Source organism: Patiria miniata, unplaced genomic scaffold, assembly GCF_015706575.1.
Source record: "Patiria miniata isolate m_02_andy unplaced genomic scaffold, ASM1570657v1 HiC_scaffold_25, whole genome shotgun sequence".
Classification (NCBI taxonomy): domain Eukaryota; kingdom Metazoa; phylum Echinodermata; class Asteroidea; order Valvatida; family Asterinidae; genus Patiria; species Patiria miniata.
Window position 1 is genome coordinate 4,213,631 of NW_024037064.1, and position 53,250 is coordinate 4,266,880.

General features: G+C 44.3%; 2 protein-coding genes and 2 long non-coding RNA genes across 4 annotated transcripts; 1 reads left to right on the top strand and 3 right to left on the bottom strand.

The window, feature by feature from the left end:
• Positions 1 to 17,366: 17,366 nt before the first annotated feature.
• LOC119732839 lies at positions 17,367 to 19,180 on the bottom strand. Its single transcript, XM_038206443.1, has 2 exons — positions 18,601 to 19,180; positions 17,367 to 17,401 (listed from the first exon to the last, which is right to left on the bottom strand). The coding sequence occupies exons 1-2, from the start codon at positions 19,178 to 19,180 to the stop codon at positions 17,367 to 17,369; spliced, it is 615 nt and encodes a 204-aa protein (XP_038062371.1).
• Positions 19,181 to 19,476: 296 nt separating this feature from the next.
• On the bottom strand, positions 19,477 to 27,157 carry LOC119732916. The gene is made up of 3 exons (XR_005271636.1): positions 27,033 to 27,157; positions 24,275 to 24,396; positions 19,477 to 19,619 (listed from the first exon to the last, which is right to left on the bottom strand). It is a non-coding gene; the product is annotated as an uncharacterized LOC119732916 (long non-coding RNA).
• Positions 27,158 to 28,189: 1,032 nt separating this feature from the next.
• On the top strand, positions 28,190 to 40,181 carry LOC119732867. Its single transcript, XR_005271612.1, has 3 exons — positions 28,190 to 28,315; positions 31,937 to 32,122; positions 40,165 to 40,181. It is a non-coding gene; the product is annotated as an uncharacterized LOC119732867 (long non-coding RNA).
• A 6,456-nt stretch (positions 40,182 to 46,637) lies between these two features.
• LOC119732841 lies at positions 46,638 to 47,141 on the bottom strand. The gene has a single exon (XM_038206444.1). The coding sequence runs from the start codon at positions 47,139 to 47,141 to the stop codon at positions 46,638 to 46,640; it is 504 nt and encodes a 167-aa protein (XP_038062372.1).
• Positions 47,142 to 53,250: the final 6,109 nt, after the last annotated feature.

Sequence of the window (53,250 nt, forward strand, 5' to 3'; positions counted from 1 at the left end):
CATCCCTCTCTGTCCTTACTTACATTCGTCATGTGCAAACTTCCAATATATATGCCCAATAATTTCTGTTTTCTAAATCAGTTCGCAATTTTCAAGCTCCACCCATAGCTTCGTTTCACAAGTGAGCATGCTCAGTTACATTATAAATATTCATGACCTATTTGCATACCAACTCTAAATGTTCATTTCAACAAGACATTCTTCTAAACAGCTTATAATTCTTGACCAACACCGTTGATCTGTGTGAATACTTTCCCATTCCATAGAAATTTCATTGAACAACAACTTGGCAGTGTACACAACCTCGTTTGACCTTAACTTCCGGCTCTACCGGATGTTAAAAATATGATCAATTATTTCTCTTATAACTCGATCTTCAATAATATCACCAATTGTATTCATACTTTGCAATTCGATGCTACTGGGGGGTACATTCATAAATCAACATTTGCGAACTGTATAATTTGTATGACCTCCTTCGCCATTTACTTCAGGCTCGACCGGAAGTTCAAACTTTAATTAGATCAGATTTCCCCATGTAACACCCATATGGGCCGGCCCATATTCTGCCCACATGAGTTTGCCCAGATTTTTCCCACGTGACACCCACATTGTTGCCGCTTTTCCCCGTATGACACCCATAGTGGGCCAGGCGGTGTTCTACCCACTTGGATTTGCGCATGGTTTTCCCATGTGATACCCTTTAGGCCAGCCAGTATTCTGCGAACATGGGCTTGCCCAGCTTTTTTCCCTAATGACACCCCTTGGCCAGCACATGATGTGGATGCCCCCAGTTTTTACCCATGTACCCCCATATGAATCAGTCTGTATTCTGACCACATGGAGTTGCCCAGTATTATGACACCCATATGGGCCATCGCCAGCCCGTATTTTGCCCACACGGGCTTGCCCAGGTTTTTTCCATTATGACATGCGCCAGCCAGTATTCCGCCCACATGGGTTAATTTGCCCCGGTTTGTATTTTGCCCACACGGGCTTGCCCAGGTTTTTCCCATTATGACACCCACATGCGCCAGCCAGTATTCCCCCCCACATGGGTTAATTTGCCCAGGTTTTTCCCTAATGGCATGCATATGGCCCAGCATGTATTATGCCCACATGGGCTTGCCCAGTTTGTACCCATTATGAAACCCATATGGGTCAACCCGTACTCTGCCCACATGGGATTTGCCCAGTTTTTACCCATACGACACCCATATGGGCCAAGCCGTATTCTGCCCACTTGGGCTTGCCCAGTTTTCCCCCATATAACACCCATATGGGCCAGCCGCATTCTTCCCACATGGGTTTGCCCAGGTTTTCCCCTAATGCCACCCATATGGGCCGGCCCGTATTCTGCCCACATGGGTTTGCCCAGGTTTTCCCCTAATGCCACCCATATGGGCCAGCCCGTATTCTGCCCACATGTGGCTTGCCCCGGTTGTTTTCATATGACATCCATATGGGAAAGCCCAGGTAGACCCCCACATGGTATAACCCATGGTATAACCCATGTGCGTCCATGTAAAAATTGAGAGAAGATGGTTTCAATTGAGATGAATTCTCTGAAGAAGTTGTACACGTAGAAGTTTAGCATATTTTAGTTAGAAGTTAAGTTATCTTTGATTTTGCCTCATGTACTGCCTTAGTTTAGAACAAAGGAATCTTGAGACATGCACATGGACCAGCCAAGACCATGCTGGGGCCCTGTGTGAGTCAAGTTTGCTCAACCAGAGTTAATCCTAAATTGTTTATCTCAGTGCATCCTGTGCATTGAGCAGTAGGGTTGTGCAATGTTGCAATGGCATAGGCTTATATGGAAATGTGTGTCAGTAGTAAGGATATCAATTATCACTAAAGTCAGTATCAATATGGTGTTCCATTAATATATTAGATATCAATAATACAAGTGTGTCATGATTAATCGATATTGTTAGAAGGAATAAGTCTTTTGCATTTCGTGTTTCTTAACTAGAATTTGTGATTAAATTAGGTTGGGATTGGGATTAGGATTGTTCTTTCAGCAGTGACCCTATAGCTAGCTGCCAACATATGCAGTAAAGTTGTCCTCATGTATTTCTGTATTATTGACTTTAACAACTCATGGAGCTATAAACACAACTCTTCATTATCACTGCAACTTCATCATTTTAATGTAACTCTTGTAAGTGCTATCTCTGGCAATTACACAAGTGTATAAGATACACTGGTACTTGTGCTTATTATATCCCTTTGTGTTTATTATTTTTCAGTTTTTACGTGAAAAGTGAAATGTGCACCAGTGAAAACCAGTGACAAATATTGCAGTGAACAGCAAAGTCAAGAATAAATCAAACGAACGAATCAAACTTTGAACTTTTAATCGATAGCTGCCACAGTATGCACATTTGTAACTGATGACATCATCAAACTGGAACTATATTGTAACATGTAAATGATAGGTTTTTTTAAATATCAAATTCTATAAAGGTTGAACCGAAAAAAGTTTTAAGTTCATATGTTACTTTTTGAAAAGAAATTGCCAAAACTCATTTACAACTGTCAAAAATACACCCTGCATTTGTTACATAATTTTGATATGGGGCAGGAACCAGTGTACTTTGCAAGATCTGAGTTATTATTATCATGTTTTAAATTATTTGATAACTAAAAACAACTCTGTATTGCTACAAAAATACTAAATAAACAGTTAAATCTATATTGAGGTTTGAACCATGAGAGCAGCAGAGAGAGTATGTACTACTTTACCCGTATTTGCGAAACTAAACATTACAAACAGTTAAGTCGCATCTTCCATAGACAAACACGCGCGTGTACTTGTAGTGGCATGAACACGACGCGCTCTACTCCATAGCGATTCTACACAAAGCAAAGAAAAAGACGGCCTCGTGGCTGTTTCCAAGACTTTCCGATTAATGCACACCGAGTTTAAACTAGAAGATATATTACTTAAACATTCTGGAGGGAAAATTTTACAAAATGAACAACCATACATCCGTACCTGGTACGTTTTCCTACTTGACTTGTGACAACACGCACATTTTGACTAACAGCAGAATGAGCTACGGAGATTTGCACGTAATTGACACCGTGACCGGCGGGCTACCGCAGTGTGCGCACTGCACTGAAAGTTCCCGAATTCATGACGCTCCATTACTTCAAGTAATAAATGCACACTTGGCACTGTAAAGAGGATTTTGTAAGCTTCATTAATTTGATCGGTCATTCAATGCAGTTAGTAAAACTAAGACCCCGTACCAAGGACCAAACAAATTTGTTTACTCATCAGTCCTTTGGCCGCAGTATGGCGAACATCATTTCACCACCACTGTGTTGTTACAAAAGTAACAACAGTCCTTCTTTTTTAAGGAGCGTGATCGCGCAGGTGCTCCTACTGCCCTCCTTGACTGTCTCGAAGGAGCGCAAAAAATAGCGCTCCTGAGAAATCCAAAAGAGGGCTCATCAAACACGGGAAGTTTAAAAATAAGAAGTGATAAAAACGCCAAGGATTTTAAGTCTTAAGCTACATGTATTATTTGTTGGTATAATGCCCAAACTCACGTTAATATGTCACTGGACATGCACCGCTAAAAATGAACGAACACCGAGCTCGTTCATACTGTACAGATCGTGCATGTACGTACACAGCGGCTGTATACTGTACGTGCACAATCTGCATATTGCAGGATCTTCAATGCAAGCTTATTTACAGAACTTGATCTCTCTTGTCTGTGTATGTATTTCCTGTGTTCGTGAATTATTTTGAGGTATATGAAGTGAAACGATGCGTGTTTAATTCACCGAAATCCCATACCGTAAAACGAGGCTCATTGCCGGCCCACCACACACAGTGCATCACAAATGCTCGTTGTGCGAACTTCAGACAGTTTTAGCCAGTTTCTCGTCATTACTAGCATTGTGTATATGGCTAGGGGTGGGTATTATTTCACTTTTTAATGTTCTGCCCCCTTCAAAATATGTAGTGGCATACTAGAAACAACAATCAAACATTAAAACAAAATTTGGAAAAGTTTAACCCCCCTGTACATGCCGTCAAAAAGTTTTGGGCGAAGGGCGCTCTCTATGGCTAGTTGAACTGACATGTTCACTGACTTACAATGTACTTAAGAAAGGCAAATTGTATGGTACCCGACGATAAATATTAAAAACCATTTGCACTACACAGGAGATCAGCTGCTCATACTTTGTGAACGTTGTTGGCGGTTTTCAGTCATTAAAAGCAATATATTTTGCAGTTCAATGATTACTTATTAAGTTAAATTCCTTTTTACGGCCATTTCTTGCAACATGATTGTGAAAAAGTTGTTATTCGGTCCATAGTTGGGTGATTGTTTTTCTTCTCACTTTCCCAGTGCATAGGACTGCCTTCCTAATTTGAAACTTGTTTACTGATGAACCTTTTCTTTGTTTGTCCGGAGCTATTATTAATAATAACGAAACGTAAACACTTTTTTTCTAATTATAATACAGAAAACTTTCATTGGGTTGGGCGATCATAACATGTAGTTTAAGCTTCTAACCAACTTGAAGATTAGTAGGCAAGCTTTCATCCACTCCTGCGGACTTTCTCCAGCCAAGTAATTGTGTACTCAGTTTCTTGCTGTCTGTTGTTCCGAGATCACTGGAGCGTAGATAGGTGACAATGAGTAACCAGAGTACCTATTCAGTGAGGGGTTAATCCGTTTGATCCAGATGGACTCTTTCACCTTTCTTGGCCAGAAATGTGTTTCAAAGTCGATAATTATGTGGGCATTGTCCCATCCAATGTTGTGTCCAGTATTAAGGGTGTCTTCTGCAACTGCTGAAATAGATGGATTTGTGTTCTTTCAATCTTTCCTTCAATGTTCTCCCTGTTTCGAGCTCTTAGACTGAACAATCCAACAGAGAGCAAGAAACTGAGTACACAATCACTTGGCTTGAGAAAGTCCACAGGAGTTGATAAAAGCTTTTATTGCCTACTAATCTTCAGGTTGGTAGAAGCTTAAACTACACGTTACCTTTTTTATTGTGATATCACCATTCGGTACCAGGTGATTAAGTTCCAAAGTCATGATTGTTGATTAAGTTTACAATTAAGGCATGGGAGGACTAGGCCCTAGACAAGGCAAATCTGACTGACGCTATACGTATACCACCAAGGCAGACGCCACGATAGATGATTTTCAACAGAGCCATGGACATCTCTATGCATTCAGTATGAATCATGCCCGCAATGACTTTTGAGTGAAAAGAAATTTAATATTCTCTGCTTTTCCCATTCATTTCAGCATATAAATGTAAATTTATCTGACATAATTGAACTTTTTTAACACTTGGACTAATAGCCAAGTCATATAAAAAGTTGGACAACAGGAAAATTTCAACAATCACAAGCAATGAAAAGTGCAATCCTCCTCTTTTTGCAATTTTTAACAGTCCATTTACATTTCAGGAACATGTTTTTCAACTTCTGTGTTTTTAATTATTGTTTTGGTGTGTGCTGAAAACATTTTTTCCCTGGCAAAACAAAAATAATCAGACCTACCGGTACATATACATGTAACTGCATTCCGCATACAAAGCTCCATGGGAATGTGTTTTAGACCTAAGATTTTTTTTTCTTTTTAAAAGTAAGAATTTGTATTGGCAATGGTTAAAAGTTGTAATAACATACATTAAATACACTTAAGAGGTGAAACAAAAAGATTTACTAAACACAAAATAAGGGAAGTTTCTTTATTTCCTCTATCTTACTAACTTATTTCTATGCTGGACCAGTGTGAGAGAAAAACAGTTCCATACACTTTGTGCACAAGAAGTCAGGGTACCATACCATATTTTCAAAATGACACTTTGAGGGCGATATACAGGGGGTTAACAGTCTCAAATAATTTTTAAAGTATTTTTCCCTTGATTCCAATGGGTCACTTCATATTTTGAGGGGGCAGCTGAAGAAGTATGGGCTAATACCCACCCCTAATATTGCATACTTATTATCGACGGCAGATATTTTCGATAAGACTTAAGCCAAGTTTTTGTCATTTTGAGGCCCTTTTTGTATAGCTTTAGTAGTGCAATGGAAACAGTTCAGGCTGAAAATTTTTATATAATTTTAACGAATCTGAAAGCAAACTCAGTTGCTTTATGTGCCATTTAATATAAACTCCATTTTCCAAGTATAATCAAGTGATGAACCAACTGACAAGTGTATTAAAAAATGAAAGCAAAAGCAGTAGTCAAACCTTTTATTAATCTCCATTTAGTTGTTTTTTTTAAATAAATTTTACCTTGTCTTTAACTAAAATGAAAGAAGTAACGTCACTTGCCCATGTTATTATGCAAATAAATTTTACCTTGTCTTTAACTAAAATGAAAGAAGTAACGTCACTAGCGCATGTTATTATGCAAAAACTAATAATAATGCAGCCCCTTGAATAAATCCTGATATTCAAAATACTGTAGCGTAGAACACTTCTGGGGTTCCTCACACGCACTCAAAAAGGACTCCCAACACAGGTTTACTCGTTTCTGCTGCTTCAGGCTGTTTATTTCTCACAAAAACGTACACCGCAAAACACTTCAGCAACGAGGCAACAACAATACTACTGTGCATGCGCCGCCCGGAAGAACGGGCCTCCCCGGCCGGCCACCAGGGGCTCCACTGCGCGGCTCCAGCGTGGAACCGTGCTGGTGCCCTCTGGCGGCCGACCGGCACGGACGCCACACCGCCCCCTTCGAGGACCTTGTTTGTCCCTAAACAGGGCGCCGGCATCCGCAACCGGACAACCAGGAAGACCCGGCCCGGAGGCGCATGACACAACAAAATTACTACAGCATTCAAAACAACAACAAAAAAAGAAAATGCAAGGAAAGAACAAGAAATCAAAGAACAAGTCTAAGGTTTAGTTGGTGGGTGGCGGCCGGCACTGGAACTCCGTTTGCCGGAACAGCTGCTCCCAGAACTCTCGGGGGACACCATCGGGGTAGCGCGGGGGCGGAGGCGCTCCAGGGGGCAGCATTCCTCCCAGTGAAGGTTGAGCGGACACGGAGGGATCTACGAAGTGCTGGCCGTACTGCTGTCACTGGTACGTCTGCAGGAGACGCCGAGGCACTTCATAGGTGTGGACCACCCGCGTCCGCATCAGCCGGTGGCCAACCTCATCTGCTCCATGGACTGTCCTTTCGAGCCGCCATTCGTCCCACGCATGCTCGCACAGGGGTTCCAGCATGTGCGTGGCGGCCTCCCTGGTGGTGTTGTCCGGGTGGAGGGCGCCGGCCGTCTCCAGTCGCAGCGAGGTCCCGCTGGCCATTCCACGGTTGGACCGGAACCTCAGGGGACATCGGGGGTTCCGTCTGCGTTCCGCCCTCCGCCCGTGTCGGCTGGGGGCGACCAGGGCTTGCATCCGCTGCCCTGCTGAAGCGAGGACGCCTGCCCTGGGCACGGCTCCAGGGGAACCGCCGGTCGGGACTCCGCCGGGTAGGTGGCTGGCAGGGTCCCTTGGCCCGGTCCCGGCTCCGCTGACCAGGCGAGCTGTCCTGTTCAGGGCGGGAAGGCCGGGAGGACCGCTCCGGGTGGTCGCGGCCCCACGGCCCCCCTGACGACACTGGACTTACCCGTCTTCTTAGTGGCGGCGGCGACGGGGACCGTCCTGCCGGACCACACCATCCGAATGGAGGTGGGTCTGGGGTCCCCTGCCGGGAGAGATGAGGTGGGGACGGGGCCTGTCCCATGTCGTCGTCACTGGCGTGCACCTCCAGCACATCGTCCTCAGCCATCACCACGGCCACGCTGTCCCCTTGGCAGAACCGGTGGTGTCTGGCGCGGACATCGGCCCTAAAAAAACGGACTCCACACCCTCTCTGGCAGGGGTATGGGCGCTCCGGGTGGAGCGCCAAACACGCGGTGTTTAGGTGCCTCTTTAAGTTCCTCCTCCTCTCTAACGTCTGGTCACAGTGCGGGCAATGAATCGGGGCCGGGTCCATCCTGCAGGGGGAAGAAAAAGAAGAGCATCTGGTTATTTGTTGGCAATAACGGCTTGGTCGGATTATCTTCCGGCCACCCCGGGTGACTCTCCCAGGAGCCAGCACCGCTGGTGGTGAAGAGGGCTGTCCCCCTTCGGGCTCGGCCAATTCCGCATCGGATCCGGCGTCCTCGCTGCCCGGTCCTTCTGGGGCGGCAGTCGCCATCGCCTCCGGCAGTGTCCCCTTCCCCGTCTTAACTGGTAGTGGTCCCTCCTCGGCTAACTAACCACCCACCACAGCCGGCGGGTCCTCCCGGGTAGTGTCAGTCGACGGACTCGGTGGTAGCGTCACCTCCTGGTCTTGGGTTGGTGGCGGTCCCCCTTTTTGCAGGTTCTGCGCTACGCGCCTCCACCAGTCCACTTCGGCGTCGCCCAGATACGGCTTAAGCCGATTGGAATGAACCACTTTGGCTTTGGCCCCAGGGGATTTTTGCACGCGGAACGTGACATCATCGATCTTCTGTGTCACCACGAAGGGCCCGTCCCACCAGCACTGCAACTTGGGCGTGCGACCCACTTTCTTGGAGGGGGTATACAACCACACAGGTTGGCCAGGCTTATAGCTGGCACTTTCTGCTCGACGATCGTAATGTCGCTTTTGATATGTCTGGCTCTTCCGCAGATGATGACGGGCAAACTCGTGGGCGCACTCTATCTTTGTCCTCAACCCCTCCACATATTCGTGCTCTGCTGCGCCTGCCTTTGGTTTCTCCGGCTGGCCCACCACCAGGTCCAACGGAAGTTGCACTTCTCGGCCGAACATCAGCATGTTGGGCGTGAATTTTGTGCTGTCGTGCTGGGAGGAGTGGTACGCCATCATCACGTACGGTAGGTGTTTGTCCCAATCGTCCTGGTTCTCATGAACAAACAGGCTCAGCATCGTCTTGACTGTGCGGTTGAACCGCTCCACCATCCCGTCGGACTGGGGGTGGAACGGCGTGGTGCGGGTCTTTTGGACGCCGAGCAGCTTACAGGTGCCCTGGAAGAGCTCGGCTTCGAACTCCCTCCCTTGATCCGTGTGGATCTTGAGGGGAGCTCCAAACCGGGTGATGACCTGTTCGACGAGGACTCTGGCGACAGTCTGAGCAGTCTGGTCCGGGATCGGAAACGCCTCCACCCACTTCGTAAAGTAGTCGGCCACCACCATGATGCTAGAATTCCCTGTCCTCGTCCTCGGAAATCGACCCGTGAGGTCGATCGCGAGGCGCTGCATCGGAGCCCCTACCAGGTACTGTTGAAGTGGGGCCTTGAGGGGTCGAGGAGGTGACTTCTTTGATCCGCACTTGTGGCACTTTTGACACCACTGTTCTGCCTGACGTCGCATCTCCCTCCAGAACACCGGAGCCTGTCTCAGACGCGCGACGGTCCGGGTAATCCCCAAATGTCCTGAAGTCCTATTGTCATGCGCCAGTCGCAAAACGTCGTCGACTTTCACCCGTGGTACCACAACCTTCCATACCGGCGGTTCGCCATTGGGCTGCTCCCATTTCACCTGCAATACACCCTGGGACAGCCGCAGCGTCTCCCACTTAGCCCACCAGTACTTTGGGCCTTCACCCAGCGCCGAGACGTCCCGCCAGCTGGGTTTGGGGACCCCATCTTCCAGCCACCGCACGATCTTGTCCAGCTCTGGGTCACTACGTTGTTCCTGTTTGAGTTCTTCCTGGTCCCGGGCTTTCAGGAGCCCTTCCGTGGTGGTGGCTTCTTCCTGCCCAGCCCCCGTAATGGCTCCCACCTGCACCTCCCCTGGTTGCGTCTCCCCAGCATCGCGCGACTGGCTCAGCTGCAAGTCAGCATCCCGCTGAGCAAGGGGGCTTTCTTTAGTAAAGCATTCTTGACTTGCTTCTTTTGATCGCCCACACTGGCCACACGGGATTCTAGAGACGGCGTCGGCGTTCGTGTGCTTTCTACCCGCCCAATGTTCTACATCGAACTCGTAGCACCCCAGCCTCTGAATCCACCTGGCCGTCTGCCCCTTGGGTTCGCGGAAGTTGAACAGCCATCGCAGCGATCCGTGATCCGTTCGAAGCAGGAACTGTTTACCAAGAAGGTAGTGTTTGAAATAGTAAACGAAATGGACCACGGCCAGCAACTCTCTCCGAGTGGTACAGTAGTTGAGTTCGGCCTTAGACAGGGTACGGCTGCCATAGGCGACCACTCGTTCACCATCGTCCCCCTCCTGCGACAGCTCTGCTCCAATGGTGCAGTAGCTGGCATCAGTGTCCAGGACGTAGCGGCGCTCCGTATTCGGGTAGCACAACACGGGTGCAGTGGTCAATGCGTCCTTGAGGTGCTCCAATGCTGACTGGCAAGCACTCGACCAGGAGAACGCCCTTTGGCTCTTGGTGGTAAGGGCATGGAGGGGGCGAGCAATCTCGGCGAAGTTCGCAATGAAGCGCCTGTAGTAGGACGCGAGGCCCAGGAAACTCCGTACTTGAGTCAGGTTTGCTGGTTGCGGCCAGATCCTGATGGCCGCGACCTTTTCCGGATCCGTCCTTACTCCCTCGGCCGACACGAGGTGACCCAAGAAGGACACCTCCGTCTTGAAGAGATCGCATTTCTTTGGTTTGAGCTTCAGGCCGGTGGCTCGGAATCGCTCAAGGACTGTGGTCAGCCGCCTTTAGTGTTCCTCGAAGTCTGCCCCCCACACGATCACGTAATCCAGGTAGACTACCGCTACCTGCCACTGCAACCCCATCAACACTTGCTCCATCAGACGCTCAAATGTCGCAGGAGCGTTGCAAAGGCTAAAGGGCATAACGGTGAACTGGTACAGGCCGTTCTGCATCCCAAAAGCCGTCTTCTCCCGGTCACCCTGGTCCATGCTGACTTGCCAGTAGCCACTGGCCAGATCAAGGGTGCTGAACCACTTCGCCCCGCTCAAAGCGTCAAGGTTGTCCTCAATTCTGGGGATGGGGTAGGCGTCCTTCATCGTCACCTCATTGACTTTCCGGTAGTCGACGCAGAACTGGACAGACCCATCCTTCTTCCGGACCAGCACCACCGGGGATGACCAAGGGCTGTGGGAGGGCTCGACCACGCCATCTGCAGCATCTGTTTTACCTGCCGGTCGGCTTCTTGCCGTTTATGTATCGGCAATCTCCTCGGCAGTTGACGTATAGGCGTCGCTGTCCCTGTATTTATTGTGTGTCGGGTCAGTTCGGTCTGACCAAGTTTGCCATCCGGGCCGGTGAATGCTCCAGCGAATTCTGTCAGCAATTCAGCCAGTCGGGAACGTTCAACACGGTCAAGGTTCGCGGCTCCTCGCTCCAGGAGGTCTTGCAGATGGGGCGGTACCTCTCTCTGGGCATCCGTCCTCTGTCCAGTGTCACCCAAAGGGAAGTGGTTGACGGCAGATCCTTGTTGCCCCTCCTCCAGCTCAATCACATCCAGACCCTCCATCGGTGAGAAGAGAACCAAGCGGCTGCCTTTGTTGACCGTTACAGGGTCGGTCGTTGGGTTAAAAACCCGAACCGGCACGGTTCCATTGTTTGTGTCAACCAGGCCGGTAGCGACCGCGACCCGGCAATTGTCCGTAGCCTCCAAGCTGGGGTAAACCATCCCGACTCCCATCCGTGGTTCCGTCTTTATCTCCCCCGTGAGGATCGCCTCGTGACCAGCTGGCTTTATCTCCCCCGTTAGGATCGCCTCGTGACAAGCTGGGATTATCATGTTCTCCGTCACCTGCACTCTCGCCACCATGGGTTTGTGCGTAACACCTCCCAAGGGGACCGCCTTCCCGTTAATGATGACAGCGTTGTCTCCCCATCGCCATTCACAGTGATACTTTGACAAGAAATCAATTGCGAGTATCACGTCTGGCTCAATATCGGCCACAGTAAAGGTGTGGTTTGCGCGCAGATCCCCCACTTGTAAGTCAAAGTTGCCCCCTCCTCTTGTCGGCATGGGGCTGCCGTCTGCCATCCTCAGAGCTGGAGATGACGGAAGGAGGTTCGGTCTCTCGGCACTGGGCCAGGCGTTGTAGATTCGCTCCGAGATCAGACTCACTGTTGCTCCGGTGTCTAGGAGGCAACGCACTGGTTTCCCCGCGATCCTCCCCGCCACGTAATTTGCCTGAGACGTCCCACCCGAGGCCGGCCTGGCCCGAACAGCCGGCTCCGGAACAGGAAGTTTCGGTATTTCCTCTTTCTGTGGTCGTGGTTGGAAGGAGGCAGACAGCCGTTTCTGATTAGGGCAGTACCGCCTGATGTGTCCAAATTCGTGGCACCCATAGCACTCCACCTGGGCACGCGCACCTGGTGTGTACACGGCCCAGGCAGCCGATTTGGGTTCCTCGGTAGGGGTTGGAGGAGGCTGGTCTACCGACCTCATGTCCCTAGCCATCGGTTTCCCTTTTCTGTTTTGCGCTTGCGACTCGAGAAATGCTTCCATTTCGGTCGCCAGAGTAACTGCTTCGGTCAAAGTCGTTGCTTTCCTGGAGAAGATGTGACGCTGCAGCTGTTCCTCTCGCAGGGCATTACGGAAAGCCTCGACCGCCAAATCCTAACGGGCCTGTGTGGGCAGCTTCGGGTAGCTCTTCAACACCAACCGTCGGATGGATTGTCCTAGGCTACTGAGTGACTCGTCTCGGCCCCTCGTACGCATAGACAACTGAGCCCGATGTAGTGGAATCTGTGCTGTCACCCCGAACCGCTGCTCGAAGTTTTCCAAAATGGAGGAATATTCCTTCCGCGTTTCCGGTACCATAACTGCCAATGCCTCTTGAGCCGTGCCCTTTAGGTGAGATGCAAGGAACATCGCCTTCTCCGCCTCACCCCACTGATTGACTGCTGCAACGCTCTCGAAATGGATCAAGTAATCCGACCATGACGAGATCCCGTCAAACTTGTTGGGGAGCATCAGTGGTCTCCGACCCCCCGGCCCGAAGTGATCAGGCGTTGTAGTCCCCCGCTTGACTGGCACTTGGGGAGCGCGCCCCCCTGCCTGTTTAGGGGCCACCCAAACATCAGCAGAAACCGGGTCGGCCCCCCCCCCCCCCCCGGGAGCACCAGGTGGTGACGTCCCAGGGGATCTCCCAACTGCAGTGGTGTACGGCCGAGCAGCCGGGTCGGTTCCGCTCCGTTGGCTTGTGTGCGGAGCAACCGTGCCGGCTCCGCGCCATTGACTTCTGTGCGGAGCAGCTCTGCCCCATTGACTCCCGTGCGGAGCAACCTTGCTGGCTCCGCGCCATAGACGTCCGTGCGGAGCAACTCTGTCGGCTCCGCCCCATTGACTCGTGTGCGGAGCAACTCTACGGACTCCCGCCCATTGACTTGTGTGCGGAGCAACTCCACGGGTTCCACTCCATTGACTCGTGTGCGGAGCAACTCTGTCGGCTCCGCCCCATAAACTCCCGTGCAGAGCAACCTCGTCGGCTCCGCACCATTGACTTGTGTGCGGAGCAGCTCTGCCCCATTGACTCCCGTGCGGAGCAACATTGCCGGCTCTGCGCCATAGAGGTCCGTGCGGAGCAACTTTGTCGGCTCTGCCCCATTGACTCGTGTGCGGAGCAACTCCACGGGTTCCACTCCATTGACTTGTGTGCGGAGCAACTCTGTCGGCTCCGCCCCATTGACTTGTGTGCGGAGCAACTCTACGGACTCCCGTCCATTGACTCGTGTGCGGAGCAACTCTGTCGGCTCCGCCCCATAAACTCCTGTGCGGAGCAACCTCGTCGGTTCCGCACCATTGACTTGTGTGCGGAGCAGCTCTGCCCCATTGACTCCCGTGTGGAGCAACCTTGCCGGCTCCGCGCCATAAACGTCCGTGCGGAGCAACCTTGCCGGCTCCGCGCCATAAACGTCCGTGCGGAGCAACCTTGCCGGCTCCGCGCCATAGACGTCTGTGCAGAGCAACTTTGTCGGCTCCGCCCCATTGACTTGTGTGCGGAGCAACTCTACGGACTCCCGTCCATTGACTCGTGTGCAGAGCAACTCTGTCGGCTCTGCCCCACAGATTCCCGTGCGGAGCAAGTCCACCGGCTCCGTCCCACAGAGTCGTGCAGTGCGGGCCTGCTCCGAGTGGAGGTCAGGACTCGCCGCACTGCGATAGTGGGGACGAAAGTACTGCTGGGGGAGATCCACATCGGGTTGTGCCGCCTGATGCGTGCTCGGACGGTTTCCCGCCCCCGCTATATTGGCAAATCCAGCCTGGGGGCGCCCCGAATGGGAGGCCACACCAGTCGTATCCATGTAAGCACCGAGTGGTGCTTCAGTACTATTTTCATGAGCGTAGGGATTGCGGGTTGCCCCAGGACGAAACCCCGCCCCCGCTGCATCAACCAGCACAGCTCGGGATCGTTCCGAATGGAACGAAACGTCTGCTGCGCTAGCGTCTACAGCACAGGGCGGCCCCTCGCGGGACCCGGCATATGCGGCTTTATTACCAACAAACTGGGGCATGTCCCGACGAAGCCCCGCCCCCGCTGCATCGGACAGCACAAATCGGGTGCCAGACTTCCGTGATCTCCTGAATTCATTGCAGAAAATATCTGAAAAATTCACCTGTTTTTCCGCCTTCTGCGTGCCGCCGCTGCCACCAATGTAGCGTAGAACACTTCTGGGGTTCCTCACACGCACTCAAAAAGGACTCCCAACACAGGTTTACTCGTTTCTGCTGCTTCAGGCTGTTTATTTCTCACAAAAACGTACACCGCAAAACACTTCAGCAACGAGGCAACAACAGTACTACTGCGCATGCGCCGCCCAGAAGAACGGGCCTCCCCGGCCGGCCACCAGGGGCTCCACTGCGCAGCTCCACCGTGGAACCGCGCTGGTGCCCTCTGGCGGCCGACTGGCACGGACGCCACAATACAACAAAAACAATGTTAACCCATCCGTGGATTTTAAGGAGAGCGATTTGCTCTCCTAAAAGATTTGAGGAGAGCGATTTATAGCTCTCCTGGATTTTCTTTAAATGAAGGACTGTAACAACGCACGCGCGCGATCAGGCAATGGTAGATTTGCACTGACACACACGGTGTTTACACACATGCCAGGGATAAACGCAATTGCTACAACAAAAACTGTTCCACACGCACTTCACGTAATCAATAACTGACTTAGTAAAGTTTAATACTGCTGTTCATGTTGCGACTCGCCATGTACAAACTGTTTGTAATGACTGTGTCTTCAAAACGATGCAGTTTTCACATTTATACATGTATGGTGGTATGAACGTAATAATTCTACACATGTACATGACCAGGCTTTAATGCAGACTATGCATTCATTACGTATTTATATTTCATGCGGACTAAGAATAGCGACAGTGCTTTCGGACTGAGAGTAGCGACAGTGTATTTATGTACTGCGTATATGTTACATTTAAGTTCTTCTTTACCCACAGATCCACGGGCAGTTGCAGCCATCCACAATCCTGAGCAACGCCTGCTTGTGTTGGAAGAGGGAAGCAAGTATGTCAAGGTGTTCAACATGAAGAAGAACACCCTTGTCTTCAAATTCCCAACGGTAGCACCGAGGGAGGTTAAGAAGACACAAGTGAATCTAGAGAGTCTAACAGTCAAGAAGGGAGGTACAATCTTAGTGGGTGACATCAAGAGAATGGTGTGGACTGAACACAGACCCACTGATGGTGAGATCCTACACACCATACCAGTGCAGACTCCTCCTTACTTCCTGGCTGTTGATGACGACACTGATAGAGTTGTGGTCAGTGGATATGACACAGGGAATGTGGATATAGTAGATTGCAAAGGTACGCCACTCACCACCTTCAAACCAACCATCGATGGTGGGCCAGTGGAGTTCCGTGGTTTATGTTGTGACAGCTCAGGCATCTACCTTGCAATAAGCCAAGAGATATATTACGATTTCGTTGGTCATATTCACCACTATGACCTAGATGGCAGGTTTCTTGATTGCCTGCCTCATCAGGGTCTGTATAACCCATATGGAATCACATTCACGTCTGATGGCCAGCTGGCAGTGGCTTCCCGATCCTCAGTCATGATGTATCATAAGGTGTGATGTCATCCAGCATGACATTGACTAGCAATCATCATCATCCAATTCCAACACCAAATGTTGAGGATGAAGTTGTTCAGTCATTACAGCACCATTCAACATTCGATCATGCCCCACTTTTGCCGTGAATCCTCTTTTAAGGTAAAACCCAAATTGAGCCATTATATTCGGGTTTTCAAACCAGGGTTAAAGATCTCTCTTTATGATCTCCAGATTTTATCTCCTTTAATAAAGCAGTTTTAGCACCAGATGAATGTCTACCACCAGCAGGGACTGATTAGTACTGCTTGACTGAACGGCTTACCGGCATGCTTCAATCGATCCTCAGAAGCCTAAACGAACCTATAGATTTTTCACGAATCAAATATCCAACGTAATATTCGTTTTTCTCCAGTAATGAAACCATATTCTCTTTCTTGAATCATTGAAATTGATGCACAAACAACAGAAATCGTGAATTTGTCGGACTGTGCCTGTATGGGTTGCCAAAATGTAGATCCAGCAGGAAGTCAACAGTGGGGTCGTTCAGACACCGTTTTAAATTCCCTTAAAACACCGCTTATGCTCAATTCATTGTAACTTTCTTGCTTAGACGATGTCTGAACGCTTTTTTATTACAGACCGAATCGAGTTGAACTTGAAAATAACACGGCAACTTCCTCGGTGGGATCGTTTAGCAAATAACCAGAACGAGTTTATCTCCTAGTACGATGTCTGATCGGTTTTAGCTAAAACGCTTCCCGTTTAAGCCAGCGCAGTGACCCGGAGTTACGTAATGCCTTCTCCGTGGCACACTTTTCTGTAAGCAAACGATGTCCTAATTCTCCTACTGTTAAAAAAAAATCCAATTTCGAGTCCAATTTTCGCAAGTTTTCTGACCACTTGGTCCAAGTTTCACATCGTGCTCGCTCACATAACAAACGTTTAAAAGCCAACGCAACAACCGCTATTAACTGGAGCATAATTATCATAATACACTAACTACCAGAAAAACCTTGGCGTTGATTGGTCAATATTGCAACGTTAATATCACGTGTATTTTCACGTGACTGACATGTTGTGCAGGCAAGTTTATGTATTAAACCTTGAGTGAAGCCTGTTCAATGACGTCTTGTTTCGAACAATGGTTTTTGAACAACTTTTCAGAACATTTTTTATGTCGTTTTGCACCACGAAAGGTACAGAAAATAGCCCCCAAAATGTAAACACAAAATGGTGTATATGTAGAGCTGATGTACGATACTTCCCGAAAAATGGGAAAATTGCCCCACTGGACAAGTGACTGTCGTCATGTTTACCGGCGTGCCACGCTACATGACCGGCCGAGGCTGCGATGTCAAACACGGCATAGCAACGCACATCATGCGGTGAGGGTCTCGGACCATGTGTAGCGAACTGTAAAAATGGAAGAGTGAAGGCTCTTTTTAGCGCGGGGTTTTTGCCGCGGATGTTCTACGTGACCTTAGAAACTGAGATAAACTGCTTTGAGTTGAACTTTCTATATTTAAAACGATGTCTGGACGCTCGGTAGTTTTATTTTTACGACGGGCCTCCCGTGGTGAGCGTCCGTTTTAACTTTTACCGTTTTAGCTAACACGGTGTCTGAACATGGACTAACATCGAAAGCCTGGTATGAAATGGCCCAGGTTTTTTAAAGGGAAAACACCTCAGGTCTCTCCTCAAAATTCCAAACACAAACACAAACTGCCAATCTCTCTAATGAGAACCATTTTGATCTGAGAACACAAAACCCCTTTACAAAAAACATTTGTCTGAGTATACAAAAACCCTAAAGTAATATGGATTAAATATTCAATTGATTACAATTGTTTCCACAGGCGACCCTTTTGTGTTAATTTTATGACTAGAAACTATTTCTGCGGTAAATTTGAAAGGAGAGAGTTTAGTGGGTGTTGAGGTGTTTGAATGCAATGATCCCTGCCTCCTCAACCCAACACCCCTTCCTTATCCAGTACATGGATTGCCATAAATCTATCCAATAAGTAAGATTTGAGGCTGTGCATGGTGGAGATACTAAATAATGAAAGGTTTGCGGAAACACCATGTGCGAATAATTTCTCAACTAAGAGAATGGTTCTGAAAAGAACCAGAGGTATAAACTCGACGTTCCGGTCAGTATGCTCTGACCGTCTTCAGGAGAGTGCCTAAACTCTACGAAAGGGAATACTTAAGTAGCAAATGGCGAAGTCAATGAAGTGAGAAGTTGCATCCTGTGAGGATGCCAAGTAGACATGATCCTAGAACAAGCTTGGTGCCCACTGAAGTGGAACAGTAGGGTTGCAGTGTCAGTAGAGGGAGGACCTAGGGTATAGGAGACCCATCAGTCTAAGGTGGTAGCTGAGGACCTAGGGTATAGGAGACCCATCAGTCTGAAGAAGTGGGAGCCAGATGTCGTTGAGGTGAAACCCGATGTCTTGCGGAACTGTGTTGTGCTTGCGGATCTCGATGGCTTCCCGTATGCGTCTTGGATGCCAGATCTGGATCGGTGCGATGAGTTCGGCCGCATCCCAATCAACTTTGTGGTCATTGGTGTGGAATGTTTGACAATGGCCGATTTGTCAAAATCCCCTCACCGTCCATGTGCTCTGTGTTCCTTGAGCCTAGTGGGAAGGTTCCGACCGGTTTCGCCGATGTAGACTTTGCCGCATTCACATAGAATGCGGTAGACTCCCGCCTTGGAAGAGGAGTCCTGCTTGTCCTTGTGAGTGTGGAGGCTGCCTTGGAGCTTGTTGCCAATGAGTGGTACACCTTGATGCCGGCTTGTCGGAGGATGCGTTGCAGATGATGTGAAGCTGGACCTATGTAAGGAAGAGTGACTGAGGGAGATACAGTGGAAGGACCTTGGGTATAGGAGACCCATTGGTCAGGTTTGCTGATCGTGATGCAGTTGGGTTTGTAGCCTTTCCATTGTAGTGACGCCTGGATGTGCTTGAGTTCACGCTTGAGGTTGTCTTGGTCGCAGACCTCAAAGGCTCTCTGTACTAGGATGCGGTTGACCGATGACTTGATGCTGGGGTGATGAAACGACCGCTGGTGGAGATAGCGGTCGGTGTGGGTTGGTTTCCTGTAGACGCTATGTCCCAGGGTGCCATCCAGGTTCCTGGAGATCTTGACGTCCAGGAAAGGAATGGTGCCGTGCTGTTCTTGTTCCATGGTGAAGCTGATGCTGGTGTGTTGCTTGTTGAGGTACTGGAGGAAGTCTTGGAGTGTGTCTACTTGGCATCCTCACAGGATGCAACTTCTCACTTCATTGACTTTGCCATTTGCTACTTAAGTATTCCCTTTCTTAGAGTTTAGGCACTCTCCTGAAGACGGTCGGAGCATACTGACCGGAACGTCGAGTTTATACCTCTGGTTCTTTTCAGAACCATTCTATTAGTAGAGAAATTATTCGCACATGGTGTTTCCGCAAACCTTTCATTATTTAAATCTATCCAATACTTACCAACTTTTTGTGGTGTTTATGAAACCCAGGCTTCGTTGTGGCTTCTGCTTCATCTCTGGCACTAGATTCCTAAGAATCCTACCACATTCAAACTCAATGACAATGCACCAACCATCCATTGGCCTTGTGTGACAGGATTTGGTGTCTCTAAAGAAGAAAACGGACCAATATTGTACTGGAGTTACATCAGGGCACAAAAATCATGAAGCCGAAGACAAAGCCAGGAACAAAGCCAAGATTTCATAAACACGATTAGGATTCTTAAATTGTTCCTGATGGAAGTTGCTGTAAATATTCTGCTATCTTTATAACCAAGATTTGAAAAATGTTTAGGATCATTTTGTTCTTGAGATTCAACATTCTTAACATTTACAAATGCATTACTCAGTTCAATTTAGTGTTAGGATTAGTGTTCAAGATAATGCATTTTACTCAGTTCAAATAGGCAGATACTAGTGTTCAAGATAAGCCTTTATTCACTCAGTTAGTTTTTTGTTACTTTTTTTGCTGTTGGCATCTGCCTATTTAATGAAACACTACTCTTCCAAGTAAATTGAGTTGTCCAAATGTATCCTCATTGGTTTCAGATCTGCATTCATTGAATGGAGAATTGTGTTGACAGTGTTCATCAGGTTTATATCTTGACCTCATCAGAGGCTTCATATGAATTTGTTGTGTTCACTTAAGCTCAACCCTCTGCGGGCCCGTTTCCGGGCGAAAATTCCCGTAAAATGGCCCTTTTTTCCGACGGTTTTAGTCATAGTTTGATAACCGCGCGGTCTCTTTCAATGGGGTTAAATGGTTTCATACACTTTAACCCTTCTCTTTCTCATGATATATATAATTTTTTTTATCTTGAAAAAAATCCCCGTCATTTCGGCTTTGAAAATTTGAACTTTTCATCATTTTCCTGTGTAAACGCACCGATTGAGCGCCCTCGCGTCGACTCTTTTGACTGTAACTCCTGACTGGAGTACTGAATTGTACGGGGTTAAATGGAATCGAATAGCTTAGTCCATCTTCTTTCCTTACATGTAACACTTGTTTTGACGGGTTGAAAAAAAACAACCGTCATTTTCACAAAGAAAAAAAGGGGCCAATGACAACTTTCGATCGATAAGGCATAGTTGGGGACTTACATGTACATCGAAGCACATGTACCATTGTTTACCAAGCGTTTCATGATCTTGGACTCCGCTCATCACACGTTTTACAGGACATGTTTTCTCCAATTCTACTTTAAATAAGACATTTAAAAACTATCCATTTGTAAATTAGTTATCTGGAATTATAACTGTGGTGTTTATATGTTTTAATTTCATTTTAAAATAATGTAAATTTGGATCTGAACACTGTCATTTCAAGGCAGTTATAGAAATTTGTGATGGAAAGAACACGCATTTGTTTATTGGGCCGTACCATTTTGTTTGTGGGGAGGATATCTATGCAAGTACACGTAAGTGTATGTCAGATTTTTTGAAGGAAACGAACAAATGAAAGGATGTATATGTCAAGCTTGACAAAATCAGACAAGATTGTACTATTACCTTTACATTGATATGTGCACAAATCCTGTACATTCTACTGTATAGTTTTGTTTTATCCATTTTATGAATGGAGTGTGCTGGGCCACATTTTAGGGTCGGATGCACAGCCCCACAGGACAAGCTTTAATCAGATTTAAATGTGGGGTAACAAATTCACATGTTAATAGTAGAAGTCAAAGCCGGAGACAAAGCCAAAATTTCGTAAACTCCCTGAGATTCTGGAATGAGATTAATGGAATCTACGTGTAATCGATCCAATTGTACTTTTAGTAATAGGAATTTTGAGACAGTTTTACAACCACTTCATCCTTGAGATGTAACCATACTACAAGTAGTTTGTGAAATAATATCATTTAAGTTCATTTTTAGCATAAGCATCACCATGATAGTTAGCACTCACAGTACTGTTCAATAAGCCTTTATTTACTCAGTGTTTATACTACTTTTTGCAGTTACGATACACTTTCATGTATATTGAAGATAATTTACTCATTGAAATGTTTGCTAAAGATGAGTGAAAATTTATTCCAATGGTTTTCTGTCTTAGTTAACAGAACAAGACTCATGTTTATAACAATGTTTTTATCTTAGTTTGAAATTTCGTTGACAATTGTTTCTCAGACTGTCAAATATCTCTTCAGTTTGAATGATTAGAAATCAATTCGACTGAAGCTGAACTTCAGAAAGGAATACGGCCTCAGTTGCCTAGATTTTGGCCTGACTGCCTCCTTGAAAAGGCCCCACACAATTAGCAAATTTCGAATCCAGGTTTTTTCCTTACAAACCAAATAGATTTCCTCGTCGTTTCAAGAATTTAACTGCAAACCTCTGTTTTCAGTGCTTTACAGTTTTGTTGCCATTTCAGAAAACTGGAAAATAAAAAAAAATCATCACTTCAGTTTGTGTTTCAGCAAAAATTATGAATTTGTTTGCAAAGTATCAATCTTATTGTAAAAATTAAATGTTCAAGTAGACTTTTAAGAGTTCAACAATTCACCACTGTATGTAGATCTTAGTAGTCACAACAAGACTTTGTAAATTCTTTTATGAATATTCTTCAATGTGTGTAGATCTTAGTAGTCACAACAAGACTTTGTAAATTCCTTTATGAATATTCTTCAATTTGTTCGTAATAGAACATATACATCTACTCATTGTATACTGTGCTATCTCTACATTACATTTTCTGATAATAGAAATTACAGCCTGTACACTTTTAATTATTCTGTATTTCTGTTAACTTCACTGCTCAAAGCCACGTAGCATCATTTGCAATTACCCAGATAAGCGCCTACCGATTTAATGACAGAAACCTCAAAGTGAAGATAGGACTGGTAACAAATACCCTGTGAAATAATTCCACCTGAAACGGTATTGTCAGAAAACAAACATTGAAGGTGCTTTCAAAATGGGGTGCCTACAGAATCCAGTTACGAGATCCAAAGAAATGTAAAGTAGCCACTCAGCTAAGACTTGAACAGAATGCTTGTTATGCAACCTACATACATGTACGTAAAAATATTGAGCACTTTTGTTGCTTCGGGAAAAAAACCTGCAAAAAGCAAATGAAACCTTTAAGCATACACATCACAATGAAAGTTAATCACTTTGAAAGATTACTTAAAAAATTAGTCCTGTTTTTAATATTCACTCAGTTTCTTTAAAAAAAGTTTTGGTAGTTTTTGTTTAATTTTTGTAGTTTTTATAGACATCATGTTTATTGTTATTATTTACAAGCCTTGTACATTTGCATTTATGTATATCAATGAAACACAAATGTGGATGATAATTTAATCATCAAAATGTCTGCTAAAGATGAGCACAAATACTTATCCTATTAATTTGGTTTCCTGTCTGAATTCACAGAATAAAGACTTGTGTAAACTTTACTCACAAGGGATTATCTTGATGGAAATTTTTATTGTTTTTCTTTGAAAGTAAACATTCTTCAAGTGTGAAAGGTTGCCACTCATTGTAACAAATCCTCAAATCAATGGTATTGAATTTCAGGAAGCCATGGCCTCCGTTGCCTTATTTTGGCCTGACTGCCTCCTTGAAATTTCCTTGCCTTTTCAAGAATTAAATTCCAGATCTCTGTTTTCATTGTTGAACCTATTTGGTTGCCATTTCAACTTGAAATGAATGAAAACAATTATACCCATCACTGTAGTTTTCAGTTTCAACAAAGAACTATAAATTTTCAAGAAACTTTTCAAACTCTACTGTAATTAATTCTATTCAAATTTACCTGTAAAATTTTGAAATGAGCAGAAATAAATGCATTCATCCTTTTTAGTCCCTGGGATAAGGACATTTATTAGCAACATTTTGTGACTAATCTTTTAAATATTACTTTGTTGAACTAAACCTTGGGACATCTGAAACTCTGACTTGCACAGCTGGTATTTGTGCCTTCCAGCTCAAACAACTGTAATCTCTGATGCTAAATTTGTGGAAACAGATAAAATAATGTTTTGGGCCACTGCTCTCACCAAAAATTGCTTCATTGTGACCTGTTTTCCCTTTTTACCATCTTGATAGGTTGGGTAAACAAGGACAAACATGGTTGGTCCCCATTGTATCCACATTTGTGATTTCTGAACATTGCTTTAAGGACACCCAAGAAACTCTGTGACTTTACCCTATTTGGGGACACTTGTAATAAGTTCAAAACACATACACATGTAGTTATTCTTTATTCTAAACATGCCAGCTAACTTGGTGAACAAAGTGGATTTTCATTAGTCTTGCGGGAAAGGGGTCCAGAAGTAGGCTTGCGACTATGGTTTCTCTCTATTAAAGTGAAGCCCTTTTCACACTAGACATATCTCGGGGTTGACGTAGGGTTGAAAACATGTATCGTTTCACTCTTAAAGAATTTCAACCATGTGTCAACCCCGAGATTGATTTCGCCCTGGGTTGAACTCAACCCTACTCCACACCAGGGTTGAGATTTTCAACCCAGGTTGAAATTCTGGCCAGGGTTCAAAACAGTAGTACCTGAGCATGACAAGCTTGATTTGCATGAAACAAGTGTGAAATGATGTGGGGTTGAACACGGGGTTGAAATAAAAAACTCAACCCAGGGCGGCACTGGGTTCACCCAGGGTTGAGTTCAACCCAGGTTGAGAGGCTCTAGTGTGAAAAGGGCTGAAAAGTTGGTTCTAGTTGCCCCATCTCCCCTCCCTCTAAGAAAGTTTACCCCCCCCCCCCCCATGAATGGGGCAACTTAATAAATGATCACGTTGGGCTTACCGAGAAGTGACTGCTTGTAGTGAAGGCCATCCCACACGGTTGCATCCTTTCCACACGACCGCCATACATGACTGCTTTGGCTGATTCCCAATTTTTACGGGTCAAATAACATCATTCAAAGTCTGTTGGTAACAAAATCAGAGTCTATAATACTTCGGCATGAAATAGTGCAAGGATGGATGATCAAGTCAAATGGAAAATTTGTCAGTGAAATAAATGTTTTTACTCTTTTTTTTTCAGGTTGAAGTCGATTATTAGCTTCATGAATGACTGCTGCATGGTATTTGGTATGGATTATGGAATTTGAGTTGGGATAATCAGCCTGAAACATTACTGGAAAAAACTGAAACTACCCTTACCCCCTTTCAAAAATGTGTTTTCTAGATGTTTCAGACCAAATTCAACATTTTTAAATTTGTCTCATTTAAAAAAAAAAACAACTCTGAATTCAGGTTAAAACCTAAAAAGTGGCATCTCTAGATTAATAGAGGGAAAATGGAATATTTTGGAATACACTGGAATACAATATACGGTCCTGGATTTCCGGGCTCTTACAATCTAGATTTTTTAACGTACATGTAGTTGTGCCTCCAGCTCTAATTGCAATAAGCATTGGAGCTGGAGTTACTAACATTGAAACGCCGCTATAACGAACATGGTGGAGTCAACAGACAGTATTTGTTATAGTGGTTGTTCGTTATAGCATGGTTATATTGATTTTGCATTAACTATAATAAAATTTACTATTTTGGGAGCCCATGGGGATTATTTGTTATAGTCAAATAATGTTTGTTATAGTGGTGTTCGTTATACAATGCCACGTTCAAGGCTAATACTATACATTTGTATATAGTGGCATTTCACTGCATGAGATATGGATTAAAGAATCTTGGTTGGGATAATAGAGGGAAAATGGACTATTTTTGCAACACTGGGGGTACACGGTCCCGGATTTCGGGCCTCTTACGATCTAGTTTTTTTTAACGTAATTCTGCCTCCAGCTCTAATTTAATGCGATAAATAAGCATTGGAGCTGGAGTTACTCAAGTTAACTCAAGCTATATGCATCCAAATAAAAAAAAAGATAGTGGATATTTTGCCGGAGGTAATGCTGGCGAACTAACGTTTACTAAAGGTTTGCCGGCGGCAATCATCATATCAACAGAGGGCGCAGTACTCTTTAGATAGGGCTGAATTATAAAATGTATTAAATTCCCACCAAAAGTTGTGTAGCACACTTGGTGTAGTGGTTAAGCAACGGCCCTTGTGAGCGGGATGACCCGGATTCGATCCTGATCCCTGCCACATTTCAAAGGTTTCTTTGGGGGGGGGGGATGGCCCCAAATAAATAAGAATATCCTTCTTTTGTTATTTTAACATGTCTCAAACATTTTATTGCAGAGTATTACATTTTCATTTTCAGATTTGTGGCTCTGGAGGATTTTTTTTTAAAGTGAAATAAAGTCTGAAATTATAAAATGGTCTGATTCCTATCTTATGAATACGAAGTTACAACGATAACATTGGTCTGATTCCTATCATGTGAATACGAAGTTACAACGATAATATTGGCATGGAGCCAGACTAAAATTTGTCACCGGAAAATGTTTAAGTACCAAAAAACAGTAGGCCTAACTGCACATGTTCAGTGCATATTCCGCAAACTAACGTTTGGCCGTCTCCGGCAAAATATCCACTGCCATAAAAAAATAATTTTCTGACAAACTTTTAGTCCGAGTAACTTGGACCCAACTTATCGCCTTTTTTAACATTCGGGCATGATCTACCGGGCGACAATAGGGTCCAAGCTAATGGTTTATGTAGAGCAACACAATTCTGTCACTGACCCAAACACCAACATTGCCCAACAAAAACATCAGATTTCACCCTCAAAATGGCCTCCAAATTACTAAATACGCCACCTGAGGTACAAGTAGACATCGATAATTAAGATGGTTGTACTGAAGTTTACTTACGATCCAGATGAAAAGTGAAATTTTCCGTTCAAATCCGCCGGAGAGCTCCCCTCACGATCGTGAACACGTGAATTTTCCGATTCGTGTTAATGTTTGAACGACGCGATGTCGTCTTCATGCCCACGTACATTCGATGGTTCCTGTATCCCGAGTACGATTCCGTTGCCGAGCGCGCGCCATGCATCAATTATGATGAGTAGAAAATTTCACTATCGATCTTGAGGGGAGCTCTCGGTATTGAATGGGAATTTTCACTTTTCACCCGGATTGTAAGTATAAACTTCAGTACAACTACAAGCACTGATCTTAATTATCGATGTCTACTTGTACCTCAGGTGGCGTATCTAGTAATTTGGAGGCCGTTTTGAGGTAAAATCTCATGTTTTTATTGGGCTATGTTGGGGTTTTTGGGTCAGTGACAGAATTGTGTTGCTGGGCATACAGCATTAGCTTGGACCCCACCAAACATGCCAGACCATGTCCGAATGTTAAAAATAAAAAGGCGATAAGTTGGGTCCAAGTTACTCGGACTAACAAACTTTTAAGTACTGTGTAAGTAAAGATAATGATAGTTTATCAGAATTTATCAACCAAAGATTCTGAGGCATTGACTTTGGACTTTTTAATAGTTTTGTTTTATTCAAGCACGCCACATTTACTGAGCCGATTTTGTGCCCAATTTCCGGACGCCACCGTTTTCAAAGTTGTATTTCTTAATTTAAAGACACTGAAATTGTTCACAAAGGTTCAACAAAAAGCATAATTAAAGTAACTAATAGTACCAGCATTTTAATGATGAAGTTGAAGTTCGTCAACAAAGAAATTTGGCAACCCTGTATGAAGAAAATCGGGGAAACGTCGTTGTGCCTTACGTTAACTCCAGCATACAGATAACACGTGCTGTCCGCCACAGGCATGTTTAACAAATGGTGGCGCTCTTCACAATTAAAGGCGTCAAGTCTATCCTCGTTCTCTTCTAGTCAAGCGGTACGCCCTCGCTGCTATAGTACTATTGGAAACAAATTGAAAGTAAAGTTCGCCCTGGGGACTATGGCCTGTGTCGTTCAGTACAATGGTAAAATCCTTATTAACGGTGGTTGTGAACTCTTTTGAAATAAGTTAACATTTTTGTCGGCAAAATTAAAAGTGTGCCCACGGAAAACGTCTTTTTTTTCGCACCACTTTACTGCTTGAATTGTTTTATAGTGTTTGATGTTCCCTTTCGCAATTTAATGTGGACTTCCTCATGATGACATCACGACCAAACATTGAGCCAAATTTTGAGTTCATAACACGTGGCGCTTTTGAAAATGTACCTCTTTAAGCCAGTGTGTTGTGTTTTCAACCAAATGAATTGACTTTAATTCGGATGAATTTTTCGCGCTGTCACCACTCTACTTCTCTAAGAGCATTAAATATAGTGTTTGATGTTCCCTGTTGAAATGTAATGCCCTTGTGACACAATTAAGCCTATTGAAATTAGAGGGTAGCTGTCTAAAATGAATTTAATATGATTAAAATAAATAGTGTGCTCATGAGAAAGCGTTGAACAACACAAATTATATCTGACTGAAACAATATAGTGTTTAAACGAAAAAAATATACAATCCGAATCAATTGTCATGGAAAATGGCAACATGATCCTCTTAAAAACGTAGAAAATTATGGCCGTTTCACTCTATTGAAAGTCGTTTGTTTCACTAGTTTACAAGGGCATAACCCCATACAGTTTACCTTCACACTTTTGTCAACTTAAGATTTCTGTTGAAAAGGGACGCGCCTGACAAAATAGTCTAGAACAAAAACAAATTTATGTGCCTTACTTTAATCCCACTTTAATCCCCCCCACCGTTAATTAAGAAGGGCGCCCTCAGAATGTAAGATGTCTACGTCAAACTAGAACTAGAGAGGGCGCCTGTCAAACTGGTCGATCGCGTAAACAAAAGTCATGAAACTTGAAAGTTGTGGATGGAACTCCTGATGAAGTTCAGCAAGAGCGAGAACGTTTTGAGAAAGAACGTTGCAACGTTGACTCACATTTTCTTCATATATCATGTCAATAAAGGTCAGTCATTGTAAAAATATTTTAAAAATATATGAATCTGGGACTGAAAATCATTTCCAATTTGGTTAAATTGAGAATCTTAATCTTGAGAATCTTCTTGAATTTCCGTAAACTTTGTCATGTTTGTACACAAACGCTGAATACTGCATTCTTTCCTTCCTTTTGTTTAGTATTTTGTGGAAAGAAGGGGGTAATCCTTACTATTAGGACACCTCTATTTTTTACAAGTTCTGTTCAAAGCTGACTTTTGCAGATGACTGTCCAGTACCAAAGTGACTTTTGCAGGCTAAAGCAGTCTTTTTTCTTCATATAAACTCATGTTAGTTGTAGTTTTGAAAGCACTTTCGGAGAAAATGTGACTTTCCTACCATGTTGTAGTTCTCACACGTGTGAAAGCCCTACATAATGTAAGCCCGAGCTGATTGGCTGCTAAAAAAAATAATTAGTCTGGTTCCCAGACCAAAAGATTCTGACTACTCCTGAATCTTTTGGTCTGGGAAAATCATCGCTCGATCATATGCGTGCACGTTTCAAGTGTCAGGTTGGCTCAGTGCGGAAAGGGCATATTTTTCATCGTTTTAGCCCCAAAAAAGACAAAATCCAGCGATGTTTGTTCTGCGCATATTTTGTGAGTATGTCATGAGGTGTGGTACGGAGTTTGGGGGCAAACTGTGCAGTGTTTCTGTGGGAAATTTCTGCATTTTGATGGACGTTTTTGTACTTAATTAGTGTTTTGTGCTGAAACCCATTTTGCGGGTTTTAGCTATGAGGCTCCACTACGTGGAGCCTCATAGTTCTAGGAGTAGCTGATTGGTACTCCTAGAACTATGTACGTGGAGCCTCATAGGCAGATTACCCCGCTAAACTGTTTGCTATACAAAACACCAACTAAGTACAAAAACGTCTAGCCCGACTGCGTCTGGCCGCACAGTAGGCTACTATCCCAAGCTCTGTAGTACGGCCCGACGCTCAATGCTTCCACACAGACTGAATTTTTTTTCCCCGCTGATGTAGCGATTTTGCTACAGATTTTGATCGAGATTATCTTCTTGTCCAGGACAGAAATATCCAAAGTTAAGGTTCCTAGTCGTAGAGGAACACATACCTTTTTAAAAAACGTTCTTTGATCCCAATATTTTGATCCATCTGGCCAAAAGACAACTTTTAGTCATCATCTTCCCCAAATATCGTCCTGAAGGGGCCGTATCATAAGTCCGACGCCTCATAGGTCCGACGCCTCATAAGTCCGAAATTTCGGACTTATGAGGCATCGGACTTATGAGGCATAAAATTTATTTATTCCGCCTCATTGGTCCGACGCCTCATAAGTCCGACGCCTCATAAGTCCGACAACGGAAAAACGAGGCGTTTAATTTGTCGGACTTACGAGGCGTCGGAGCTATGAGGCGTCGGACCTATGAGGCGTCGGACCTATGAGGCGTCGGACTTACGGGCCTTTATTTGGTTAGGGGATGCGATTCTGTCGGACCTATGAGGCGTCGGACCTATGAGGCGTCGGACTTATGAGCGGACCCCGTCCTGAAAATGTCCTCCATGCGATTTCAAAATGGTGGCCGCGTTGTAATGTATGCATTATGCGGGCGTGCTTGGGCAAGATAATGAATATGCATCATAGTTTATGACGTTTGTCGGGCGCGCGGCGCGGCTCGCCATACAAACACGAGGTCATGAACTAAATAATGCGTATTCATTATCTTGCCCAAGTGCGCCCGCATAATGCATACATTACAGCGCAGCCGCCATTTTGAAATCGCATGGGGGAGCATTTTCGGGACGATATTTGTGGAAGATGATGACTGAAAGTCGTCTTTTGGCCAGATGGATGAAAATATTGAGACCAAAGAACGTTTTTTCGAAAAGGTATGAGTTGCTCTACGACTAAGAACCTTAACTTTGGAAATTTGTGTCCTGGATGAAAAGGTCGGAGCGCGCCGTGGGGGGTACGTACTTGCACTTGTACGCATGCGCATATTATCGTTCCGCTCCTACCATACCACCGTACCCCCCGCGGCACGCTCCGAGCGATCGAAACGAAAATGACTGCGATCATTCTGCGCGCGTGCACATTTCAAGTGTCAGGTTGGCACAGTGCGGAAAGGGCATATTTTTCATCATTTTTGCCAAAAAAACGACAATACCACCGATGTTTGTTTGGTGCACATAACGTAAGTATGTCATGAGGTATTGTACAGAGTTTAGGGGCAAACTGTGCAGCGGTTCTGTGGGAAAAAGCTTGGTTGGGATGGACGTTTTTGTACTTAGTTGGTGTTTTGTATAGCAAACAGTTTAGCGGGGTAATCCTGGAGCCTCATAGTTCTAGGAGTAGCTGATTGGCTGATAAAAAAATTAATATTTTTTTAAATTTGTTAATTAGCCAATCAGCATCAGGCTTTCATTTTGTCTGGCTTGCACGTGTGTTGTGAGAAGTACAACATGCACGTTGTCTCTGATTGCCAAAAAAGATAGGAAAGTCACATTTTCTTTGAAAGTGCATTTCAAAAGTACAACATACATGAGTTAGTCTGAAGAAAAAAGATTGCCTGCAAAAGTCACTTTGGTACTGAACAGTCATTTAGAAAGTCATTTTTGAACGGAACTTGTAAAAAATAGAGGTGTCCTGAAGATAACAATAACCCAAGTCTCAGTACACAATGTACATGTAAGCCCCATCGGAGTTACAACTGCGCGTGTGCACATCACATGACAACAATGGTCTGTGGATAAACAAAGCGGAAAGACTTCCACACCCCACCTGGACATCACTTGACGCCCTTTGCAAAAAAAAAAAAAAATCCTATGAGACTCGGGTCTGAAGAATTGCAAATGTGGCCAATTTACTGGACTACCTCCGTCAATAAAGCCCACACTTGGAACAGTAAATGCTTCCATATTTCCCCGGCAAAATTTGACTTTTTAGGACATGACATTATCAGAAAAACAAGTGATGTCCATACATACATGTACAATATAATTCTTTCCTATGGCAAAAAAGAAGATGGAACTTTTGTTGGCACAAAAGTTGCAGCATAGACATCATGATCAATACAAAACATCTTAAACCATGGTGCACAAGCAACATTTTGCATCTGCTTCAAAACAAGACATTTCTTTGATTTCGTTGGTACCCTGCTATGATTTTGCATGCGTGTGGCGAGTTGTCCATCCACAGACCCTAATCGTTGTCATGTGATGTGCGCACATGCAGTTGTACGAAGGACATTTACTATTAAGTCAGGGAGCCAGACGATGCTATAACGATAGCAATTGCCGCAACAGTAGCCCCTGCATTGTTTTTAACATTTGGACATGATCTGGCGATAGTACTTACATGTACAATGTACATGGCGTTTCAAATAATTAACAACCCAACCAATTGCCAACAAAAACATCAGATTTTTTACCCTCAAAACGGCCGCAGAATTACTACATATGCCACCTGAGATACAATTACAGATTTATGATTTTAAGATCAAGATATTAAACGATACTTACAGTCTGGATGAAAGTGAAATACCATTTATGAATATCGGCTAGGGCTCCATTGCCAATATCACGCGGACATCATTTTCCAATTTTTCCTCCTTTCTTTTCCAATTTTAGTAAAGTATGGCGACAGGCGTCCAACATGACCTGATGAAGCAGGCACAGTGCTTTTGGTCAATGCTGGATGAGCTTGCAGAGACCGATGAAGATGCATACAGGAAGTTCATGGCCACAAACCTCCAAAGAGGACAGCAAGAATTGACACCGGCCAAGCCATGGATGTGCGTCAAGACCCGTATCATGGTAGGTTCACTTAGGCTGAAAATATGTGTGTGTTTACGGTAACATCCTAACAATTATCCAGGTTGGTAGGTAGGACAATTATTTTGTTTTCAACTTTCTTTATGTTTGTCTGTCAGTCTGTTTTACTTTTACTTTGGTTATTCTAGGGTACATACCCTTCACTGGTATTCTGTTTAATTAACCTGTTCAAATTGTTTAATTTATCAACACCAACAACATACCAAAAGACTCGCATAGGGGCAATTCTGTAAAATCCAACATACGTCGGACCCCATGATGTACATGTACAAGGTCGTTAAGGTGGTGGTACCTTAGTTGGGCCTGTAATTGTTTTCCACTCATTATATGTCACATTCTAGTCTCCCACGTACATATAAGAACAGGCTTCTCCTAATCTTTATCCCAATTTACGGACACATCTTTTTGTCCTTTTTGTTATAGTCTTCTTGGCTATAAAATGTTATCGTTGTTACTACACGGACCTTTGTCAGTGTACCATGGCGATGAGGACTCTCAGGATGTCGTCATGAAGTCTGAAAGTGATGATGATGCGTCACGTTCAGTGAGAACTAGAACTTTGCATTTCAAGTTCATTGATGCTTATGTGTAAAGATGAATGATAATGATTCTACATGATCCTAAATGTACACACATGTACATGTAGGTTTCTTCTACATGTACACACATACATGTACATGACAAAAGTTTCTTTCTGATCGAAGGCCAGGCGAAGTAATTTATTGCTAGAGATCGCCAATTACTAGAGATCCCCTTAAAAGAATAAAAAGGGGGGGGGGGGGGGACTGGACACCACATTATAGGGGCGCTCTTCAGGGTAAAGAAAAACATATGTCATGTTTATCAATATGTTATACTCGCTCTTACATTTTTAAAGCTTTTGTACTTTGTTTCTCCACTTTTCAATGCTATTGAATACATTTTAGTTGTTGGGTCATTCGGAAAATACCTCCAAATGCGCAGTTTTTTTCTCATCACAAAAAGGTGGGGGGGGGGATGATTCAATAGCCCATCCCCCTGGTTAAAAAGTAGGGGGGGGGATACACATATCCCCCCCCCCCCCCAGGAATTACGCCCCTGCCCATCGCCGTTTTGAAAAATGGTGCCTTTGCAAAATAAAGCAATTTTGGGGCCCAATTTCATGCGAATTTCACAGAAAATACAAGCTCACACGCCTGTGCATGGCTTCCACCCATCTTTTTTACAAACGTTCAAGTTCATGGCCCACAAAACGCTCTAACAGCAAAGAATACGAGGGCAAACAAATTGTGATTTGGCCGCTTAGACAATTCTGGGCCTACCATATTTTACAGGTCTGCACCCTTTGGGGAAAATGTAAACATTGGTTTTCTGGCTAAGTATACAACACAGTTTCCAAAAATGTATAGTTTTGCTAATCCCCACAAAATTTGAATGAAATTACAATAGATTGGGCCAAAAATAAAAATACTTCTGCTTCCAATTAAATAGGGTCGGTCGGTCAGAATTTTTTGTTTGCCAATTTTTTTAATGCTGATTGAATGGGGTATTTAATTATAAATATGCGAAGTTTGAGCCTGAACTATTTCCATTGCACTACGAATGCTTTACAAAAAAATGGCCACAAAAAGTGAATAAAACCTACCTTAAATATTGTCCACATATTTACTTTCGATAATTCTTTAATTCCATTATAAAATAATGTAAAATTCAGGTCGTGCGCACCATATGCACAACACTAGTCAAGATGGGGAACTGGCCAAATGTTTGTGTGTGATGCATGCACTGTGTGCATGTGTGGTGGGCGACAGACCTCTTTTTACGATAGAAAATTTCAGGGAAACACGCTGCATCATTTCACTTCAAATATGAGTAGTGCGATCTCAAAATGAACTCTTGAACTCGGATAATACATACATGTACACAGACAAGAGAGATCAAGTTCTGTGAGTTAACTTGCAAAAATGTTCTTTCTCCATCGGTGTTATCTTGGCATTTGTCAAATGTCGAATCCAACGATAGCCATGCACAGACTGGTAACCGCATTTTCATCATGTCTGTTAAATTGGCCCCTGCGTGGCGTGGCGCATTGAGCTAGCATTACTCACGTGTTTATCGTCACCGCGACATCAAATTGCGAAGTAGTTATCGCGAAGCAAATTTCTAAAAACAACAGAGGTTTCTTGTGAACAAAACTAGCGAATGTAAGTTAGAAAACAAATAAATACTTGACGCAAAAGGGTTGTTGAGAGGTATTTTGTGAAGACAGAAAAGACAACAAGATTTTTTTTTATTTATTCAATCATTAATTTTTAATTTTTTGGGGGATTTGCTGATAAATTTTTTAGGGTCGCAGCCTACAAATAGGGTCGATCGGGTAACCGGAATTTTTTTTTGGCCTTACCCCTGTGGTGTGTGCTGTAAGTTGTTATAACAAGCCAATCACTCATTATCAAAGAAAAACAGATTGAGTTTGCCTAGTAAAGAATTTTTCACGTAGGACAGGTGATGATGAGTACTCCATTCGAAATGAAATTAAGCACCTGCAATAGTCCCATATCGCCATTATTCCTTTTACCTGGTGTATACATACCGGTAAACATACATTATCCGTAAGCAGCGGGGCAGCACCAAATATGGGATTGTTTGTGGCAGCTTTTTCATTCGGTATTGTTGATAGAATTTGCATCAAGGTCTGTGAGAGTCAATGGTGGATGACCTGAGAATACAAACCAAATAAACGGGGTAGTGACGTTGGAATGAGGAACACTGAACTTGAATGGATTTTTCTCTGGCTCGTTGTAGTGTAGGTAAACATTTGTCGAGCACACCATTGTACAATCAACAATACATGTACAGGGGAAAGTCCAAGGTTTTGCCCTTTAATGTATAGCGTTGTGCATGTGTGTTATAATGCAGTATTGAACAAGTCCCTTTAATGTTGGGTTTGCTATTTATAACTGGGCAGACGGCGCTTTATTCCTGTAAACAATTGTATATATTCGCAACACAAAAAGTAGTGCCCGCCTTTGCCATGTTCGGGAAACATGTGTGCTAATTGGATGAGATGTTTTTGTTGATATAATTTATTATTGATCCCTTTTGAACGTTGTAAGGGGTAAATTGCACTTTTCATTATAACTACAACTATTTCATTGAGGAGTGATAATTTTACTCAGTGGGAGTGTTACATTCGCTCTCTCAATGTTTCCGTAGTTGACGTGTATCGGGGTTAACAATAGCTGAGGGTTACTGGCACTTTATTCCAGAAATTCACCTTTTCCGAAGAATGATAGGCATCTTATCTGGATGTTAAACGTAAGTGTATTGTTTATGCTTTCAGATAAAGTGCTTTAGGCCAAATGATTCGAGCATTTGGGGCATGAAAATGTGTGTTTTTCTGGCTACATTAATTTATGTAAACACGAATTGTGCATGTCATGCATATGTATGCAACCAACTCGTACCCACATTATTTGTTGCAGCATGTAGTGGCTAAAATAGAGTGAGAGCATGCTGGCTTGAGTTTTTTCATTCCTTTTTCATCTGGATTGTGCAGTGGATCCTGTAACAGTAGAGCACTATGGACAGTCATCACTGTTGCTGTTATCCAGTCACAGCCAGTTAATCTGATCATGAAACGAGCTGATCAATCCAAGATTAACTAATCCAAGACTGTTGAGAGCTTTATTTCCGAGAGGTACACACCCTCATTCCTGAGGTGGAGTTCACACCCCCTTCTTGGCAGGAGTCAACTCGCTCCTATTCCATGACATACATGTACAGTACATACATGTAGTCTGGGTATATCCAATTTAAAAATGTATTTCTCATTAACCTGTTTAATTGTTAACCAACAACACGCCAAAAGTCTCGCATTGGTACTATTTCGCAAAATCCAACGTATGTTGGATCACATGATGTACGTGTACAAGGTCGTTAAGGTGGTGGTACCTTAGTTTGGTCTGTAATTGTTTTCTTAACTCATTAGTTGTCAAATTATGATGTAGGCTATCACAATCACTTTTCCAACAGCAGCTCATTAAAGTGTCTGACATTTATGTCCAAATTTACGGAATTGCCCATGACAAAGTCCTTTTTTTTTTCAAAACATACCTTTGTTACAATGATACAAATTCAGCAAATGTTCAGTGAGGGATGCCAAACACAAACAGGTCAAGATATGAACGCGACCATGTACATTGAAATTTGAATGCACTTGCTGTGTAGTAGCCTCTTCAATGATATCCCTGTAATCCATGCACACATTTCGTTTTGTATTCTTTTAAAAGCATCTTCAAAGGTCTCATCTTTACTCCATATATCTTGTAAAGAACATCCGTCAGTTAAACATTACTTTTTTGGCCAAATTGATGAACATGATGAAAGACAAAATGGTTCATCTCAATGTTTTTTTTTCTGTATACCGATAGGCCTAGATGTATTTAGAAACTAATAATTAAAAAAATATATTTTCGCATAAAATATAAGCCTATTATCTCTGCCTTAAAAAGAAAAACTCACAGTAACACTAGCATTTTTCGTGTAAAAACAAGGTGCTGAATGACTACCCACAATCTATAATTTTAGCCACAAAAGCAGGGTTTTTTTGGACAAAAAACGCACTTACAGGTAACCATATTCCATCTTACTGCCAAATTGGTAACTCACACTCAACAGTTTGCCCCCTTTAATGTGATACCACAGATTAGCTTTTGATGCTTGTAGTTTTGAAGATGTCAATTTGTCATTTTCCGGTCATGTCCGTTTTCTCAAGGAATTACCCTTGGCCTTATTCATGTCAGTATTGGATCTGCGGGGGTGGGGGAGGGGGGTCAGTGGGTCTAAACCCCCCTTTTGGGCTGCACGAAAATGGGAAAAGCATGCAGTATTTGGACAGAAGGGCCCTTTTATAGTCAGTTGCACGATGTTCGCACGACTGAAACATTGACGCACAATCAACTTGTCGCTGTACTGTTTAAGTGTCCCCACTGTAAGATGATCTTGATTGTTCCTCTGAAAGTCCTTTTTCAATGAGAGAGTTCCCAACAAGTGTGCTGCACACAGAACTAGGCAGGTTGCTAGTGGATGTTGATGCTGTGGGTCGTGAGGTAGAGACGCAGAAGTGTCTTGGTCTTGGGTAGTCCAACTGGCTCTGTTGTCAATAGACGTAGTAGCCGTGGAAACCAATGCTGTGTTTTCCAGAAGGGGAGGATGAGCACTCCTGTCTATTTCTATCTTCTGTAAGATTCTGTCGATTAGAGAAAATGGCGGAAAACAATAAATTAGTTCATTTTCCCATGGCACTGAAAAGGCATCGCGAGTTCCTGCCTGTGGATCTGGCAGGTAAGAAATGAAAGATTTGATTTGTCAGTTTGTTCTAGAAGCAAACAGATCTATGTTCTGCACACTGCAGCCATATTCTCTCGATCAACTCTCATATTCTCTTAGTAGTTCTCTTGTTTGGGTAACTTTTGGCAAAATCATTTGATTTGTGATGGTTTCCAACTGAGGACATAGTGTCCTCTTATGTACAGTCAATTCTGTTGTTCATTGTCCTCAGTGCACACCATTGCACCCAAATGACTGTCCTTCAGAAGCACGTACAGTGTATATGTATTGTTTTTTTGTCTTGACAAGTTTAAAACTGAGTTGAAACTTCTTGTAAGTCAAAATTGATAACTTCAAATAGATTGAAAATTCTTGATCAGTATTTTTTATATAAAAAAGGGAAAGAAAACCGCAGTTAGTGTGTGAATTTTGAAGACCTTGGAGGAAAATGTTTTTTTTTACAATATAAAGGGCATTTATTTGAGGGTTAAAAAAAATGGAAATAAATGGATGCTGAGTTGTATGCGATTGTAATTTAACAAAGTGCAGCATGTACATGTAGATAGAATGCATGAACCTATCTAAGGTCCAAAACTCAAGTGTTGAGTAAACATGCACAAAGATGAACAGATGCAGACTGTACATGTATATGTGTAACTTATGCAGCCAAATTCAAGTGTCAAGTAAATATGTATGCAGATGAACAGATGCAGACTCCATGTGAATATGTAACTGATAAATACATGTATGCAGCAAAACAAAAATCCCAAGTTCTATATATAAACCATGTCACGCGACTTGATGACGATGCTGTGTTTGTCCAGTGCCATCTTTACCAAATCCGCCTCATCAAAAACTGTTCGTACTCTTTACATCAAAGTAGAAACATTTGTCGAGTGATTTTTGTGGGAATTATATAGAAGAGGTAAGAAAAAATTGTCAGTTTTTTTAAATAAGGTTAAAGGCTGGCTTACAAACGTAGGAATCACACTTTGCTTTAGACTGCAAAATGTGAAGTGTACAATGTACGTACCGGTACATGTACACAAAGTAATGCTTCAACAAAACCTACATGTAGTAATAAGAGTGGAAAGACTACGGTGATCTAAAATACATTTTGTCTATTTCAATATTTCAGAAGATAATTAAAGATGTATGTACTCTTCAAAATTTGAACAAGAATTCAAAAAAAGAAACCAGAGGTCTTTCTATGTCTGTTTAAAATCAGAACATATAGGTTTCTGCTCTCCGCATTATGATTTTTTATGAGGTTTTTTGGCAATGCGTAGTCATGTTATTGATAATTTCATGTATTAAATGCGTACACACTTTAAAGTTTTGCTTGTAGCCACAACAAAAGTTTAAACATTTATTAAGAATCAGTTGATGAGGTCATCTTTACGTCATTTCGAATTTTGCATACTAGTAATATTATCTGCCTTCCACCAAGTTTCATGACGATAAGATCTAAGAGTGCCCTGATATGTGTTTTAAAAAATAAAATTTTTAAATGATATCATGATGGCATCACACATTTTTGTGCAAATATTTATGACAGTACAAACCTATTACAAACAGAATTTTGAATTGTGTTGGTGAGATACATTGTATTATATATGGCGATAATCTTCAAAATTTCAGAAATGTATGATGAGCTTAAAAACACTGGCACAGTTTGTCTAACCACAAAAAAATATCTCAGTACTCAATTCAATCCAGAAATTATAGTTCAAAGTATTTTTCAACTTTTAATCGCTTGTAATTTGATGCCCGATGACGTCATGATGCTTTTTCCGCTCATTCTCGGACGCAAGGGTTCATTTTCTACAAACTTTTACCTTCATCCCTTGACCCGTTTCAAAGAAGGTGATTTTCATTTGATTTTGAGGACTGTCTATAACAATTTACATACTGTATATTTTTTAATTCACCTACTGTACATTGTGTATGTTTGAACTTTGCCTTTGCCAATCAAATACGTTTGTCGATGTAAAAGTCTATCAGATAACAAAGTACAAGCATGGATTGTACATTTGGTTCATGAGTTATAAGTAAATGAAAATCAGCATATTCTTCCTAATGATGTCACAATGAAGTTACTGTAGTAAATGTGCAAGGATGTGACTGCAGTGCTTGAGTTTCTATACGGAGAGAATTAGTACGGCAGATAGGTGATGGGTTTGCAAGTGCCTTTGATGATACAAGCATGGCATTTGATTGGCACACAGTCAGAGTATGTCTTAAGAAAGATATTTGGCTATAGGACCATCGCAGATTTGCCCTTTAAAAAAGGACAAATCTGCGATGGCCTTATAACATGTATAGCCAAATATCTTACTTTAGCACCCTGACTGTGTGCCAAATGCCATGCTTGTATCATCAAAGGCACAATTCCCCCAAATAGTTTCCGTATCTGCCCCACTAGATGGGGCGTTGCAGTCAACTCATAATAAGATCAAGGACCTCTCTGAAAAAGTGAATTCAAGATTTGCAATATTGAGGGATTACATTATTGAGAGAATTGCATAAATTGTGACTTTTGTCATTACGTAAAGAATTTGCATTTGAAATTCAAGGTGGTTAGCCTCACCAATCAGTTCCTTGGAATCGCCCTTGGGTTAGTAAAAGCCATCTGTAAAAGTGTAGTGTTTAGATAACAAAAACCTCTCACATGTAGCTCACTTATAGTTCACGCTTGTAACTTTTTTTTTAAGGAAGTTGACAAGAACAGAAATGGCAGAGTTTGGCTTTGATGATATTTACAAGATCGCTGGAATGGTTGGAGGAATTGGCGGCTTTCTGGTGGCCCTGTTGACAATGGGTTTTGTAATACGTAAGTGATGTTCTTACTGGTATAATCTCAGGATGGAACGTTATTGCCTTTCCATATTGTTCACTTGTTGACTCCCCTGGCCTCCCCCCCCCCCCCCTCCGAAGTGAATTCATGGCACGTCTGTAATCGTATAGGGTTGGAGAAGGAATGGAAATCTTCCCAAACCCTTTTGCCTTGAAACCAGATAATCAAATCGACACAAGATATTACAAGAAATAATATTGACACATGAAATTTCATGATTTCATGCAATTTAGTTTTGTCGTCTGCTGCACATTTTGTACATTTTTCTGATTTCATAATAAAACCGAGCTTTAATGTTCAATCAGTCATACCTGGCAAAATGGTCACTTTGATTATTAGACAGTGTAGTAGTTCACCGACAGTGTTGGTCTTGGAGCAAGACGTTCTTAATTCAGGATACTGAGACGGTACAGCCTTTGTACCGCGCATCACCACAAACCTGACTAGGGCAGCAAACCGCTCGCAAAGACGTTAATGGAAATCCTTTGCATGGCTTGTTAGTATTTGCGTAGCGCCCACTTTGGTAAATCGCTGCACAATTTGTTTCCCTGAAATACGAGATCCTTGAAAAGTAATGACACTTTTTTGTATTGTCATTGCAGATCAATACATTGAGAAACATCGCAGTCAACGCGAAGGTAAGGGGATATTTGGTATTTCAAAACGAAAAAAATATTAATGGAAATTGAAATATTAAAGAAAAATAACAGCTTTGCAGTTGAAACCTCTCAGCCGGAGTCAAGTTATCATCCAGAAACCATTGACCTTTAACTCACCACGGTGATCTTGACCTTTGACTGTTTGACCCCAAAACCAATCCCAACTTGCCTGTACCCAAGGGCAGCTTCCTACCGAAGTTAGACCCAAAATCTCATTTCTAACTCAACTTATCATTTGGAAACCATTAACCTTGGAGGTGACGTCATAGGACCATTGATGACGTCATCATGACATCACTTGTCTAGGGTTGGGCTCTATGTCTATGCGTAGTTTAAAGGCAATCTGATTGCAATTTATGTCAAATGTTGGTAGTAGAAGAAAATGTAAAAGGTTTAAAAATTAATTTAAAAAATCAGGTCAATGACGTCATCATGATGACTTCTGTATGCACATTAGTAACAGTATCTACTGTACGTACCCACAAAGTTTCAGTGATTTTGCCCTGTCAATTCAATCCTACAATATGTGTAAAGATTTCTTACCACCTCAACAAATTGTCTCTTTTAACTTAAGGCCCAAACAAAAAGTCTCCGTTTTCTGGTCTGCGCGTAGCCATGCGGGTCGGCAAGTTAAAAAGTTATTTTTCAATGTAAGATGATGTCTCAAAACTGCCATACTCAGTGGTTTGATTGGAATCCTGCTGCTGCACAATTTTAATGTGTTTTTAGATTGGGTTACAATTGAGTGCAAGCTTTATGTGGCCTCTCTGGGCTTCTATGTATTTTGCACTAAATCAAGTCGGGCAACATTTGCTGACGGTTTTGCAATTTCGTAATTGTGCGCCTGGAAGCCAGACTGTGGAAGCTATGGTCGTGTATCTGGAACATGTCAACGCTTTTTAATGAGTGCAATATGTAAGGGAGCAGACTAATGACCAGCCTGGCAGCTCATGCACAATGTCGATGTCGCTGTATGGTCTGACGTTACTGTTTTCTCTGATTTTTGTCTTGACTATCCAAATTTCCCAAGCAATGTTCGTGGCGATCGAGATCGTAAGTGGGTGCAGATTTCTCAAGCCTTATGGCCTTACTGAGGTCACCTCAAGCGCAACTCTGAAGGATATTTTTTAGAGTTTTAAGGGGATTGAAGCGTCATCTGCAACATCAGCCGACATATGAAGAAAAAAAAATTGGGAAAAAAAAACGTTTCGCCGCACTACTTTTGGGACAAGCTCCATACCAGAAACCGGAGACTTTTCTTTTTTGGCCTAAGATATGCTTAGAAGTACGATTAGTACCAGTGTTGCACAAAACGGTTCGCTAACAGTTCACTCCCGCAAATTGTTGAAATTTTGAATTCTTTGTAACCAATTTTATTCTCATTCTTTTTAATAGTTTGCCCACATACTTGTAAATATTTTTATTTTAATGTAAGTATTTTAATATTTGGTTTTTGTTTTACTATCTCTGTTTTTTAAAATTCATATATGATTTTCACACGTACAAATTTAAGTTTTTAAATGTGAGACATGTTTTTAATCAACCATTGATACATTGGAGAGTTGATAGCTTCTGATTGGTCGAGACTCGATCATGTGGGGGTGTATTAACATGTGATGTAAAGACCGGCTTAAAAACAAGCGTTGATCCAGCATTATGTAAGCCAATGATTGGCCAAATATGCAACAGTCTTTCTGCAAACTTTTTATAATACAGCAGTACACATGCACTCAACCACCATCGTGTGAAGACTTCCACGCGCCGATGCATCACATATGCTATACACGGGCGCGGGCGCATAATAAGTCTTAACACGACATGTTCATATACTAAGGATGTTTACAACGAAAGCACGGATCTGTGATTTATTTTTCAGTAAACACGTCTCCCATGGACATATTTACTGTTTTTAAAATGAGCATCTTTGTAATTTTGGACACAAGGAGTATGTAAACTAAGTTTTAGCTTCCTCCGTCAGGTGAAACTAAAAATATGAAACAAACATTGTTGTAATTTTGTTCGCTATGGCAGCAGAAGTTCACACCGTGGACATCAGTTGTAATGCAATGAACTACATGTATGTGGTCCACCCTGGGCCGGTAAGGGTGATATTAATAATGAAGAGACAGGGTATCATGCATAAAACTAAAATATGGCCCCTGAACATGAACACATAAAGTCTGGAAATATCGCCGAAAGGAAAGTCACAAATTCAGAGCATTTTACATGTAACTGTTTATTTTGGCTCGGTCGATTAACAGCGGCCATCCCCCAACCTGGTCATTATCACCAGGTGAAGACCGGTCCTCACACTGTTATACCCTAATTATTGAATTGAAGTGAATTGAAGGATATTTTAATTCTTGCTTTGATTGGAGATAACCTACAAAGAAGTGGAGCCAGCATAGGAAGCATGGGCACAATCAGCGGTAGCCACGACCCTATCATTGTTGGTGCAAGTGGAGTTAATATCACTTACAACTCGCCGTTGAAGGGGCCAGGTAAATATAATCTTGTTCGATACGATAAAGTTGTTTTATATCTTAAATAAAGTGTTAATGTATTGGGGGGGGACAGGGGAAGGATGGTGTACCGTTTGAGCATATTATGTGTTGAACATAGTTCCATGACTTATTTAGCTGTTCTTGTAGTTCTCCAGACATAAGACTTTAATATATTGTGGCGGTCTCGTGTCGACGATGCCTTGGATATTGCTCTCTGCCAACCCGACGAGCGGCTATGGGGAAGGCCAGGGGAACAGGTCCGTTTGGGGGCAGTCTACCGCCAGGCGCTCAGGGAACACACTCACTCGCGCTCTCACGCAAACCTCACGAACACACTCGGGGAAGGGTTAACGTCCAATGAATAGATCAGACACTCGGGTATTTAGGGCTTCACTGCTTTATTATAACTACTTGGAGACCCAATAAGATGCGTCCTACTTAGGTGTGTCCTACTTAGGTGTGTCCTACTTAGGTGTGTCCTGCTCAATTGTAAGAATTGGCCCCTTTCCAATAATCGTCAAGAACTGGAATGCTTCCCGTACCAACCAGATTTCCTAATCCCTACACTCACCGGAATTAGTGCTCTTCCTGAGTGAGAGACTGACCACAGCTGTACTACACATGCTCCAGCAACTCCAAGTCTCTGAGCGGGAACTGTGCTACGCTTCGCGCCATAATTAACAGCTATAGCACACAACGTGAGCAGTGCAATGGGAGAGTGCAATCCATGGACGAGTGAAATGGAAGAGAGTAAGTGCGCGCGCGACACGCGCTTATATAACCGCGCTGGGTACCAACCAGCCACGCTACTCGCGCGCTGTACAACGGACAGAAGTCCGCGTACCAACCAACTAAACTACGGTGAACCTAGCGCGCCAATATTAACTGTTCCGCTACACAGCCGCGCCCCAGGTTTGGTCAGTCCCTTGACCTTAAAAACTGGTAACAATAAAGGAACAGTTATAAAAACTATAACTCCTAACAAGGTGCTCTGCCACCTTTGGCTAACTTAAATAAAGTTTAACTTAATAACAGTCAAAAAATGTCTCATCTGGAATCCTTGTACAAAATAATTTGCTGACCTACTCAGGTCCTTATACAAAATAATGGTTCGACCTACCTAGGTCCTTATACAAAACTCTCCTTTAGTTTACAAGAAACCAAAACTTTATCAAAACGAAACTTTATATAAAACAGTTCAAAATGCCTCTTCTATTACAAACTTGAACAAGTGTTTAACAAATGTTACCAAAAAAGATCCTCAACAGTTCAACAAACAGTTCAACAAAGCCTCTTTAGGTAGACGTTATCCTTATAGCTTCTATAGGATCCTGTGCAACTCCAGCCAGGAAGTCCACGTCGTAGGTGCGCTGTAGTTTGTCCTTGGTCACTTTGTTGCCTTCATGGTACACCTGTCGTGTAGTAGTCTCCATCACGCGGTTGACTCTACCCATCATGGCACCGATGAGATCCTCATCCGAATAAGGTGTGCCGACTGAATCACCATCGGTCTTCATCAACCTGCATAGGCGACCTTCTCCCTGTGATGTTGGACTTGGTGAGGTTTGTTGCTCTGTCGACCTCTTTGCCTTTAGGTGTCTCAAGTAAACGACATCATACTCACGTGTCGTCGAGCCTTGGAGTGTCTTGTCTCCATCTCTGTACAGGTAGGTTTCCTTAACCTTCTTGATCCGGACTGCCTGTCCCGGTAGCAGCCTGTCTAGGTGCAGTGGTGTTGACATGATTGGAATGTTCTCTCCCCCCTTAGCAGTGGTTTCCTGACCATCGCGTCGTTTGGCCTCATCCCTCATCAACTCTATCATCGCTCGCGGCTTCCCTCTCGGCGGCATGCCTGGCTCCTCATGGCTGTGGGGCTCCTCTAAATCCATCATCAGCGGAGGGGTAGGCGACAGTGTGATCTCTGGGAGCTCTCCACTCCCGCTGTCACCTAAGATTGCTGCTATTTCCAGCTCCACAGCAACATCTGGTACTTCAACTACTTCCGGCCCCTTCGCTTCTCCTTTCGCCCCCATCTCTGGTGCTACGTTTAAAGCTGACGGCGTCTGAAGAGTAGAGCTCGGCCTTGGCTCATCAGGCTCATCGCGAACACTGGTACTGCTTCGTACCTCCTCCTCCTCGGGTGCACGTGAAACTGTCGATGGCGCCTTCTTCTCTTTGGGACGCTTCCTAGTCACTTCTTCCTCACCTTTCTTGTCCCGGCTACGCTTCTTTGTAGCGGCAGTAGGTCCACTCTCGCTCCGTCCAGCAGAACGCGACTTGACCTCTGGTTGGGAACCTGGTTCACCCTGTTTACCTTTAGGTGACTTTTTGCCTCCTAGGCGATGCCTTTCTGCCTCGCTCCTGGTACGCGCCTCACGCTCCCTGTCCTCATAGGACTCAGCCTTGATCCCATTTACCTCAGCCAGGCAGGACGGATGACAATCTTTATAATGATTCAGGAGATTATCCCGCCGATTGTTCTTGTGTGAACACTGCCGGCACCAATAAAACACTCGTGGCCCATGCTCCACTGTCAGATGTCAGTCCAGACTCCTCCGATGTAGAAACACACTGTGGCATCTCGGACAGTCTATTGTCTTCGCCTCGTCTAGGTCCAGTGGAGTCCTCTTTGCTTGCGAGTCTCGACCCATGTTTATCTCCTGACAAATGATGAAAAGAAATGAATCTCGTTAGTGTCTCATGACTAGTTAAGGAAATGGCTCGGGCATTCTGTAGCACGCTCACACACGCATTCAGTCAAACGCATGGGTTCCCCTCACAGCCTGGCCTGTATAGGTTCATGCCCCCGGCTGTTCCCGCACAACCTTACAAATAGCGTTGTGGCCTTCGCCTGTGTCTAGGTGGGTTTCTTCTCCCCGCAGGCGTAGGTGTCCTGTCCTGGTCTCTATGTGTCGTTACTGTAACATCGTTTCCCTAGGTGTATCTTGCGTCTCTCCATCCATGTCTTGTGATTCTCCGACTAACTCCGCAGGTACATCAAATCGGATGTCTTCTTGATCTTGAGCTTCTGCAACGGTCTCTTCATCTTGTCTCGGCGGTTGACAGGGCGACTCTGCCGTCCATGGTTTTAGCGGCCGACCTTGGTAAGGTTTAAGTCGATCAAAGTGGACGACCTTTTTCCTACCTCTTGGCTTTTGCTGAATTCTTTACGTGACATCTGATAGCTTTTGCAGTATCAGGTAGGGCCCTTCCCATCGTCGTTGTAACTTTGGCGATAGGCCCTTTGTCTTGCTTGGGTTGTGTAGCCACACGAATTCTCCTGTCTTCAGTTTGGCTCCTATCGTTTTCTGATCGTAGCACTTCTTCTGTCTCCTTGCACTACATTTGAGTACTTCCCTTGCCCGCTCGTGGGCTAACTGCATATCTTCTCTCAATTGAAGAGCATAGTCTGTTTCTTCGCTAACTTCACCATCCTTTGCAGTAACTCGAGTAGTCAAATCGAGCGGCAGGTACAATTCTCTGCCTAACATGAGCATGTTAGGTGTCTCACCGGTTGACTCATGAGGCGTTGAACGGTAGGCGAATGTAGCTAGCATCACCTTCTGGTCCCAATCACGTTGCCGTTTGTGAGGATCAATCATAAGGGAGACCATACTCAACAAAGTCCTGTTAAAACGTTCAATCATCCCGTCGGATTTCGGGTTATACATTTTCGGGTATAGACATTCGATTCAAAATTCCGCCCCTGGTCCGAGTGTAACTCTGTCGGAACGCCAAATCTGCTCACAAATTCCGATACAAACTTCTGGGCCACAGTCTCTGCTTTCTGATCCGGGATCGGGTATGCTTCGACCCATTTACTGAGGTAGTCTCCTACTACCAGCACGTATCGATTACCTCACTCTGTCTCAGGGAGCGGTCCAAGTATGTCGAGTGCCACTCGCTGCATCGGGGCGCCTACAGCATACTGCTGCAACGGTGCTCTTCTTGTTCTTGCAGGTGACTTCTTTGTTGCGCACAGGTTGCATTGTCTCACGGAAGACCTTACATCAGCGCTCAACCCGACCCAATAAAACCTATGGCGCACCTTCGCCAATGTTTTCCTCTGTCCCAAGTGACCTCCAGTCTCACCACCATGGAGTTCCTGTACAATCTCTTCACGGTGTGGCTTGGGTATGATGACTTGATACTCGATTACGTGGCCTTCATCGGATTCCCATCTCCTACATAGGAGTCCGTCTCTAACTTCAAGTTGGTCCCAAAGCAACCAGTACGTCTTCACTGCAGGCGATGCTGGCGTCATTTCTGCCCATGCTGGCCTCTCACCAGAACCAAGTTTCGCCTTCAGAATCCAACCTAGTGTCTGATCCTCCTGCTGGGCCTTTCCCAATAACTCCTGTGTCACTGTAGGTTCCATAGCCACGATTCGCACCGTAGGTGAATTTCCTTCTTTTGAAGTCTTCATTGTCTCTTTCTCCTCATGCCCCTGCTGCCAACTCTTTGCCCTCTCGGCCACATTGAGTACATGGTCGCCTCGAAAGCCCATCTGCGTTCCCGTGGGACCTTCCAGCACGATGAACTATGGTGAAATCATATTCGCTCACCACCTGCAACCAACGGGCGATCTGTCCCTGTGGGTCACGAAAGTTTAACAGCCATCGGAGTGCTCCATGGTCCGTCCGGATGGTGATTTTTCTCCCGTACACGTAGGAACGAAATTGTTTCAGGAATACAACTACGGCGAGAAGCTCCCTACGTGTTACACAATAATTTCTTTCTGGCTTGCTAAGGACTCTGCTACCGTATGCAATAACCCTTTCCTGACCATCGACGACCTGTGAAAGGACAGCGCCTATACCGACGTTGCTCGCATCTGTGTCGAGTACATAATGTTCCTCTGGACTGGGATACGCTAAGATAGGTGCTTCCTGTAGAAGTTTCTTCAGCATTTGAAACGCATTCTCGGTCTGGTCGTCCCATTCGAACTGTCTCCCCTTTTCTCTCAGGCGGTGCAGTGGCCGAGCTATGTCGGCGAACCCTTTCACAAAATGCCTGTAGTATGACGCTAGACCTAAAAAGCTCTGCACCTCAGTAACTGGTGTAAGTGTAGGCCACTCACGCACTGCCCTGATCTTCTCTGGATCTGTCGCTATGCCTTGACTAGACACAATGTGTCCAAGGTACAAGACCTGCCTCCGAAACAGTTCACACTTCTTCGGCTTTAACTTCAAACCAGCATCGCGTAGGCGTTGGAACACCACCTTCAAGCGTCTCAGTTTATCCTCCACTGTCTTGGCAAATATGATAATGTCGTCGAAGTACACCAGTAGAATGTCCCACTGTAGGCCTGCAAGCACTTGCTCCATCAGCCTCTCAAAGGTCGAGGGCGCATTGCAGAGGCCGAATGGCATAACTCGCCAACAGTAGAGACCTCCCCGTACGACAAATGCCGACTTCTGCCGCGCCTCGTCGTCTAACTCCACCTGCCAATATCCTGCAGCTAGGTCCAAAGTGGAGAACCACTTCGCGCCTTCCAAGGTATCCAATGAGTCGTCGATGCGCGGTATCGGATACGCATCCTTTATCGTCAGAGAATTTAGGCGGCGGTAATCTATACAAAACCTCCTCGTCCCGTCCTTTTTCTTTACAAGTACAACATTTGCGGCCCAATGACTGTCACATGGCTCGATTCTTCCATCTTCAAGAAGACTTTTCACCTGTCGGGTTATTTCTTCTTGCTCCACGGTCGGATATCTTCTGGGCCTTTGCTTTACAGGCACTGCATCACCGGTATTGATGTGGTGCTTGACCCAGTCTGTACGGCCTATGTCCCGATCTCCCTTAGAGAAGACGTCTTGGTAGTCCCTCAATAACTTCGCGTTATCACTATGGTGCTCCTGATCAACCTCCGTCTTACACCGATTAAACAGATCAACAAGGTGCTCGGGCACATCTAGTCGGGCCGCTTTTTGTGACTCCACATCTCGTGTGCTTTCAATCTCCTTCTCACCTACAGGTGTGAGGTAACCCGCCATAGTTCCCCTATGAACTACACACTCTCTCTTGCCTGGATTGAAAACTCTAACCGGTAACACCTCTTGATCAGCATCAACTACTGCTCGGGCAATGATCATCCCCTTGTTCGCAATCTCGCTGCGGTCGACTGGCTCTAGAATTCCAAGACCGTTATGCTTCGCTTTTCCACTAACATGTCCCTGCAAGATTGCCTCATGTCCAGGTGGCACTCTGGTCGTCCGTCCAACGACTATCCTCGCACAGAATGCTGCTCCATAATCATCGCTGCATTTCACCCTTTCTCCATTTACTGTGAGCTCAAGTGTCCTAAAGTTGAGTGACCCGCATGTTGGGTACAAAAAATCCATACCCAGGATTCCATCCATAGAGTGTAAATTTCCGAAGGTCGCGTACACTGGATGTGTCGTTCTTCCCACCTGTAACTCCACCCAGACGCTACCTAACGTCACTATCCGCGAACCATCAGCATTTTTAATGCACGAACCCTCATTAGAAAGATGAGGCCTATTCTCAGGTGAGATCTTGTGGTAGAGAGTAGATGACAGAAACGTGTCTGTTGCCCCGGTGTCCACCAGAAGCTTCGCCTGCTGTCCCCTCACCACTGCTGGTACAAACATGCCCCTTTTCACTCTTTCTGCTGTTGCAATTGAATTGGTAATTACATGACCCTTGTCTACTGGTTTGTCTCGTGGAAGACGGTCTTGTGGCCCTCTTGTCCTCCCAGCTTTCCCTCGGGCCCTGGGGTCAGCTGCGATCCGTTTCCCGACCCGTGTCTCTTTGCTGGCGGCCATTTACAGTCACGAGCGAAATGTCCTTTCCTCTCGCACTTGAAGCACACAATGTCCTCTCTAGGTCGTCTCCTGAAGGAGGTACTCGGAACGCCTTCTTTCATGTTTGGCTTGTCGTTCCATGCACCTGTAGGTCTCCCTTGCACCAGGTTAGCCACCCATGCTTTTGTCTCTTCTTGAGCTCTTTGTATGGCCTCTGCCATCCGTTTCTGGCTATTTCTTACGAAATCTTCCAGCTTTTCCACCGAAGAGTCATTTTGTCCCTCTAGTACTCGTACTTGCTTTGGGTTGCGATTGGGCCTCTGTTGTTCCACCTTGAGGAAACTCTCTGTCGCCATTGCTGCCCTTATAGCCTCATCGAGTGTCTTTGGCTGTGTCCTGAAGATTCCTTCACGGATGGCCTGGTCCTCTATCGCGTCCGAAAAGTGACCTCTCGCTAGGCGATCCTTCCCTTCGTCTGCTATCTCAGGATATGCCAGCGTGGTCAACTCCCTGATTGACTGACCTAGCTCCCTCAGTGTTTCCTTTGGTCCCTGTCGTCTGCAACGCAGCTCCATCAAGTGGTTTTCCGACAATTGGCCCGGTCCGAATCTCCTCTCCAGCCTGTCTTTTAATTCTTTATACGTCATCGTTTGACTACCATCCGGACTGTTTGATAGCACCTTCACCGCTATCCCCTGCAAGCTCGCAGCCAAGAAGACTTTAGCTTGTTCGTCCGTCCACCCGTTAGCGAGTTTGCACGCTTCAAAATGCTGCCAAAAATCCCTCCATACAGTCTTGCCGTTGTACCGATCTGGTACGATATTAGGTCGCTTCAACTCTGCAGGCGAACGGCCTTCTCTCTTCAATTCAACCACCGGCTCTCGCCTATCTAGGCTAGACCTGTCCTCGCCTGAAACTTGCTTTTCTGGCTCTGATGCTCTTCCGGCTGCACCTGCTGAGAAATTGTTCTCCATTGACCACCCTTTTTCTGTATCAGCATTACTCTTGATTTCTTGATGGGACGCTACTACCGATGTCGAAGATGTGACTGGTGTATTTGTAGGTACCAGTAATGAAGACGATAGTTTAGGATCCCTGGTTCTGGGTTTTGGCGTAGGTCTGCACCTTGGCATAGGTGTTGACGATGATATTAGGCTACTTGATGCATCTCTTACAGTGTCAAGGTATCTGAAACTCGTTGTCGGTAACTCCACTTGGGCACCTGCCTCTGCATCCACCTGCCGACTTTCAAGTCGCACCCTTCTCGTCTCCAGTTTGTCTAGCTGTTCATGGAGTTGACCCAATTTTGCCCAGAGCCTCTCAGTCTCAACTTCTAGGCGTTGTTGCTCCTCCGCGTACTGGGAAGTTTCAGCCGCGTCCTCGGTCAGTTCCTCTATTAGTACCGGTCTAGGTTGGTTTGCTTGTTTCTTGTCCATGACGTACGCCTATCTGGGTGACTCTGTCCTAGGTAGGTGATTGTTTGCTCGTAGTTCTTGATGGGTTCTGTGTTGTGTAATCCTGGCGCCTATCCCAATTCTGACACCATTTGTGGCAGTCTCGTGTCGACGATGCCTTGGATATTGCTCTCTGCCGACCCGACGAGCGGCTGTGGGAAAGGCCAGGGGAACAGGTCCGTTTTGGGGCAGTCTCCCGCCAGGCGCTCAGGGAACACACTCACTCGCGCTCTCACACAAACCTCACGAACACGCTCGGGGAAGGGTTAACGTCCAATGAATAGATCAGACACTCGGGTATTTAGGGCTTCACTGCTTTATTATAACCACTTGGAGACCCAATAAGATGCGTCCTACTTAGGTGCGTCCTACTTAGGTGTGTTCTACTTAGGTGTGTCCTACTTAGGTGTGTCCTGCTAACTTGTAAGAATTGGCCCCTTTCCAATAATCGTCAAGAACTGGAATGCTTCCCGTACCAACCAGATTTCCTAATCCCTACACTCACCGGAACTAGTGCTCTTCCTGAGTGAGAGACTGACCACAGCTGTACTACACACGCTCCAGCAACTCCAAGTCTCTGAGCTGGAACTGTGCTACGCTTCGCGCCACAATTAACAGCTAAAGCACACAACGTGAGCCGTGCAATGGGAGAGTGCAATCCATGGACGAGTGAAATGGAAGAGAGTAAGTGCGCGCGCGACACGCGCTTATATACCCGCGCTGGGTACCAACCAGCCACGCTACTCGCGCGCTGTACAACGGACAGAAGTCCGCGTACCAATCATCTAAACTACGGTGAACCTAGCGCGCCAATATTAACTGTTCCGCTACAATATGCACCTTTAGGATTTATACGTATCAGGACCCAAGATGACATCATCATGAAGTCACCCAGTTTTTGTCTTCAGCATGTCCCTGTATAAATGTTCATATACATTTATCTTCAAGTAAACTTGAATCCTCGATCCTGATTGGTCGATCCATAGCAACAAGCCGTGCTACATATATATAACCATGTAGCACAGCCACGGTCCATACTGCACTCCGCGCATTGCGCTATTCTAAGATGCATGCGCCATTCCGTACAAACACGCAAGTGTAATAGGATAACCGCTGAAAGGTTTTCAGTGCGTCAAGTTTGCTTGAAGATAAATTAGTTATCACGCTCGCGCTCGTGGAACACGGAAAATGTAGTGCGTCTGTGTCCAACATACAGTTCTCTAGATAAAAAATAGTAAAATAGACACCTTTAAGCTGTCATAATACCATTGATGACGTCATCATGACATCACTTGTCTAGGGCCAACCTAACTTTGGAGTCTTTGTGCGTAGTTTGAAGTCAATTTGATTGCATTTCGTGTCAAATTTGCTAATAGAATGAAATGTAAAACCTTTAAAAATTAAAAAAAAAAAAATGTCAGGTGATGACGTCATCATGAAGTCGCTTTGGTATTTGCATATTATTAACAGTATCTACCAAGCTGCCCACCAAGTTTCAGTGATTTTGCCCTGTCACAACAAACATGCCTTGCTTCCGAGCTGCAGGAGTCAAGCATGGG

Bases quoted from the DNA above. Each gene is read 5' to 3' on its own strand.
- LOC119732839 (XM_038206443.1), bottom strand. From the start codon at position 19,180: ATGGAACAAGAACAGCACGGCACCATTCCTTTCCTGGACGTCAAGATC. The intron at 17,402-18,600 runs GTGAGGGGATTT...CCATTTTTACAG, and splicing joins GAACACAGAGCACATGGACG to TTCGCTACACATGGTCCGAG.
- LOC119732841 (XM_038206444.1), bottom strand. From the start codon at position 47,141: ATGTATAACCCGAAATCCGACGGGATGATTGAACGTTTTAACAGGACT.